Below are 54,693 nucleotides of genomic sequence, written 5' to 3' on the forward strand. Positions count from 1 at the left end.
CCGAAGCAGTGTCCTTTGCAGCCTGTGGGCAGCAGAGGAGAGACGTAAGCGGCACTTTGTAATGAGTCCAGGCGTGGACGGGGGCTTTCCTAGTGCAGTGGCCACGATAAACGGAGATGGAAATGGGCCGAGAGCCACTTAAACGTGTGGGGCCGAGTGGAACCCGTGGGTCTGGGCTGGGCCCCACTGCCTCTGGCCGGGGTTGAAATTGAGCTTTCCCCTGAAGCTTGTGCTACTTCTGAGCTGCCATGACACACGCTGGGTCGCCAGAGCCCTGCAAATCGTGGCGGGCTCTGCGGGTAACTGGGCTTTGGCAGGGGATACTCAGCTTCTTGGCCTCTGAAAAGAGGAGGTCGCATCTTTGCCCAGGAGAGCGGGAGGAGCTCTGGCCACTCAGCCCTCTGGAAGCAGGTAACTTTCAGCAGCCTCTAAAGGGCTCAGGCCCACAAGTTCCAGTGTCTTTCAAGTCGCTCATGTACTTCTGAAAATTCCCTCTTCATGGCCCAAGAGCCACGAGGCCTCAGCTGCTCTTGGAGCATTTCACTGGCTGCAGAACAGAAGTGTCTCTAAGTAACGCATGAGAAGTCCTTCTTCGCTGATTCAGCTCAACTGGGCTGTCGACAGTGACATGATTTTGCACAAGAACTCCTTTGCAGAAGCGTTCTTGTGCAAAAACTCTTCCAGAAGTGAGCATCTCCACGGGCATGTGCCTTTGCACAAGAACATCCATGCCAGTGTAGACGCTCTCTTGTGCAAGAAAGCTCTGATGGCCATTTTAACCATCAGGCTTTCTTGTGCAAGAAATTCATGTTGCCTGTCTACACTGGCCTCTTGAGCAAACGGGCTTATTCCTGAGCGGGAGCATCATAGTTCTTGTGCAAGAAGCCCTGATTTCATATAATAAAACGTCAGTGTTCTTGCGCAAGAACTCGCGGCCAGTGTAGACAGGCAGCAAGTTTTTGCGCAAGAGCGGTCACTTTTGTGCAAAATATTGCCAATGTAGACACAGCTCTGGAGTATTGGGCCCAGTTCTGAGAGCTACATTTCAGGAAACACGGAAGTCCAGAGGAGAGCAACAAAAATGATTAATGGTCTAGAAATCATGACCTAGGAAGACTGAAAGGTCGGTTTAGTCTGGAAAAGAGACTTTCGAATAGCTAAAAGGCTGTTACAAAGAAAAGGGAGAAAGATTATTCACCTTAACCTCTGGGGATGGGATAAGAAGCAGTGAACTTAAGTGGCAGGAAGGAAGGTTTACATTGGGTATTAGGAAAAACGTCCTGTCTGTCAGGGTGGTTAAGCACTAGAATAAATTGCCTAGGGAGGTTGTGGAATCTCCCCAAGTAGAGATTTTTTTAAAGCCGGTGGTGTGGGGACCCGTCCTGAGGGCAGGGGCCTGGATTTGATCTCTAGAGGTCCCTTCTAGCCCTATGATTACATAGACCCTTAACCCTGGGGCACTCAATCTGGAAAAGCCAACCTCTGCCTCATTTTTCCTCCCCCTCCCCTTGCTTTGAGGCTTTATTTGAACTAGTCTGTGTAATGGCCCTTTCCAGTGTAGCCTTGTAGCATGTGACAAATTAGGCTGCCCTCTCTGCTGCTTAGTACGTTTGTCTTTACTGCCCCGTTATTCCTACGTGTCCCTCCTTGCACCCGCTAACGTGGCTGGAGTTAGTGGACACATCAAGACAACCAGGGAGGGTGAGTAAAGTTTGTTTATTGACCAAGCAGTTCCTTTAAAAAAAACCATTTTTGGCAATTCCTGCTAGGTCCCTTCGGCCTGGCTTAACCCACCTTTGCATCCAATTCCTGAGGCAGCCTGGTTTCAACCAGCTCCTTCCCCCGTTCCGGTGCTTCGCGGCCCCACGCTTTCCCTGGCCATGCCTCTGACTCCCTGGGAGAGCCCGGCCTTCGGGCTCTAGCCTGACCGACACGTTTCACAGTCTCTGCAGCTGTGTTTCGAAGGCACGGACGGGGCCAGAGCCTCGCCTGGGGCAACTCTCTGTAATTCCCATGGGCCAGCACTGACTAGAGCAGCGGAGGGCGGGGGCTGCCGCAGCCTGAACAAAAAGCATTTTACCTTAGTGCCTAAAGAGAGAGCTAATAGCCAGGGCACCCAGCAGGGGGGTTAGGGGAGGAGCTGACACCCAGCTGCACCTCATCTGTGAGGCCCTCCCTCCACTGAACTCATCTGACCCACTAGTCCTCAGGGTAGGGCCTCCAGGCTTGACGCTGGCTGGTTCCTGTCACTCCAGACAAGGGTCGCAGGAAAAAGGACACCAAGGCTCTGTCTACACTCGTGGCTTCTTGCGTGCAAAATATGCAAATGAGGCTAAGCATGGAATATTGCCACGCCTCATTTGCATACTTAATGAGCCACCATTTTTGCAGAAAAGGCTCCTGTGCCAGAAGGAGCCGTCTACGCTGCCCCTTGCACAAGAAACCCCTCTTGCACAATGCCGTGACTGATTATTTTCAGGAATAGCGGCACTGCGCAAGAGGGGTTTTCTTGCACAAGGGGCAGTGTAGACAGCTCCTTCTGGCGCAAAGGCCTTTTCTGCAAAAATGGCGGCTCATCAGGTATGCAAATGAGGCTCGGCGATATTCCACGCTTAGCCTCATTTGCATGTTTCTCGCACAAGAAGCCACGAGTGTAGACACAGCCCAAATGTGGTGGGGCTCGCACCAAGGCAGCTCGGGCAGTCGCTGCTCTTGCGTGCCAGGGGCTGTTCCAGCAGATCTGCCTGAAAGGCCTTCGCTGTCTTACACACCATCTACACGCACAACCAGAACACAAGTATGTACAGGTGATAGCCGCAGGGTCTCCCCCAGCCAGAGACAGTACCTGCCCCCCACCCCAGCGGAGGAAACCCCAGCGTGGGTACGACAATAAAAAGATAGCCCTTCTGAAAGGTATTCAGTAAATAGAACTAGAAAATCAATTGCTTTGATTGGATTTCGGCATAGTGAAACCAACTTTCATGGCGAGGGAGGGAGGAGCCAGAAGGAAGATTGACATGGGCCTTGATAGCAACCCCACCTTGAAACCCTGGGGCCCCACGTGGGACTGAAGGGTCCCACGCCGTCGGCTAAAAGCAGTCCCCCTTATGAGGAGGCAGTGGGGAGGAAGTCACATGACCAACTGTGTCTCTGATTGGTCAATCAATGGGATTTCAGCTTTTGCCATTGGCCCTCCTGGGGAGGTACGAAGGGAACGTCTCAGCCTGAACACATCCCAGCCGGGCCGGCTCTTCCAAACAGGTCGATTGGGCAGGGGCTGGGTAGCAAAGTAAGGAATGGCTGTGTTAGACAGGTGGGAGGGGTAGCCCTGCCAGCCAGTGCTAAAATGGGGCGGCTTCGTATATACACCCTCTCCTTCATGAGTAAACTGCTGTGCTTTGGCTCGCTCTCGAGAGAAGGCCTTGGTTTGGGGGGTGATCCTCACTGCAGCCCCGCGGCGAGACGGAGCCAATGCAGCGGAAACCCGCTCCCCAGCCCATCGAAGGCGCCCCCTCCGGAAGCTGGGGGCGTTTGTGCCGAAGTTGCAGTTCGCAAGGAAAACCAGTTTCTCCTGAGATGTCAAACAGTTGGACTGTGCGTGTGTTCTGTGCGCCGAGCGGTGCCAAGCGAGCGCAGGCGGGCGAGTCCCCGTTCCTCCTCTCCAGCGGATTCAGTCTCAGCCTGGCCAGCAACTGGGACTCCTGGGGGCCAGTCTGGTCCCAACAGAACAAGCCGGATTAGCTGCAGACTCTCCAAAACGTTCACATCAGCTGCTCCGCTTCGAGTGACGCTTCACTGTTCCCACCGGCAGCCAGCAGTAACCTCCACCCCCCGGCTACCTGAGAAAACTCGGTCCTTCCGCTGTGAGCCTTGCTGGGGATCGTCCCTTCCCAGCGGGGGGTGGGGGAGTCTACTCCAACTGTGGCTGCGGTTCCCCTGTGACGCCGCCCTAAAGAAGAAATAAAAGAAAGATCCATCCACCCAAGAATTAAAGGTCTCCGGTGTCTCCTCGTCCCAATGTCTAAGAAATCTGCATTCGAGTGAGAAGGAAAATCTCTTAATATAGAATACGTAGTAGCAATATATGTTTAAAATCATTTAACAACATCGAGCTAGTCGCCGTCTTCCCTTTCCTTAGCTCCTCTTGCTCAGTCTGGTGAAACGGCACGGCCAGGGCCCCCGGGGCCATCCCCTCGACCTCCAGTCTCCTGCCCGGCACACAGGACGCAGTCTCGCTCTGTTTCCCTGCAGGCAGGAGCGCTGATAACTTCTCCGAAGAGCGGGGAGGCTTCCCAGAACTTCTGCACTCTCAGGAAAGGAGGGGAGGGAGCGCTGGAAAACAAATCTCTCCTGCACTTCGCGCCCCCTTTCTCCAGCACGGCCTGGCCCCGGGGCGGGGCTCTCCACTCCAGAGCACGGTCACTGAGAAGCAGACTTGGATTCTTTGTTGTCACTCTTGCCACTTTTTGCAGGCTTTGGCTTCAGTAAGATGAACCTGTTCAGGAGGTCTGTGTCCGAGCTGGCCTGGGCCCCGGAGTACACTTCCCCTGCAGACAAAGCAGAGGTTTGTACTAGGGATGGAGTAGCGTAGTCGGCTAACCGATAAGCAAATGCTCATGGGTTAGTGCTATAGACGACGTGCATATTCCTCCCCGCACCTTGCCAGGACATTTTTTAGCAGGCTGGCCAGCAGCCCGACTCAGTCCTGGCTCGCGCCGGGTCCAGGACCTACCCCCGCTGCGGCTCTGCATTGAAAGCGTATTAGGAGCCGGGCGGGCAGGCAGCCTGGCTCGCACCGGGACCGGGAGCTCAGACCCCCCTAGACGGGCTGCTGGCACCTCACGCTGCTGCCTCTCTATCAGAGGCAGCAGCACAGGGTGACGGGGAGCTGGTTTTTAAACTGGCTCCCCTTGCGGACCAGCTCCCGCCTGGTAGAGAGGCAGCAGCGCGGGGGAGAAGGGGGCTCCGTGGGAGTGGGACCGAGCGCGCTGGCTGCCAGCCCTGCCCCTGGAGACTACAGAATAGTCAACTAACCGATAAGAATTACTCGACTATTCACTTAACCGATATTTGACGGCCTTAGTTCGTATTTGTACTATGTTGTCCTTGTAGCCCAGTAAGAAAACTCAAGTGTGCTCTTTGGCGCCTCCTGCAGGGAGCGGCTAGGACTGCAGGCCTGGGGAGCACCTTCCCCACCAGTGTCCTTGCGGTAATCTCTACATCGCCCCCTGCTGGAAGGGGCTGGAGTAGCAGGACGCTCCTGCCTGGCCAGTGTTGCCCCACAGCCCACTGGGAGAATCGGGGGCTGGAGTGACTGCCAGCGCTCTGGCTGCATTCCCCCAACCGTGTCTTTGGGTGGATGCTGGGATTGGGAGCACGGAAAGCTTCCCACACAAAACAGCACCTGCGGCAGAGGCGGTCGGAGACACTCTGGGAGATGGGGAAGGGGGAGCCCACGGAGCGGGACAGTCAGGGGAGCTGCGGGGACACTCACCAGCATAGTTGGAGGACTCGGCGATGTTTTGCGACCCGGTGATGTGGTGCCAGTAGGCGCTCCGGGGCAGCATGGTGGTGGGCGTGCAGGGATAGGAGTAGTGTTCTGTGCCCTTGTTCAGCAACTGTTGCAAAGAGACAGAAGGGGGCGGGGACTATTTTAAACATCAGCCTGTTGCACTGGGCACCTGAGTTAAAACCAATTGTCGGGCCAACGTGGCCTGAGCGGTAGGGGCCCGAGACTCCTCTAAAAGTAGCCGCTGGAGTGGGCGGAGCCTGAACTCTGGCATGTCGCGGGGCATCGTCTTTTGTTACCTCGATTGTGTCGGGGCTCAGGAAAGATCAGTGTCTCTGAGCGTCCGGGGGATCAGACACCGTGGGCGAGGCAAAGGAACGCACACAGCCCCCTGAGACGCGAGCCGAGAACTGGAACGGGAGCAGCTGCGCGTCCCAATTCTCCTGGGAGAAAGTGGCATCACAGGGACAGGCTGGGTCTCCCTTGCTGCTCTACGGGGCAGGCCCGAAAGCTTTGGGAATCCACACAACGGCCCAGTGGGAGCGCACAGGGGGGCTGCAAATGGCCAGTCATGCCGCAATGCTCTCAGACACCCCAAGGCTGGGGGAACTCGAATCTCTTGCAGACAATTAGTCGCCGCTCTCTTCCTTGTGCTGTAACCGAGACCGAGGGACTCAGCACGGGAGCACTGCAGGTCTGGGGGCAGTATTCCGAACGGTAGCAGAGACCCGAAATGCATCGGATTACAAATGCACAGCCAGGCTCTCGGGGCCAGGGTTCCTTTCTTAGGGCCCAGCGCCTACTTGGCAGCTAAACCTGGCCAGCCAATCCAGTCCCTCCTTCTGCTTAAGCATTCATAGCCACCCGTATTTATGAATGGAGATGTCCCCTCCCGTCGGGGAATCGCTCGTGGAATGTACCAACCTCATTATGGGGGGGATGGGCTGTTTTTCTTTATTGAAAAATGAATAAAACTAGCGCTTTATAACCCGTTCACGGGGCTTCCTCTTCCTTGCTAGGCCTTTCGGCAGCCCTTGCCCCTTTGCTCCCTGACAAGGCTGCTCATGCCCGGTGCTAGAAGTGGGTTTGCCCACTGGCTGGGTTTTATCCGCGGCTGCGGAACAGTGCTAGGGATTAGCCAGTTAGCGTTCTTTATGGGTCCGAGCAGAGGAGGCAGGGGCGTGTCCCTGGACGGGGAGGGGGGGGGGGGGGGGGGGGAGGGGGCGGGGAGTAAGCGGTACACTGAGGTTGGGAATTTAAACATGCACATCAGGAAAACGAGAGTCCTCTCCGGAGTCCCGCTACACCGGAGCGTGTGAGTAAACAAGTCGAGCCTTTGTTTTACCCCCAGGGACCAGGCCCCTGGGGCCTATAATATTCATTTACCCCCATGTAGCTGTGATCACAAGATGCACTAATCACTGTTTAAAAGCTCTCCAAGTGGCTGCCTTGTCACAAACCAATTCTACTACAAGTACACTGAGAAGCGTTGGAATTACAATTCATCCACAAATTCAATCTCACACTGATGCTCCTCAATCGAGTTAACGAGCTAAGGGATGGCTGGGATATTATCAAGCAAACCTTCAATGGAGGTTCTCTGTCTGGAGGTTCTTGGGTTAGTACCCTTCCTCTCTAATTGCTATCCTATGATCCTTATCTGCTTCCTTTAACTATCCAATCTTTAGGTGCTTACAGATTACCAGTTCTGCCTATTTGGTTTTCCCTTTGATATTTTCATACCCTCTGTTCCTTGTTTCCTGCCCCCTTCCATTTTTTTTCCTTCCCCTCTCTCCCTTCTCCCCTATTTATTTTGGGTCTGCACATCCTAAACTCAAAACTCCGGTCATCTGAAGAAGTGGGCTGTGCCCATGAAAGCTCATAATCCATCGATATGGTTTGTTAGTCTTTAAAGTTCTTCCAGACCAGTTGTTGTTTTTTATGATTTTTCAATGTATCCTGTACAGACTAATTCAGCTACCCACTGAAGCTTCTGATCATGTGTAATGATCCATACAGCACGTGCCAGGTAAGGTAAAATTACAGGGGGGTCCCCAGCTTCTTTACCATCTGAGCCTGGGCACTGAGTTTGTAGAATCACGCACTCCTGTAGAATCACGCACCCAGGTAACTCGTGGACGGGTGCTAGATTAGGTTGGAAGTTCCCCGTGGGCAGAGACCTGACAAGTGTGGATCACTACGGCTGTGTCCAGACTCAAGGGTTTTTTCAAAAAAAGTAGCCTTTTTTCAAAAAAACTTCACCTGCATCTAGACTACAGCCGCGTTCTTTCGAAATTAAATCGAAAGAACGCGGCTTTTCTTTCGACGGCGGAAAACCTCATTTCACGAGGAAGAACGCCTTTTTTCAAAAGTGCTCTTTCGAAAAAAGGCGTTCTTGAATGCAAACAGGGCTTTTTCGAAAGAGAGCATCCAGACTGCGTGCCAGGTAAGGTAAAATTACAGGGGGGTCCCCAGCGGTCTAGACACTCCTTTTCAAATGAGGCTTTTTCGAAAGTATCTTTCGAAAAAGCCTCTTTCGAAAGAGGCTTGCAGTCTAGACGTAGCCTATGAGTGCACATCAGCTAGATCAGTAAGATAAGGCTGGAACGCCAGGCCTGCAGACTATGGGTCTGTAAGAGAGATGGCGTGGTTAAGCATTCATAGCCACTTGCTTTTCTGAATGGAGATGTCCCCTCCACTAGGGAAATAGCGCATGGGACGTACCGACCACACTGCAGGGGGGGGACAGATTCTGTTTTTCTTATTGAAAAATGAAACCCAAACAAGCTTGCAAGCGCTTCGCAGACGCCTCGGGCCTGGAACAGGCTGACGCCACTAGCCGCGCCCGGGAGAGCCCTGCACCAGGAAAGTGTTGGGTTACGGCAGGAGCGGTGAGGGTGCTGGCGTTCTGGAAAGCCGGCCGCGGGGTACCGTGGAACGCGGCACAAAGCCCAGCGGCAGCATCTCCGGCCATTCTGCAGTAACCGCACGTTGCTATGGTAACACACTAAGCTAGACGTGAATGCGAAGGGAACGAAGTGGGTAGCCTCTGAGGAACGGCGCGCCCGGCGTTCCTGGTGCGGGGATGTGCAAACAAGGGGGTGACACTCGTGCGTGGACATGCGCGGCGTGGGCCTGCACAAGGAAGTCGGCATGAGCTAAGTGGGCAGAGACGCAGAGCCAGAAGCACTCAGCAGAGGGTCTGACATGCTGAGTGCGGGTAGCTTATCGGTTCCCTCCACCACCGTATGGATCCCCAGCCCTAGTGATCATCCCAAGGGGGCTCCTCACGCCGACACGATCCCTTTCAGGTCAGCGTGTGGTGTGCACACCGCTGCTGGCGGTCTCGCGCATCTGCCAACCATCAGCTCTCCCAGCGCGAGCTCCATCCCCTGCCCTGGTCTCCTCCCCGAACCTGCTGTGCCCGGGGACTCACCCGGACGTTCTTCTCCATCTCCAGCAGGACCCGCCTGTGCTGTTCCGCGATCGCCAGGGTGGCGCTGTGCACCCGCTGGTAAATCTGCTCGCCCTCCTGCGTCTGGAAGGTGTAGAGCCCTTCCCCCGCGTCACACATCCTGCTGAGCAAGAGGACATCGATGTACAGCGTCACCCGGGGGCACAGCCGTCCTGCTTGTGCCACACGCACGCACGGTATCGCCACGCTTACAGCCACCCCCGTGTGCCCTCCGTCGCACTATTCCTACACCAGGCTATCCCCACTTGGTCACAACGTGGCCCTGGGAGCGGACCACAGAGGGTCACGAGAGGCACCTCGATTTACGACCATCAAGGCCAAGTTCAGATCAGTTGGTTCTGCCCATTGTTCATTCACATTTCGGCCTCCAGATGGACCCAGGAGAGGCCAGCAAGAGCAGGCTTCCCGTCCCACTCCAAGCTGTTGGGCCCCACTGGATACTGATGCTGCACCAGGGTCTGATTTCCAGAGGGCCTCAGCCTACAAGCTCTTGTTCAGCTTAGGGCGTAGATGCTGCGTGCTAGTGGAAGCCAGACCTACGTTTCCACCAGTGGCTAATACAGGGGTGGGCAAAAGGGCCTCTGTGGGCTGGATCCGGCTGCCAAGCGGGTTGATCTGGCCCATGGAGGATCTGTCGCTCCCCCAGCCCCTAGCCAATCGGGGCCTACGGACAGGGGCGCATGCAAATCTCCTCCCGCCCTGCCAGGACTGCACCGCATCTTGCAGGGCAGGGGCAGGCGGAAGGAGACTTCACGTGCTCCCCTGCCCTCAAGCCCTGATTGACCTGGAGACAAGTGGGGGGAGCGTGCGAAATCTCCCACCGCCAGGGACGCAGGCACCTAGAGCAATGTGTCTTAAACTTTTTAAGACCGAGGAACACCAAGCAATAATTTTTTTTCATGAAGAACACCAAGGATTTTTTGTTGAGCAAAAAAAAAGTGTCACCTGCCCCTTTAAGGGTGGCCATTTTGAACTCTGTTGTTCTCCGCAGCACAGCTCCGACTGACACAGTTTAAGAAACAGTGACCTGGAGGAAACCGCCAGCTGTTCAGAACACGTTCCCCCACCCCCAGACCACAGACCCTCTGTGCCCCTGTCTGTGGGCAGGGAAGTGTCCTGACCCTGCCCCCTTCTCCTGAGGCCCCGTCCTTTCTGGGGCAGCCCAGGGCCTTTTCAAAAATTTCTGAAGTGGCCCCCGGCCAAAAATTCTTGCCCACCCCTGAGCGAATGATTTGGGGTTCCCAGTTTGAGGCACTTTAAAGGGGCCTGGTTTTCAGGGAAGGAAGGATCAGCCTTTTCTGAAAATCTGGCCCTTTTAGGGCAGTGCTCCCCAGACTGCTCACTTTATGCCCTCCCTTACTGCTGTCCATCTGCCCTCGGTGGGAGAGGGGAGGGGGGAATATGGAAAGGTGGGTGGAGGCAGAGCCTGCGGCTGTGGCCAAGAGCACATCCCTCCCTGCCCCCGCCCTTCCACCCCGCCCCGTTGCCCTCCCCAAACATTCCTCTGTGCCCCTGTGGTGGGGCTGCCCCACAAGTGGGGGGCCTCTGCTCTCTGGCTTCTCAAGTGAGCCTTCCCCATGGTCACAGCCCCTTGCAAGATTCCCTTGGCACCTAGGGTACACGCTGGAATAGCACGTTCCTAGTCACCAAGCCAGGTTCTGTTGCCAAAGCACCAGCAGCGTGTTTCTTGCAGGCGCCAGGACAGATGGACGAGGAGGAGGGTTCCTCTCACTCTATAAACGCTCCGAGTGATGAGTCATGGATGGGAAGGTCCAGCATGAAAGGGAAGATCAGGTTTCTCGCCTCTCCAGCTGGGGGACAGTCCCTAATCGACCCAGGCCTGGCTGAGCCAAGCTTTCCCAGCGCCGCCGGCGCGAGCCGCAGTCCCGAGCTGTAACTGAGTCAGAGGGGGCTGTTGCGGAGCGGTGGGGGTTTGGCAGAGCGGTGGGAGGGGATCCTGACCCGCGTCCCGGCTTGCACCCAAGCGCTCAGTCAGCCAGCACGGCTGGAGGGGGGTCCTGGCCCCGTCCACACTCACTGCGCTGCCCGGCACAGCCTGAGCGCCGCAGGTCCCCGCCCACGCCCCGGGCAGACGTGCAGCCGGAGCGAGGAGCGTCCTACCGGCCGGCCTCGAAGGTGAACCTGGTGGCATCGCGCCCGTAGCGGCGCAGCGAGCACAGGGGCCATGAGATGAGCTTGACTCGGGGGTTGTGCATGTCCCAGAGGTAGATGTTCTCATGGGTGATCTGCAGCTTGCACTCCCCGTACACATCCAGGTTCGGGCAGGGCAGCAGGAACACGTTGAACCGATCTGTGGGGGGAGACAGGCACTGATGTGAAGGAAGGTGCCTGCTAGCCCATGGGGGACACGCCCAGCCCCACCCCAGCGCCCCCTGCTAGCCCCGTGGGGGGCACGCCCAGCCCCCAGCCCAGCGCCCCCTGCTAGCCCCGTGGGGGGCACGCCCAGCCCCCAGCCCAGCGCCCCCTGCTAGCCCCGTGGGGGGCACGCCCAGCCCCCACCCCAGCGCCCCCTGCTAGCCCCGTGGGGGACACGCCCAGCCCCCACCCCAGCGCCCCCTGCTAGCCCCGTGGGGGGCACGCCCAGCCCCCAGCCCAGCGCCCCCTGCTAGCCCCGTGGGGGGCACGCCCAGCCCCCACCCCAGCGCTCCCTGCTAGCCCCGTGGGGGACACGCCCAGCCCGCCCCCACCCCAGCGCCCCCTGCTAGCCCCGTGGGGGACACGCCCAGCCCCCATCCCAGCGCCCCCTGCTAGCCCCGTGGGGGACACGCCCAGCCCCCATACCAGTGCGCCCTGCTAGCCCGGTGGCCCCTCCTAGTCCCAAGCGGGGACAAACCAACCCCCATCCCACCAGTATCCCCTGCTAGCCCCACGGGGGGACACGCCCTGCTCCCATCCCAGTGCCCCCGCTATCCCTATGGGGAGACGTGCCCAACCCCCACCCCAGTATTCCCCACCAGCCCCCATTCTGGTGCCCCATGCTAGCTCCACGGGGAGACACATCCAGTTATCCACAGGGAAACACGCCCAGCCCCCCAGCCCAGTGGCCCCTGCCATCCCCACAGGGGGACATGCTCAGCCCCCCCCCCAGCCTTCTTGCAGGGCGCTCCCCGTCCCCTGGGCGCTGCCAGCTCTCACCCGTCTGCTCGCACTGCACCCCGGGAGCGAGGAGGTCGGGCTCCCCCAGGCTGATATCGTTGAGACGCGCTCCAAGGCACTCCACGGACAGAGTCTTGTACCACTCCTCCGCCTCCAGCTCTGCAGGGAGCCGAGAGCCCCCGTCAGCACCCGCCCTGGCCAGCTGGGGACACCACGCTCCCCGCGCAGAACACGTCCCGCGCGCCCGGCGCTGGCCCTTCACTCAGCGCGAGCGCCCGGCCCCTCCAGCCAGGACCCCGAGTTCATTCCCGGTCGCTCTCGGGCGCCTGCTGGAAAAGCAGCTCACCATGATTTCCGAATCGCCAGCGCTGGAATCCGCCACCGCCCTGGCGAGCTGCCCCTGGCCCTCCCACGCGGCGCCCAGCACTCGCATGCAGCCTGTACAGGGCTAGCCCCATGGGGACACGCCAGCCCCCATCCTAGTGCTCCCTTTCCTATCCCCTGGCTCTCGTGGTACCTTTATCTGCGCCAGCCTGTTCGCACCGGGGCACCCCCGGCCCAGCGCTCAACCCGCCCCACTGAGACGACCAGCCCCAGGCGCTACAGACCGAGCTGTCCTGTCCTCGTGCCCATTCGTCACAAAGGCCCCGAGCGCCGGATGACAGGCCAGATCCCGGAGGCTTAGGAGAATTGTCCCCTGCTCTCCCAGGCCCTGGGTACCCATGAGGCAGGGCTAACAGCCAAGTGAGGGAGTCGGGATTTTGGCCTGATTCATACAGGAGAGAGCTCATGCCCCCAACCCACGAAATGCAGCCACCTCTGGGGTGGCGCAGCGCAGAGCCCCTGCAGCAGCAATAGTACAGAGCAGAGTTTAGCAAGGGGAGTGGAAAACCCAGGGGGGCCAGTTTAGGAGGGCAGAACTGACCCGAGTCTGAATGCGACCCCAGCGGGGTCAGCCTGTCTCAAGTGATCTCCGGCCACGCGGAGTGCTCGGCCAATTTCAATCCGCGTCACAGCACAAGGGGGGAAGGGGGGGAACCCAAGGGCAAGGGCAGAACGGGGGAGCATGGGGCCGCGAGGGGCAGAGCCAGCCCGCCTCACACTGACCCTGCAGCCGCAGCTCCTTGTCCTGCGGGGGAGCCACGCAGCTGGCACCACAGCGCTCCAAGACAGGGCCTGAATGTTCGCCTGGCCGGCGACACCGGGCGGGGCGGGGGTTCCGCACCCACTCCGAGGGAAGAGCAGCACCTCCGGGCGTCTCCCACCCGGCTCGGCCCAGGCCTGTTCCTGCCTGGCCTGGGGAGCCAAGACTCTCCCAGCGCCGGCGATGGAGCTGCGAGCCCAAGAACCCACCAAGCCACGGAAGCTTTTCCCCTGCCCGCCAGGCCGGGGCGAGGCCCTGCGAGCCAGGATGGGCTGAATACAAATCGCTCCAGCCACAGGCCCTTTCCCCCAGGCCCTTTCCCGCCCGCCCAGCCTGGCCCTGCTAGAGGGAACTGCCCGCCCACCAAGCCCCCTCGCACGCCGGCTCTCCGGCAGGCTGCAGCTTCCCCGCGTGGCAGGCTGGAGCGCTGAGCCAGCTTCCTCGGCCCTCAAACCAAGGGCTTTCAGTACGGAAGGAGGATTCCTCCTGTAGTCAGCACTCGCCCCGGGTCATTTCTGCTGAGCTCTCATTCTGCCCGCCTGCTGCCCCCACGTTCGCGCTGTCTGTGAGTTTGGATCAGCTGCGCTGGAGAAACTCTCCGGGGGGGGGGGGGGCAGATTTTGGCAGCTGGACAGGGACGGCGGGGCACCCCGGAAGGCGAGGGAGCGGAGTGGGTCTGGGGGAATCAATGCATGAGGCAGCTGTTGCTGCTAAGAGCAGAGCTATTTAACTGGGCAGGTGGCTGAGACCTAAGGAGGGGAGGGGAGGGGTCTGGCAACCAGATGGGAGCTCAGGCTCTCTGCAGACCCCGGCCAGTCTGGCCTGTTTCCAAGCTGGCTGTGCAGCCACGAGGACTGGGAACATTCCTCAGCGACGCTGCCCTGGCTGTCCGGGGGCCTCAATTAGCAGCCTAGCTGCAGACAGGGGGACGGAGGCATCGCCAGAGAGCCGCCCGCCCGGCCCGGCCCTGCCAGAGGGAACCGCCCGCCCGCCCGGCCCGGCCCTGCCAGAGAGCCACCCGCCCGCCCGGCCCTGCCAGAGGGAACCGCCCTCCCGCCCGGCCTGGCCCTGCCAGAGGGAACCGCCCGCCCGGCCCGGCCCTGCCAGAGAGCCACCCGCCCGCCCGGCCCTGCCAGAGGGAACCGCCCTCCCGCCCGGCCCTGCCAGAGGGAAGCGCCCGCCCGCCCGGCCCGGCCCTGCCAGAGGGAACCGCCCGCCCGCCCAGCCTGGCCCTGCCAGAGGGAACCGCCCGCCCGGCCTGGCCCTGCCAGAGGGAACCGCCCGCCCGCCCGGCCCGGCCCTGCCAGAGGGAACCGCCCTCCCGCCCGGCCCGGCCCTGCCAGAGGGAAGCGCCCGCCCGCCCGGCCCGGCCCTGCCAGAGGGAACCGCCCGCCCGCCCGGCCCGGCCCTGCCAGAGGGAACCGCCCGCCCGGCCTGGCCCTGCCAGAGGGAACCGCCCGCCCGGCCCGGCCCTACCAGAGGGAACCGCCCGCCCGGCCCGGCCCTGCCAGAGGGAACCGCCCGCCCGCCCGGCCCGGCCCTGCCAGAGGGAACCGCCCGCCCGCCCGGCCCGGCCCTGCCAGAGGGAAGCGCCCGCCCGGCCCGGCCCGGCCCTGCCAGAGGGAAGCGCCCGCCCGCCCGGCCCGGCCAGAGGGAACCGCCCGCCCGCCCGCCCGGCCCGGCCCTGCCAGAGGGAACCGCCCGCCCGCCCGGCCCGGCCCTGCCAGAGGGAACCGCCCGCCGGCCCGGCCTGGCCCTGCCAGAGGGAACCGCCCGCCCGGCCCGGCCCGGCCCTGCCAGAGGGAAGCGCCCGCCCGCCCGGCCCGGCCCTGCCAGAGGGAACCACCCGCCCGGCCTGGCCCTGCCAGAGGGAACCACCCGCCCGGCCTGGCCCTGCCAGAGGGAACCACCCGCCCGGCCTGGCCCTGCCAGAGGGAACCACCCGCCCGGCCCGGCCCTGCCAGAGGGAACCGCCCGCCCGCCTGGCCCGGCCCTGCCAGAGGGAACCGCCCGCCCGCCCGGCCCGGCCCTGCCAGAGGGAACCACCCGCCCGGCCTGGCCCTGCCAGAGGGAACCGCCCGCCCGCCCGGCCCGGCCCTGCCAGAGGGAACCGCCCGCCCGCCTGGCCCGGCCCTGCCAGAGGGAACCGCCCGCCCCGCCCGGCCCAGCCCGGCCCTGCCAGAGGGAAGCGCCCGCCCGCCCGGCCCAGCCCGGCCCTGCCAGAGGGAACCGGCCGCCCGCCCGGCCCGGCCCTGCCAGAGGGAACCGCCCGCCCGCCCGGCCCGGCCCTGCCAGAGGGAACCGCCCGCCCGGCCCGGCCCTGCCAGAGGGAACCGCCCGCCCGGCCCGGCCCTGCCAGAGGGAACCGCCCGCCCGCCCGCCCAGCCTGGCCCTGCCAGAGGGAACCGCCCGCCCGGCCCGGCCCTGCCAGAGGGAACCGCCCGCCCAGCCTGGCCCTGCCAGAGGGAACCGCCCGCCCGCCCGCCCAGCCTGGCCCTGCCAGAGGGAACCGCCCGCCCGGCCCGGCCCTGCCAGAGGGAACCGCCCGCCCGCCCGCCCAGCCTGGCCCTGCCAGAGGGAACCGCCCGCCCGGCCCGGCCCTGCCAGAGGGAACCGCCCGCCCAGCCTGGCCCTGCCAGAGGGAACCGCCCGCCCACCCGGCCTGGCCAGAGGGAACCGCCCGCCCGCCCGGCCTGGCCCTGCCAGAGGGAACCGCCCGCCCGGCCCGGCCCTGCCAGAGGGAACCGCCCACCCGCCCGCCCAGCCTGGCCCTGCCAGAGGGAACCGCCCACCCGCCCGCCCAGCCTGGCCCTGCCAGAGGGAACCGCCCGCCCGCCCGGCCCGGCCCTGCCAGAGGGAACCGCCCGCCCGCCCGGCCTGGCCCTGCCAGAGGGAACCGCCCGCCCGCCCAGCCCGGCCCTGCCAGAGGGAACCGCCCGCCCGCCCGCCCAGCCTGGCCCTGCCAGAGGGAACCGCCCGCCCGCCCGGCCCGGCCCTGCCAGAGGGAACCGCCCGCCCGCCCGGCCCGGCCCTGCCAGAGGGAACCGCCCGCCCGCCCGGCCCGGCCCTGCCAGAGGGAACCGCCCGCCCGCCCGGCCTGGCCCTGCCAGAGGGAACCGCCCGCCCGGCCCGGCCCTACCAGAGGGAAGCGCCAGCCCGCCCGGCCCGGCCCTGCCAAAGGGAACCGCCCGCCCGCCCGGCCCGGCCCTGCCAGAGGGAACCGCCCGCCCGCCCGGCCCGGCCCTGCCAGAGGGAACCGCCCGCCCGCCCGCCCGGCCCGGCCCTGCCAGAGGGAACCGCCCGCCCGCCCGGCCCGGCCCCGGCATAGGGAACCGCCCGCCCGCCCGGCCCGGCCCTGCCAGAGGGGCCCGCCCGCCCGCCCGGCCCGGCCCGGCCCTGCCAGAGGGAAGCGCCCGCCCGCCCGGCCCTGCCAGAGGGAAGCGCCCGCCCGCCCGGCCCGGCCCTGCCAGAGGGAACCGCCCGCCCGCCCGGCCCGGCCCTGCCAGAGGGAACCGCCCGCCCGCCCGGCCCGGCCCTGCCAGAGGGAACCGCCCGCCCGCCCGGCCCGGCCCTGCCAGAGGGAACCGCCCGCCCGCCTGCCCGGCCCGGCCCTGCCAGAGGGAACCGCCCGCCCGCCCGCCCGGCCCGGCCCTGGCATAGGGAACCGCCCGCCCGGCCCGGCCCGGCCCGGCCCTGCCAGAGGGAAGCGCCCGCCCGCCCGGCCCTGCCAGACGGAAGCGCCCGCCCGCCCGGCCCTGCCAGAGGGAAGCGCCCGCCCGCCCGGCCCTGCCAGAGGGAAGCGCCCGCCCGCCCGGCCCGGCCCTGCCAGAGGGAAGCGCCCGCCCGCCCGGCCCGGCCCTGCCAGAGGGAAGCGCCCGCCCGCCCGGCCCGGCCCTGCCAGAGGGAAGCGCCCGCCCGCCCGGCCCGGCCCTGCCAGAGGGAAGCGCCCGCCCGCCCGGCCCGGCCCTGCCAGAGGGAAGCGCCCGCCCGCCCGGCCCGGCCCTGCCAGAGGGAAGCGCCCGCCCGCCCGGCCCGGCCCTGCCCTGCCAGAGGGAAGCGCCCGCCCGCCCAGCCCGGCCCTGCCAGAGGGAAGCGCCCGCCCGCCCGGCCCGGCCCTGCCCTGCCAGAGGGAAGCGCCCGCCCGGCCTGGCTCTGCCAGAGGGAACCGCCCGCTCGCCCGGCCTGGCTCTGCCAGAGGGAACCGCCCGCTCGCCCGGCCTGGCCCTGCCAGAGGGAACCGCCCGCTCGCCCGGCCTGGCCCTGCCAGAGGGAACCGCCCGCTCGCCCGGCCTGGCTCTGCCAGAGGGAACCGCCCGCTCGCCCGGCCTGGCCCTGCCAGAGGGAAGCGCCCGCTCGCCCGGCCCGGCCCTGCCAGAGGGAGCCATCCGCCCACCATGCCAGAGGGACCCCAGGGGCAGAGCGGGGAGGTACCCAGGCCTCTGGGCTGCCAGGCCCTGTCTCCAAGCAGGCTGCCCCGGCCCAGTGGCTCGCGACCGGTGCCGCAGACGCCCTCCTACCCGAGTCGCAGGTGAAAGTCCTGGCCGAGTCGTCGGTGAAGATGATGGCCACGGCCTGCCTCTTGGTCTCCTTGGGCAGCCGTGTGATGCACTTCACATTGCTGATCTCCGTGACCTGCCCGGGGAGAGGCCTTCCTGAGACGCTGCCCCCGCGAGTCTCCCTCCGGGCTTCTGCCACCTCACTTGGCAGGAGATAGTCTGGGGCAGCCCCTGCCTTCCCCAGCGGGCAGCAGGCACCCTGCCCAAGGAACTCTTCACCGCAGCACACCTTTGGCCAGGCCCTAGTTCTGCTGTAACCAGTGGGGCGGGAGCACTGAATGTGGAGCAACTCCCAGCCCCTCCCCACAGGGGTCGCTGTGGGGCAGGGAAGGGCACTAGCTGGGGGAGCACCCCGCTGTTCCTGCCCCACCCAGCAGGGGTCGCTGTAGGGCAGGATAGGGCACTAGCTGGGGGAGCACCTCGCCGTTCCTGCCCCGCCCAGCAGGAGTAGCTGTGGGGCAGGGGAGGGCGCTGGCTGGCTGGGGGAGCACCCTGCTGTTCCTGCCCCACCCAGCAGGGGTTGCTGTGGGGCAGGGGAGGGCGCTGGCTGGGGGAGACCCCGCTGTTCCTGTCCTGCCCAGCAGGGGTCACTGTGGGATAGGGGAGGTCGCTGGCTGGCTGGGGGAGCACCCCGCTGTTCTTGTCCCGCCCAGCAGGGGTTGCTGTGGGGCAGGGGAGGGTGCTGGCTGGGGGAGCACCCCACTGTTCCTGTCCTACCCAGCAGGGGTTGCTGTGGGACAGGGGAGGGCGCTGGCTGGGGGAGCACCTCGCTGTTCCTGTCCTACCCAGCAGGGGTCACTGTGGGGCAGGGGAGGGCACTGGCTGGCTGGGGGAGCACCCCACTGTTCCTGTCCTACCCAGCAGGGGTTGCTGTGGGGCAGGGGAGGGCGCTGGCTGGGGGAGCACCTCGCTGTTCCTGTCCTACCCAGCAGGGGTTGCTGTGGGGCAGGGGAGGGCGCTGGCTGGGGGAGCACCTCGCTGTTCCTGTCCTACCCAGCAGGGGTCGCTGTGGGACAGGGGAGGGTGCTGGCTAGCTGGGGGAGCACCTCGCTGTTCCTGTCCTACCCAGCAGGGGTCACTGTGGGGCAGGGGAGGGCACTGGCTGGCTGGGGGAGCACCCCACTGTTCCTGTCCTACCCAGCAGGGGTCACTGTGGGGCAGGGGAGGGCACTGGCTAGCTGGGGGAGCACCCCACTGTTCCTGTCCTACCCAGCAGGGGTTGCTGTGGGGCAGGGGAGGGTGCTGGCTGGGGGAGCACCTCGCTGTTCCTGTCCTACCCAGCAGGGGTCACTGTGGGGCAGGGGAGGGCACTGGCTGGCTGGGGGAGCACCCCACTGTTCCTGTCCTACCCAGCAGGAGTCACTGTGGGGCAGGGGAGGGCACTGGCTAGCTGGGGGAGCACCCCACTGTTCCTGTCCTACCCAGCAGGGGTCGCTGTGGGGCACGGGAGGGCACTGGCTGGCTGGGGGAGCACCCCGCCATTCCTGCCCCGCCCAGCAGGGGTCGCTGTGAAAGGAGGGTACGGGGGTTTATTCAGCTGTGTCCCAACCTTCGGGCATCCGCGCAGGCACACTGACTTCTCGTCCGGGTACTTCTCTAGCCGCTGGGGCCCTTTACTGGAGGATTTCCTGAAGACCAGCCAGCACCGCCGATAGATCTGCCGGAGAGACACCAACGCAGAGGCTGCCGTGGGCACCGAGCACCCTGCAATCGCCCGGCCACATCTCCCCGACTGCGCATGCGCTGTCACCCCCCGCACTCCCAGCTGGGCCTTTGCTGGCCCTGCCCCGGGAATGCTGCGCCCCTGAAGAAAGGCGCAGCACTGGGGCCTGGTTAAGCCCTAAACTTGAGCCAGGAGCAAATCTCCTGTACGGCAAACCCCCGGGGCAAACCTCTGCAGCCGCTGCCAGTGACAGAAGCAGGCGGCAGCAGCAGGCACCAGCCACATTCCCCTGCCTGAGCGGCACCCGGGCCCGCCCTGCGCCTGACTTGCCTCCCGCCCACACCAACAGAAATCAGCCTCTTCCGGCTGTCGCACAGTCGCGAAACTCCGCGGGGTTCTGCCCCCTGACGCCTGGAGCCTTCCCCACCCTTCCAAAGTCGCCGCGCCACTGACAAGACGGACCAACGGAACCAGCAGGCTGAGTCTCAATGGGCAACGACCTCGGCCGAATATTAGCGGCAGGTTCCCCGGCTCAGCGTTCCCTGCGTCTCGGGTCACTCGACAGGGCGCGCTGCTTTGCTAGGAGAGCGTGGCCAACGTGCGGGAGACAGAAGCTAGACAAGCCGGCCACATTCACAGAGCTTTAATGGTGGGCGTCTCGATCCAAAAGAGAGGGAGGGTTGCAAGGCTACTGTAGAGGGCCCCCCCGCACTTCTGAGCTGCTGCTGGTAGCAGCGCCGCTTTCAGAGCTGGGCTCCCAGCCGGCAGCCACGGAGCTCCTTGCAGCCTGGGGAAGTTGCCGAAAACGGGTGTGATGAAGACGTGGGAGCAGTCCCCGCAGGGGAAGCAGCAGCCCGCTCCCTCCCCAGCCCAACGGAGACTAGCCTCTGATGTGGGGCACGTGCTCAGAGGCCCCAGCCCTGCCCCTCCCCTACACTAGCCAGACTTCACAGGCGAGGTCAGATTTCACGGCCCGAGAGGCCGCTTTTCACAGCCATGAAGGGCCCTAACAGAAGCCCACCGTGAAAGACCTTTTTCAGGAGAGATAAGAGCCATCTGCCCACTGCAATCCAGAGCACACTTCAGGTCCTAGATCCCCGACCCAGAGGTGATCTCCTAGGCTCTAACACCAGCCCCCTCCTTTCCTGCCTGCAACTGCCACTCTTGTACACTGAGGGTGTGTCTAGACTACATGCCTCCGTCGACATGTAGATTAGACAGATCGGCAGAGGGAAATGAAGCTGCGATTAAAATAATCGCGGCTTCATTTAAATTTAAATGGCTGCCCCGCTCTGCCGATCAGCTGTTTGTCGGCAGATCGGGGCAGTCTGGACGCGCCGCGTCGACAAAGAAGCCTTTCTTGATCGGCACAGGTATGCCTCGTGAAACCAGGTTTACCTGTGCCGATCAAGAAAGGCTTCTTTGTCGACGCGGCGCGTCCAGACTGCCCCGATCTGCCGACAAACAGCTGATCGGCAGAGCGGGGCAGCCATTTAAATTTAAATGAAGCCGCGATTATTTTAATCGCAGCTTCATTTCCCTCTGCCGATCTGTCTAATCTACATGCCTCCGTCAACGGCAGCATGGCTTCAGGCAGCATGGCTAAGTGGTTAGAGCAGGGGCTCTGGGAGCCTGGGGCCACAGGCCTGAATCAGGTCGCTTACTAATCAACTTGTACCTGTTATTATCAAGCTGCAGCCTCTATAGTGCTCCACACTGGGGTGCAAAACAGGAGTGCCCTGACCCCTACGGAGTTACCCCTGATTTACACCCCAGAGTGTAACTGCCCTGGCCAATTGAAGATCAGGACCAGGCCCTAAGTCCACCAGGCTCAGCTGGAGCTCTGCGGTTTCCACCAGCCGGTTCGGGGGCACAGAGCTGGGCTGCAGGCCACTCGGGACGGGGAGGGAAGCAGGGTGAGGAGCCGGATTCTCCGCTGCCCCGTCCCTCGGTGCCGCCAGCCCAGGTGCAAATGGCTCCCCAGCCAGGGTGCACGGCAGCTCTGAGGCCAGCGGCAGCCCGGGTCGGTAGCTCACACAGAAGGGGGCCCAGAAGCCAGAGCAGCAAGGCCACAGCTGCTCCCGATGCACGTACACACGCCAGGGCCGTTCCAAAGCATTTCTCTGCCTGGTACCCCGAGAGCCTTCGCCCTGGAGTGCCCGGAGTGCCCAGCCCAGGAATCTGCAGCCGCAGCGGAAGCAGAGGTGCCGACTCACCCAGGAATACGCCACCAAGTCGGGCTGCTTCCCTGCCTTTGGGGGAATGGCTCCCCTGGGCCAGCCGAGCGGGACTCAGCCCTAGGAGCCACGTTTTTCACCCTTGCGGTGGCTTATGTTGTATGGGGAGCGAAGGGGGAAAGAATTTAAAATCCCCAGGGAGGTCCTCCGCCCCGTCCCTCTTCACCCTGTTCTCAAAGACAGGAAGGATGAATCCTTCGGCACCTCACAAAGGAGGGCGGGATCAGCAGCCCCGTTAGGTGGGGAAACTGAGGCACGGGAAGCCAAGCAGCAGACTAGAACCCAGCCCTCCCCGTGCACTAGGCCACACCTGCCTTACCCGAGCCAGGCTCTGCCCCAGCCTGCACAGAACGGTCAGGAACACGGGGCCACCCTCTCTAGGCTCCGGGGTCGTGGGGGTGAGAGCTGGCGTGTGAGCGGAAAGTCAATGCTGCCTTCCCCCTGCCAGCGCAAGCGCAGTCCGTGCCCGCTGGGCAGGGGTTGAATCTCCCCACTGGGCGCTTAGCTTATGCTTTAGCCCAGAGTGTAATCTGGGCTGGGGCCAGGAGGGGGGTGAAAATACCAGCAGCACTGCGCCCGACCAGCCCACCACGCCACGGCCAGTGAACATAAGAACATAAGAACGGCTGTACTGGGTCAGACCAAAGGTCCATCTAGCCCAGGATCCTGTCTGCCGACAGTGGCCAGCACCAGGTGCCCCAGAGAGGGTGGACCGAAGACAATGATCAAGCGATTTGTCTCCTGCCATCCCCCTCCAGCCTCTGACAAACAGAGGCCAAGGACACCATTTTACCCTCTGGCTAATAGCCTTTTATGGACCTAACCTCCATGAAATTATCTAGCTTCTCTTTAAACTCTGTTATAGTCCTAGCCTTCACAGCCTCCTCTGGCAAGGAGTTCCACAGGTTGACTACACGCTGTGTGAAGAACTTTCTTGTATTAGTTTTAAACCTGCTACCCATTCATTTCATTTAGTGTCCTTTAGTTCTTCTATTATGGGAACTAATAAATAACTTTTCTTTATCCACCCTCGCCACGCCACTCATCATTTTATAGACCTCTATCATATCCTCCCTCAGTCTCCTCTTTTCCAAACTGAAAAGTCCCAGTCGCTTTAACCTCTCCTCATATGGGACCTGTTCCAAACCCCTAATCATTTTAGTTGCCATTTTCTGAACCCTTTCCAAGGCCAAAATATCTTTTTTGAGGTGAGGAGACCAAGCTATTTTGGCCTGCTCCCGATGCGCGTACACATGCCAGGGCCGTTGCTTGGGCATCTCCTCACCGGCGGGCAGGGCAAAACTTGCCCTTTGCGGTGCCCCACAAGTACCTTCCCCGGCTGCCAGGGCCGCCCGCCCCCTGCCACCGAACCGGCCCCGCCCGCTCCCCAAGCCCCGTGGCAAACGGCAGACAGGAGAGGGCGGAGCACGCCAGCCGCGGCACTGGCTCAGCAGCAAAAGGGCTAATGCCACCCCGCGAATTCATAGCTCATTGGGAGGACTGGGCCAGGCTCCCGTTACCTGCTGCCACTGGGAAAGTGTCGCTCCCAGCCAGGAAGGGGGCCTGCTGCCAAACAGCGCCTGGTGCGGCCCCGGCGCCCTGCCTCGCGAACCAGCCTCCCACCGAGGAGACATCACTGGCCTCTGTCCCCTGAGGGGAAACTGAGTCACGGCACGAGGCAGAGACGTAGAGAAGGCCGCGCAAGGAGCCAAGAACAGCTCCCGGGGTCCTGACCACCCAGGGAAAGAGGAATCCCCCAGAGCATGGAGTCGGGTGGGGGGGCATGACACATTCGCCACCATGCACAGGAAGGAGGGAGAGCTCAGCTCGGCACGGCCATTGCTCCACTCCACTCCTGTCCTGCCCGCACCCCGGCCCACCTCTCACCGGGCAGGGCTGCTCTGACCGCTCCCAGCCCCCGCCCCGACGGCCCAGCCCGCCTTGCCTTGCTGCGGCAGCCAGACCCTGCCCCGCCTCCTTCCCTTCCCGTCCTGCCCTCGGCGGGGCAGCGATCTCGGCATGGGGCCAAGGAACCAGCCATGCTCCAGCTGCACCCCCTGCTCTGACACACGATGGGGCACGGCAGAAGACCCTGGCCCTCCTGTGCCTCAGTTTCCCTGGGATAATACCACGGGGGGGGGGGAGGATTGGACTACCACGGGGGGGTGAGGGGAGGACTGGACTCTGTCTGCCGAGCACTAGGCTCCCTGGCAGAAGGCGCTAGGAAGGGCAGAGCGCCAGCACGTCCCGTTAGCCCAGACGCCAGCGAGCATGGGGGGGCAGGGTGGTTCTTCTCGGGGGGGGGGGGTAAATGGGCAGCACCGGCATCTGCCCTAGTCCCAGGACTCGCCCCACAGGCTAAGCTAGATTTGGGGGAAGTGGAGCCTGGCAGCCGTCTGCAGCTGCTCCTGCCCCCCGCCCCCTCCCCCCGCTCCCCTGGGGAGCTCCAGCCGCCTCCCCCGCCCCGCACCTGTCACTCTGCCAGCGTTAATTGCAGAGCAGTCCCACTTAATTAGTGGCAGCGGGAGCAGGGCCACGTCTGCCTGACTGCGCCTGCTCCCCCGGGCCCTGGCACACACCTGCCCCCTCCCTAGCACCGGCGCCGTGGTGGCTTCCTCCCTCCCGCCCAGCACCTCCCCCGCAGCAGTTCAACACCCCCCTCCCCGTTCCCTCCCTCCCCGCTGTTGTGTTCTGCCCCCTCCCCCTTCATCTGGTCTCCCTCCCGGCTTTCACCCCCCCTTCGGCCCCCCCATGAAATTAACCAGCTTGCTCCCTGGCAGAGGGAGGAGAAGAGATGGGGAAACTGCGGGGGGGAGAGAGCCAAACAGTCTGTCCCTCTGTCTGTCCACTGCTGCATCTGCCACAGGGATTGGCACCGGCACCCACTGCTGGCCCTCCACGGCAGAGCCGGATGCTGTGCCGGAGCCAGGCGAGCCCGCTGCGAGCTTCCCCCAGCAGTGTCCTGCCAGAGCCCAGCCCGCCGCGAGCTTCCCCTAGCAGTGTCCTGCCAGAGCCCAGCCTGCCGCGAGCTTCCCCCAGCAGTGTCCTGCCAGAGCCCAGCCCGCCGCGAGCTTCCTCCAGAAGTGTCCTGCCAGAGCCCAGCCCGCCGCGAGCTTCCCCCAGCAGTGTCCTGCCAGAGCCCAGCCCGCCGCGAGCTTCCCCCAGCAGTGCCCTGCCGGAGCCCAGCCCGCTGCGAGCTTCCCCCAGCAGTGTCCTGCCAGAGCCCAGCCCGCCGCGAGCTTCCCCCAGCAGTGCCCTGCCGGAGCCCAGCCTGCCGCGAGCTTCCCCCAGCAGTGTCCTGCCAGAGCCCAGCCCGCCGCGAGCTTCCCCCAGCAGTGTCCTGCCAGAGCCCAGCCCGCCGCGAGCTTCCCCCAGCAGTGTCCTGCCGGAGCCCAGCCCGCTGCGAGCTTCCCCCAGCAGTGCCCAGCCAGAGCCCAGCCCGCAGCGAGCTTCCCCCGGCAGTGCCCTGCCAGAGCCCAGCCCGCAGTGAGCTTCCCCCGGCAGTGCCCTGCCAGAGCCTAGCCCGCAGTGAGCTTCCCCCGGCAGTGCCCTGCCAGAGCCCAGCCCGCAGTGAGCTTCCCCCAGCAGTGCCCAGCCAGAGCCCAGCCCGCTGCGAGCTTCCCCCAGCAGTGCCCTGCCAGAGCCCAGCCCGCTGCGAGCTTCCCCCAGCAGTGCCCAGCCAGAGGCAGGCCATGAGCACATCCCCTCCCACATGTGGCCCCCTGGAATCCAGCTAGCTCTGCCCCCCCGGGGAGGGTGCATGTTGAGCCAGCCCTGCACTGGAAGGATGAAAGCTGAACGAGCCGGGTGTGTGGACAGCCCAGACGCAGGGAGCCAGCGCTGTAGCTTTGCAGACACATAACAAGCCCCCGGGGAGCGCAGCGGCTGTTCCGCACGTAGCACTTCCTCCCCGCCCGGCCGCCCAGGCCCGCCTCCGGCGAATCTCCAGCTGCTCCTAAGAAAACATCTTTACCCAGCTGTCTGAGAGAATTAGCCCCCGATGCAGCTTTCCATGCCCGGGGCTCCAGTCGGCCGGGGAGACTGGCCCAAGGAACGCAGCCTTCCCACCGCCCCCCCACCCTCCTGCTGCACAGAGTCCGGCGTGCAGGATCCGGGCCTGACTGCTCCTGGCCTCCAGGGTGGGTGTGCCAACTGGGGGCATCTGCAGCACTGTGCCCATTTTACCAGCGGGGAACCAAGGCACAGATGAAGTGACCAGCGACGATCTGATCCTAGATGTCCCAGGCCAGTCACTTTCCCTGTTCTCGGCTGGAGGCAACCACATTGTCCTGCCTCTCCCCCCGGGCAGCCCACTCCACCCAGCTTTTTATTTTAAAGGGGGGGGGGGGGAGAGGAATGAGGAACCAAGTACAGTGCAGGCTCCGTAAGAGAGAGCCGAGTGTGTGCGTCACGCCACAGCGGTCTCCGTGGTCAGAGCGGGGAGGAATTTAAAGGGGCAGATCTCAGAAAAGAAAAGCACTGGAGTTTTGCAGCTACATACACCACAGATGGCTTCCACAGGGCCTGGCAGGCCCCTGGAGACTTGATTGACATGTGTCTCTGCAGGTACAGACGCGTGCTGCTCCCAATGGCTGCAAATCGCTGTTCCTGGCCAATGGGAAGCAGTGCAAATGGGGACACCGCTTCCCGCAGCTCCCATTGGCCGGGGACAGCAATCCACGGCCAATGGGAGCCACACGCGGCCCGTACCTGTGGATACGCAGGTAAATCAAGTGTCCAGCGGCCTCCTGGGGCCAACCCCAGTGAACTGCATCCAGCCCGTGGCTGTTTACTGCCCCCCCCCCGCCCACAGGAGCATACCACTGGGAAACGAATAATTCGCTGATCATCAGTAGTCTTGCCGGATCTACCTACAGGGAGCCTGCAAAGGACTTTCTAGAAACTCACTGCAAAGATGGCCTTAAAATGTGTTTGGTCTAAGCCACGCCCGTTGCAGACAAAAGAACACGGTTCCACCTGCCTGAAAGCATCTCTGATGTAAATTAAGCAACGTGACCAGCGGCAACAAAAGTCCATTTGCATAAAAAGTGAACAAAGCCATCAGCCTAGCAAATAGGGGAGACAGCCTCAGTTATAAAGACGGGGGAGAGGGGCTGCACCTGAAATGAGAAGCAACCGAAGCGACTGACTGTGTTATAGCGAGCGGTGTGTCGAGCAAGGTGTTTTATAAAAGCCCGTGACTCCCTGCTGATTAACATCCTTGTAAAATGCAGGCACTCACGCTACCGGAGGTTTTATGGATAACCACTCATGTCCTGCTTTAAAGTCTGCGACCAAACAAAGGGAGAAACCGGTCTTCTCCCAGACAGGAGGAGAGGCCGCAGCCTACCTGTCTCCAATGTAAATTAAGCCGTGTGGAATCCAAACAGTGGACGCTCCTTTGCATACAAATGAGCGGGAGGATGGGAAGCCCACAAGCAGGGAAGAGAAGCTGGAAACCGGCAGCCTCCGGAGCAGCGTGCAGGTGAGAATCTGGCTACCAAAGGCTGCACCTTTCTGAAATTCTATTGGGTCTCAGAAGGGTATTTTCACGTGTGGTTCCTTGTGACCCCTCCCACCATCCTTCCTCACCCTCGGCATCACTTACTCTTCTCTTTTGGAGTAAATAAACTCGTTTCACATTGGATCCAATCCAGCCCAGCACTGGGATAGCAATCAAAGTCCAGGTATATGAATGAGCCACACTGTATTGACCCCGTAAAGAAGGGGTGGGGAAACTAAAGCCTGGGAGCTGGATGCAGCCTCAGCTTGCCTGGATCTGGCCCTCAAGACTTGGGGTCCCCACCCCCCCAGCATTCGGGAACCCACATTGGTGCTCCAGCCTCCCCCTTCCCCCCAGAACTCTCCCCCTCCGTGGGCTGGAGCACACAAAATCTACTAGCCCAGGCCCTCCTAGTGAGGAATGTGGGGCCACATCGGTGAGGGTTTGGTTTGGGGGTTCCCCACCCCTGCTCTGAAGACAATGAACTGACAGGGCATGTGAGGATGGGCCAGCACACAGGCAGACGTATGGGGGAAAGCTGGGACCGGGGCCAGGGCGTCGGTCGCTCTCCCAACAGTAAAGGGGCAGTGGAAGCCAGTTTGTGACCTGCACGCATGTAGCCTTGCTGGGGGGCCGGGGCTGTGAGACCCCCAGCGTGGAGCAGCGGGGAGAGAACTGACTGTATGGCAGACAAGAGAACGGCAGGCAGGCGAGCACACAACCCCCTTACGGGAGTGGGCTGAACCCCAAAACACCCGTGTCCGTACGTGGCAGTAGCAGGCGAAGCGCTGCCCCAGCCCCACACGAGACACAGCCCCCGCCTGAGGAGCTCACAATGGGAAGGGATGGATAATGCCACCCAGAGAGCCACAGGGTCCTTCGGAGGAGGAAGCACCGTGTCTCCCCATGCGGCAAGGGAGCGCCGCAGGCTCGGCTCTGCGCATCAGCTCTGCCACCCGGCAAGTCCTTGCCAGTCCTGTGGAGGGCAGCACGGGGCACAGGGCAGCCTGCGCACGAGGCAGCAGGGGCACAGGGCAGCCTGCGCACGAGGCAGCACGGGCACAGGGAAGCCTGCGCACGAGGCAGCAGGGGCACAGGGCAGACTTTGCACGAGGCAGCAGGGGCACAGGGCAGCTTTCACACGAGGCAGCAGGGGCACAGGGCAGCCTTTGCACGAGGCAGCAGGGGCACAAGGCAGCTTTCGCACGAGGCAGCAGGGACACAGGGCAGCCTTTGCACGAGGCAGCAGGGGCACAGGGCAGCCTTCGCACGAGGCAGCAGGGGCACAGGGCAGCCTTCGCACGAGGCAGCAGGGACACAGGGCAGCCTTCGCACGAGGCAGCAGGGACACAGGGCAGCCTTTGCACGAGGCAGCAGGGGCACAGGGCAGCCTTTGCACGAGGCAGCAGGGGCACAGGGCAGCTTTCGCATGAGGCAGCAGGGGCACAGGGCAGCCTTCGCACAAGAGGCAGTGTAAGGACAGGGCATGTATCCCTGCCTCACACATGGCCAACCATACAGGGCAAGGGACATTGTACCCTCTCCCAGGCTGGCCCCAGGCCTCCCCCACGGAGCCTGACTTGCTTTAGCACACTACACAGGAGGCAGCTCTCAGCTGACGCTCGCTGGCTTCACAGCAGCCATGCCACTTAAGGAGGGCTTTGAATGCAGAGGGGCCCTGGCACACAGGGGAGCCTGGCACACAGGGATGGGGCCCTGGCACACAGGGGAGCCTGGCACACAGGGACGGGGCGCCTGGCGCAGGGGATGATGGGAAGGAGGCCAAGGCTGCCTGTGCATGGAGGACAGTCGTAAGCTCTCCCTCCATCCATCCAGCAGCAACATTAGCCACGCTTGGCCTTCCCGCTCAGACTCCTGCGGGCCCCGCAGCTGGGTCTCGCCGCCTCAGGCGCACGCCAGGTTCTCTCCCTCCCCTGTCAGTTCCCACGCGTGCCTCGGATGCCTTCGCAGTTCTGGGCTCCGTTTCCCAGCTGCACCGGGGGCGAGAGACGCCCCTCGCGGCGGAGAGCTTGGGAGGCCGAAGCCATGGATGCGGGCGAAGCGCTGAGCCACGCCCGAGGGAGCCACTGGCAGGTGGGGGCAGATTCTCGGCCTGCCACGCCAGCAGCCTGGCTTCCCCTCCTGCCCAGATACTCAACGGACACAGCAAACCGGGCTCTGTGTGCCGACAAACCTCGTCTCCCTTGACTTTACCACGCCCAATACATCCACACAGCTCCGCCACGGGCACCTGGCCTGCTGGGGGCTTGGCAGAGGGTCCCACCCACTCGGAGCAAGGCCCCGGAAAGCAAGAGGGGAGGCTCGCAGCTGGCAATGGCCCGGGGCCCAGCCGGCACAGGGGACGACCCACATGGCCTTTCACCCGGGCAAATCAGCCCCAAGTGCCCAGGAGACTTCCACAGGCCACGCGGCCGCCGGGCACCGTGTGGGGAGGTGAAATCCTCCCTCACGCCATGCAGGAGGGACGCCTTCACGGCGGGGACAGGCCGGTGCCCAGCGGCAGTCGCTCCGCTTGACGGCCGTGCCCCAAAGGCCGGGGCGGCGCTCCGCAGAGGACCCGCTGCCCGACCGGCCTACAAACGGACGACTCTTTGCTGCCCCATCCGGGGCCCGGCCGGTAGGGCCAGTAGCGCCACCGCGCCACGATGGGAGAGCAGAAGGGACGTGGCCCCGGGGCCGGGGATGGAACAAGGCCCAGGCCTCCCGGCCGCTGCCACGGCAACCGGAAGCTCTGGGCCGTTCAAGTAGCTGCTGGTGCCCAAGGGCTCCCAGTCTCCACCGCTGCAGCCCCGGGAATCCCCGCTTCTGGCCACGAAAGACTGGCTGGATCTGCCCCCCCCCTCCATCCCGGACTGGCTGGATCTGCCCCCCCTCCATCCCGCACTGGCTGGATCTGCCCCCCCCTCCATCCCCGCACTGGCTGGATCTGCCCCCCCCCTCCATCCCCGCACTGGCTGGATCTGCCCCACCCCCCATCCCAGACTGGCTGGATCTGCCCCCCCCTCCATCCCGCACTGGCTGGATCTGCCCCCCCCCCTCCATCCCAGACTGGCTGGATCTGCCCCCCCCTCCATCCCAGACTGGCTGGATCTGCCCCCCCCTCCATCCCGCACTGGCTGGATCTGCCCCCCCCCCTCCATCCCGCACTGGCTGGATCTGCCCCCCCCTCCATCCCAGACTGGATCTGCCCCCCCCTCCATCCCAGACTGGCTGGATCTGCCCCCCCTCCATCCCAGACTGGCTGGATCTGCCCCCCCCCTCCATCCCAGACTGGCTGGATCTGCCCCCCCTCCATCCCAGACTGGCTGGATCTGCCCCCCCCTCCATCCCGCACTGGCTGGATCTGCCCCCCCCCCCATCCCGGACTGGCTGGATCTGCCCCCCTTCCATCCCGGACTGGCTGGATCTGCCCCCCCCTCCATCTCAGACTGGCTGGATTTGCCCCCCCATCCCAGACTGCTTGGATCTGAACCCCTCCCCCCATCCCGGACTGGCTGGATCTGCCCCTCCTCGGGTCCCACAGACCAGCAAAGGGCCAGGAGCGCCAAGGGATTCCAGCAGCAGCCTGTTCCTTGGCCCAGGCGTGTCCGCTCTGCCCTCACCCAGCCCAGCCGGGCCCAGCCCCAGGGCTGAGGTGTGGCCGCCCAGGCCCTCCATCCCAGCACACAGGGGCAGCCTGCGGCCTTGCCACGAAGCAGAGGAGAGCGGCCCCTGCGCCGCCCCCCAGCCCCCAGCATCTCTTCTGTGCCAGGCTGGGGGCTTCTTTGTCTGACAGCTGCCGCTTGGCCCCTTTAAGAGCGCGCCCGGGCCGAGCCCTCCCCATTGAGATGCAAAGCGCGCCGGCTCTCCAGCAACCCTGCCTAAAATATGGGTCAAACCGGCAGCCTGGGAGCCCCAGACACGTGCCAGCACCTGGCAGGCGGCAGGTGAGAAAATCAACTGCTCCTGGGTGGTGGGACTGGAGCCTCCTCTGGGAGCAGATCCTCCCTCCCCCATCCTTGTGCCTAGTCGGGCAGCTCTGCCCACCGCCGGCTCCAGCACAGCTCATAGCTCCGGGCCCTTGGGCCTTGCACGACTCTGCTAAGCAGAGGGGCAGTGGCCCCGGCCCGCTCCCCAGGGACCGAATCCTTGGACGCCATCAAGGCCCACGGAGATCCAGAGGAGCGGAGGGTGCTCCCCACACTGCAGCACTGAGCCCCAAATCAGCAACCTGATACCACCCCCGCCTCCCATCCCCCACAGGGGAGTGCAGCACCCTCCCCCCCCACTCAGCTGCACAATGGGCGATTTAATTCTTCCCTGGCCTGCGCTGACGTCCCCGTGGCATGGGAAGGACCTGGGGTGACCAGGATGGAGGGATCCTGCTGGCTTTGGCGGTGCCTCGCACAGGGCTGCGAGGCCTGAATCGCGGCTTGAAATCAGCCCCGGCCCGCACGGTGTCGCAGCCAGCGCCGGCACAAACCAGGGCGCCAAATTCCTGCCGGATTACAAGGGAGCAACAAGTGCAAAACCATCGTCTCTCCCCTTCGCCTGGAAATAACCCCGGGGGCTGCGGCCGCCTTGTTTTAAAATGCACACACCTACCGCTTCTCTCCTGGGCCGACCCAACCCGGCCGCTTCGCTCTCGGCGGGAGACTCCCGCAGCTGAATGAGAAGGATGAAACCCCGTCCAGCCCCCAGACTTTTCGGCGGAAACAGCACGGCTGCAACTTTACTGGCCCCAGGATGACCAGGGACAGCCCTTTCCGCACAGCCCCGCGCCCCGGAGACGGGGGCTCAGAGCTCTCAGGAGGGCGCGGCGGCTGGGAAGGGTGCCCAGGCATAAGCCAGAGCTGGAATCTCCAGCGAGGATGCTCTCGACACAAAAGAGGGCCGGAAGGGAGGTCTCTCTGCGTTCTGCAGCTGCCCCCGTGTTTCAAAAGCAGGAGAAGGGAGGATAAAAAATCTCCCAAGCTCATCAGAGCGAATCACGCATCCGAACCCCCAAGAGCCCCACCCCACTTACCCCTAATTTCCTGCTCTTCATTTTCACGTAGCCCTGTTTGACGATGTCGTTAAAATTCGTTGCCATGGCGTAGCCCTCTGCAGCCAGGATCCACTCCCAAGGAGCGCTGCTTTTCCCTCGCCCGCTTTCCTTCCGTCTGTCTTCCCCCCTCCTCCGTCAGCGTTCACCTGCTCTCAGACACTCCCCAGGATGCAGGTCGGGGGCCTCCCCAGCACCGTTCTAGCAGCCCTCATGCTGCCTGCCACCCTGGCACTGGCTGTAAAATAAAAATGACAGATAGATCAGAGATAGTGACATCTTCCCCTTGATCCCTCCCCCCCCCCCTTTCCCTTTCTGACTGAACCATTCGGGAAAAACCAAGGTGCACCATCCAGAAGAGGAGAAATGGAACAGTCCGGTTGTTAACCCCTCGATTCTTCACCCGGACGCACCAGGAACCACGTTTGCGCTGCTTGGGAATCAGCTGCGGGTCCGAGAGGGGAACCGAGATGGGGCTGTGGGGATGGGAATTCACAGCAGGGAGGTAACAGGGCAGGCCTCTGATGAAGGCTCTGATCACTGGGGCTTTAATGCACTACAGAGGCAAATCGAAGCAGGAGGGGGGTTGCAGACAGGGCAGCAGCAGGTACCAGCTAATAAATAAGGACATCAGCTCACAGAGCCACAGCCCTTTGCATCTCCTGGTAGGGATGTGAACGGTTAACCCTTACCAGGGGATGCTAACCTGTTACCATTAACTGGCAGGGACTGGAGCCCGCCATGGGAAACATAAGAACAGTCATAGTGGGTCAGACCAAAGGTCCATCCAGCCCAGTAGCCTGTCTGCCGACAGCGGCCAATGCCAGGTGCCCAGAGGGAGTGAACAGAACAGATAATGATCAAGCGATCTGTCTCCTGCCATCCATCTCCACCCTCTGACAAACGGAGGCTAGGAACACCATTCCTTACCCATCCTGGCTAATAGCCATTGATGGACTTAACCTCTATGAATTTATCTAGCTCTTTTTTAAACCCTGTTACAGTCCTAGCCTTCACAACCTCCTCAGGCAAGGAGTTCCACAGGTTGATTGTGCATCGCACAAAGAAAAACGTCCTTGGTTTGTTTTAAACCTGCTTCCCATTCATTTCATTCGGTGGCCCTTAGTTCTTATACTATGGGAACAAGTAAATAACAAGTAAATAACTTTTCCTTATTCACTTTCTCCAGACCACTCATGATTTTATAGACCTCTATCCTGTCCCCCCTCCGTCTCCTCTTTTCTAAGCTGAAAAGTCCTAGTCTCTTTAATCTCTCTTCATATGGGACACGTTCCAAGCCCCTAATCATTTTAGTTGCCCTTTTCTGAATTTTTTCTAATGCCAGTCTATCTTTTTTGAGATGAGGAGAGCACATCTGTACGCAGTATTCAAGATGTGGGCGTACCATGGATTTATATAAGGGCAATAAGATATTCTCCATCTTATTCTCTATCCTTTTTTTTTCCAGCAGCCCCCATCTGTGGGGGTCCTGGCCTGGTCAGAAGAGTGTGCCGTGGGTGAGGGCACTCCTGCCCAGCTAAATCAGCCCCTGCTTGGGGGGCAGGAACACTCCAGCCCAGCGGGACTGGAGCAGCCCCTCCTCCCTCTGTTTAAGCAGTTAACCAGTTAACCATAACGTTTAACCAGCTAACTGATAAACGGATTTTGACATCCCTACTGCAGTGATCCCGCAGCACTCCGACCCCACCAACTAAAGAAGCCAACTGTACCTACCCCGAATCAATCCACCCAGCACTGACTCTGGGAGCCAGGTGATGTTCCTGAGACAGGCAACCCCCAAACAGCGTACAGCTTGCTCCTCGCTGACTGACCTCGGTTTAGTTTCGCATGCCAGTCAAATCTCCTCGCGTTGAAATGCAGCCCCCTCAAGGGTGGCACACATGAGCTGTCAGGCAGCGTACACAAAAGGCCCGTCTATACTGCCCGACACAACACCGCAATCCCCTTGTCAGGCCTGCAACACTGTGCTGCCTCCTAGCATGGCCAGGACCACAGTACGCCTAGGGTTGCCAGGTGTCCAGTTTTGAACCGGACGGTCCGGTATTTGAGGGTTGTCTGGGAAACAAATTGAGAAAATACCAGACATATTAAATGTCCGTTATTTTCTAATTAGGTAAGTTTTATTATTATTAGGAGTATCAGTACGTAGCTGCGAACTGCCGGGCTGGTAGCCACCTGGTAACCCTAGGTATGCCTCTCAGTCTGCCAGGGCCCCAAGACGGAAAACGCTGCCTGATGAACACCTAAAGCGACAGGCACCTAAGCGCTGTGCACGTAGGCAAGCCAAACAGCGCGCTTCCTTCCTTTAGCACCAGTCAGGCTCCAGAAGCTTGGGGCATGGATCTTTACGTCTGTCAAATAATTCCCAGCCAGAGGGGGATGTGGAACATTTGGGGATTAAACCGAGTGACAGCATTTCTGAGATACCAACCCAAACGTACCTGATCCCAAGTCACGGCGCTGCAGGAGAGCAGGAGCCATCTACCCCTCTAGGCACAACAATATTTGAGTCATGTCAGGAGACAAGGGGGGCGTAGTCAGATTCACTCACCTGGCTGACAGGGTGGTGTGAGCACACCCAACGGCTGCACGCCACACTTAAGGAGAGGAAGTGCAGACAATGGAAGTGCTGGGGGATGACTTAGGAAAGCACAACTGAGTTACACCGTCTGGAATACGGCCAGGGCACAAGAGCTAACTCCCCTCTCCCCCTCCTCGACTTTTAGGAAAAGCATCATGGGGCATTTCACGGCCAGAAGGAGCCAGCAATAGGAACGCCCATTCCTGTTCCATCCAGAAGGCTAATGGAGTTACCGACACAGGGTACGCTGCCCTGAGACAGAGTTACAGGCACAAGCCCAGTGAGGCTAGCGCCAGCACTGGATTACCAACCCCAGGAGCAAGCAGGGGTTCCTCCTGCAGGCGATGCCAGAATCCCATGGCCAGGAGATACCAACACATGGACAGATGGCACAGAACAGTTACTGGCGCCGCAACCGATCTCCCCCCGAGAGGGACTCGCTTCAATCCAGTGCTGCCACGCTGGTGCCAGGGTGGCTAAGGGCACACAGCCCTTGGGGATCTCGTGCACACCCAGGGCCCCCCGGCACTCGGCTGACTCGCACCAGCAGGGGCTAAATGATCGTCCCACAGCCCTGGGGGGGGGTTGTTTGGATTCCGATCTCTATCGTGGGGGAGGGAAGACGGACGTGGACGTTTGCTGCGCAGAGATCTCCCGGCGTCACGGACACACCCTGCTCCTTCCCGCTGGGGACCCTGGGAAGCCGAGCCTGACAGGCAGGCCTGCCCCACGCCGCTCTGTGCATTCCCAGGGTCAGGGCGGAGTAACGGCGCAGAGCAGTCTCACGTTACTAGCCCTGGGGTGCATTGCCGGCGCCAGCGTGGTCTGGCTAGCTCCCGGGTGGCGGGGTTATTCATGCCAGCAACTGGGTGGCTTTCCTGGCACCAAAACTGCGTAGGCGAATGCGAATTGGGTTACCAGAGCAAGGCTGCAAATCCTGGTGCCAGGAGCTGGAGAACAGCAGAGGGAGGAGCTCTTGGCCTCAGGCATGAAGCAGGAGAGCTAGAAAAAGGGTTTTCACACCAAGGCGCCTGGCAGCCCAGCGAGGTGGGGCGGAGGGGGGGAAGCTCCTGCAACCGGGATGGGGACGCCAGCGCCTGGGCCATGAGATTCCTTCTGCCAGATCCGACAGCAGGGCCGCATTAATTAATCTCTCCGAGACCTCGAGTTCCTAATGAGGAACAGATGGGACGGCCTGCTCGGCACATTCACACAACAAGGGTGGATATGCAAAGAGTACAAGCACACTTCTGCAGATTTCTACCTTGTACATCTGTCCGTCCGTTCCTCCCTCCCCCAACTCTGCACACCTTACTCCTGTCCGTCTGTCCCTCGCTCCATCTCTGCGCATCTTCCTCCTGTCCGTCTGTCCCTAGCTCCATCTCTGCGCATCTTCCTCCTGTCCGTTCGTCCCTACCTCCATCTCTGCGCATCTTCCTCCTGTCCGTCTGTCCCTCGCTCCATCTCTGCGCATCTTCCTCCTGTCCGTCTGTCCCTCGCTCCATCTCTGCGCACCTTCCTCCTGTCCGTTCGTCCCTACCTCCATCTCTGCGCACCTTCCTCCTGTCCGTTCGTCCCTACCTCCATCTCTGCGCACCTTCCTCCTGTACGTCTGTCCCTCGCTCCATCTCTGCGCATCTTCCTCCTGTCCGTCCGTCCCTACCTCCATCTCTGCACACCTTCCTCCTGTCCGTCTGTCCCTCGCTCCATCTCTGCGCATCTTCCTCCTGTCCGTCCGTCCCTACCTCCATCTCTGCACACCTTACTCCTGTCCGTCTGTCCCTCGCTCCATCTCTGCGCATCTTCCTCCTGTCCGTCTGTCCCTCCCCCCAACTCTGCGCACCTTCCTCCTGTCCGTCTGTCCCTCGCTCCATCTCTGCGCATCTTCCTCCTGTCCGTCCGTCCCTACCTCCATCTCTGCGCATCTTCCTCCTGTCCGTCCATCCCTCGCTCCATCTCTGCGCATCTTCCTCCTGTCCGTCTGTCCCTCGCTCCATCTCTGCACACCTTCCTCCTGTCCGTCTGTCCCTCGCTCCATCTCTGCACACCTTCCTCCTGTCCGTTCGTCCCTACCTCCATCTCTGCACACCTTCCTCCTGTCCGTCCGTCCCTCGCTCCATCTCTGCACACCTTCCTCCTGTCCGTCCGTCCCTCGCTCCATCTCTGCGCATCTTCCTCCTGTCCGTTCGTCCCTAGCTCCATCTCTGCGCATCTTCCTCCTGTCCGTCCGTCCCTAGCTCCATCTCTGCACACCTTCCTCCTGTCCGTCCATCCCTACCTCCATCTCTGCGCACCTTCCTCCTGTCCGTCCATCCCTAGCTCCATCTCTGCGCACCTTCCTCCTGTCCGTCCATCCCTAGCTCCATCTCTGCGCATCTTCCTCCTGTCCGTCCATCCCTAGCTCCATCTCTGCGCATCTTCCTCCTGTCCGTTCGTCCCTAGCTCCATCTCTGCGCATCTTCCTCCTGTCCGTCCATCCCTAGCTCCATCTCTGCGCATCTTCCTCCTGTCCGTCCATCCCTAGCTCCATCTCTGCGCATCTTCCTCCTGTCCGTCCATCCCTAGCTCCATCTCTGCGCACCTTCCTCCTGTCCGTTCGTCCCTACCTCCATCTCTGCACACCTTCCTCCTGTCCGTCTGTCCCTCGCTCCATCTCTGCGCATCTTCCTCCTGTCCGTTCGTCCCTAGCTCCATCTCTGCGCATCTTCCTCCTGTCCGTCTGTCCCTACCTCCATCTCTGCACACCTTCCTCCTGTCCGTCTGTCCCTCGCTCCATCTCTGCGCATCTTCCTCCTGTCCGTCCATCCCTAGCTCCATCTCTGCGCACCTTCCTCCTGTCCGTCCGTCCCTCGCTCCATCTCTGCGCATCTTCCTCCTGTCCGTCTGTCCCTCGCTCCATCTCTGCGCATCTTCCTCCTGTCCGTCTGTCCCTCGCTCCATCTCTGCGCATCTTCCTCCTGTCCGTCTGTCCCTCGCTCCATCTCTGCGCATCTTCCTCCTGTCCGTCTGTCCCTCGCTCCATCTCTGCGCATCTTCCTCCTGTCCGTCTGTCCCTCGCTCCATCTCTGCGCATCTTCCTCCTGTCCGTCTGTCCCTCGATCCATCTCTGCGCATCTTCCTCCTGTCCATCCATCCCTAGCTCCATCTCTGCGCATCTTCCTCCTGTCCGTCTGTCCCTTGCTCCATCTCTGCGCATCTTCCTCCTGTCCATCCATCCCTAGCTCCATCTCTGCGCATCTTCCTCCTGTCCGTCTGTCCCTCGCTCCATCTCTGCGCATCTTCCTCCTGTCCGTCCATCCCTAGCTCCATCTCTGCGCATCTTCCTCCTGTCCGTCTGTCCCTCGCTCCATCTCTGCGCATCTTCCTCCTGTCCATCCATCCCTAGCTCCATCTCTGCGCACCTTCCTCCTGTCCGTCTGTCCCTCGCTCCATCTCTGCGCATCTTCCTCCTGTCCATCCATCCCTAGCTCCATCTCTGCGCATCTTCCTCCTGTCCGTCCATCCCTAGCTCCATCTCTGCGCATCTTCCTCCTGTCCGTCCGTCCCTCGCTCCATCTCTGCGCATCTTCCTCCTGTCCATCCATCCCTAGCTCCATCTCTGCGCATCTTCCTCCTGTCCGTCTGTCCCTCGCTCCATCTCTGCGCATCTTCCTCCTGTCCATCCATCCCTAGCTCCATCTCTGCGCATCTTCCTCCTGTCCGTCCATCCCTAGCTCCATCTCTGCGCATCTTCCTCCTGTCCGTCTGTCCCTCGCTCCATCTCTGCGCATCTTCCTCCTGTCCATCCATCCCTAGCTCCATCTCTGCGCATCTTCCTCCTGTCCGTCTGTCCCTCGCTCCATCTCTGCGCATCTTCCTCCTGTCCATCCATCCCTAGCTCCATCTCTGCGCACCTTCCTCCTGTCCGTCCATCCCTCGCTCCATCTCTGCGCATCTTCCTCCTGTCCGTCCATCCCTAGCTCCATCTCTGCACATCTTCCTCCTGTCCGTCCATCCCTAGCTCCATCTCTGCACATCTTCCTCCTGTCCGTCCATCCCTAGCTCCATCTCTGCACATCTTCCTCCTGTCCGTCTGTCCCTACCTCCATCTCTGCACACCTTCCTCCTGTCCGTCTGTCCCTCGCTCCATCTCTGCGCATCTTCCTCCTGTCCGTCTGTCCCTCGCTCCATCTCTGCGCATCTTCCTCCTGTCCGTCCATCCCTAGCTCCATCTCTGCGCATCTTCCTCCTGTCCGTCCATCCCTAGCTCCATCTCTGCACATCTTCCTCCTGTCTGTCCATCCCTACCTCCATCTCTGCGCATCTTCCTCCTGTCCGTCCGTCCCTACCTCCATCTCTGCGCATCTTCCTCCTGTCCGTCTGTCCCTCGCTCCATCTCTGCGCATCTTCCTCCTGTCCGTCCGTCCCTACCTCCATCTCTGCGCATCTTCCTCCTGTCCGTCTGTCCCTCGCTCCATCTCTGCGCATCTTCCTCCTGTCCGTCTGTCCCTCGCTCCATCTCTGCGCACCTTCCTCCTGTCCGTCCGTCCCTACCTCCATCTCTGCGCATCTTCCTCCTGTCCGTCCATCCCTAGCTCCATCTCTGCGCATCTTCCTCCTGTCTGTCCATCCCTAGCTCCATCTCTGCACACCTTCCTCCTGTCCGTCTGTCCCTAGCTCCATCTCTGCGCACCTTCCTCCTGTCCGTTCGTCCCTAGCTCCATCTCTGCGCATCTTCCTCCTGTCCGTCTGTCCCTAGCTCCATCTCTGCGCATCTTCCTCCTGTCCGTCTGTCCCTCGCTCCATCTCTGCGCACCTTCCTCCTGTCCGTCTGTCCCTACCTCCATCTCTGCACACCTTCCTCCTGTCCGTCTGTCCCTAGCTCCATCTCTGCACACCTTCCTCCTGTCCGTCTGTCCCTAGCTCCATCTCTGCGCATCTTCCTCCTGTCCGTCTGTCCCTAGCTCCATCTCTGCACACCTTCCTCCTGTCCGTCCGTCCCTACCTCCATCTCTGCACACCTTCCTCCTGTCCGTCTGTCCCTAGCTCCATCTCTGCGCATCTTCCTCCTGTCCGTCCGTCCCTACCTCCATCTCTGCACACCTTCCTCCTGTCCGTCCATCCCTAGCTCCATCTCTGCGCATCTTCCTCCTGTCCGTCTGTCCCTACCTCCATCTCTGCGCATCTTCCTCCTGTCCGTCCGTCCCTACCTCCATCTCTGCACATCTTCCTCCTGTCCGTCTGTCCCTAGCTCCATCTCTGCACACCTTCCTCCTGTCCGTTCGTCCCTAGCTCCATCTCTGCACACCTTCCTCCTGTCCGTCCATCCCTAGCTCCATCTCTGCGCACCTTCCTCCTGTCCGTCCATCCCTAGCTCCATCTCTGCACACCTTCCTCCTGTCCGTCCATCCCTAGCTCCATCTCTGCGCACCTTCCTCCTGTCCGTCCATCCCTAGCTCCATCTCTGCACACCTTCCTCCTGTCCGTCTGTCCCTACCTCCATCTCTGCGCACCTTCCTCCTATCCATCTGTCCCTACCTCCATCTCTGCACACCTTCCTCCTGTCCGTCTGTCCCTACCTCCATCTCTGCGCATCTTCCTCCTGTCCGTCTGTCCCTACCTCCATCTCTGCGCATATTCCTCCTGTCCGTCTGTCCCTACCTCCATCTCTGCGCATCTTCCTCCTGTCCGTCCGTTCCTCCCTCCCCACAACTCTGCACACCTTCCTCCTGTCCGTCTGTCCCTACCTCCATCTCTGCACACCTTCCTCCTGTCCGTCTGTCCCTACCTCCATCTCTGCACATCTTCCTCCTGTCCGTCCATCCCTAGCTCCATCTCTGCACACCTTCCTCCTGTCCGTCTGTCCCTACCTCCATCTCTGCGCATCTTCCTCCTGTCCGTCCGTTCCTCCCTCCCCACAACTCTGCACACCTTCCTCCTGTCCGTCTGTCCCTACCTCCATCTCTGCACACCTTCCTCCTGTCCGTCTGTCCCTAGCTCCATCTCTGCGCATCTTCCTCCTGTCCGTCTGTCCCAACTCCATCTCTGCACACCTTCCTCCTGTCCATCTGTCCCTACCTCCATCTCTACACACCTTCCTCCTGTCCGTCTGTCCCTACCTCCATCTCTGCGCATCTTCCTCCTGTCCGTCCGTTCCTCCCTCCCCACAACTCTGCACACCTTCCTCCTGTCCGTCTGTCCCTACCTCCATCTCTGCACACCTTCCTCCTGTCCGTCTGTCCCTACCTCCATCTCTGCGCATCTTCCTCCTGTCCGTCTGTCCCAACTCCATCTCTGCACACCTTCCTCCTGTCCATCTGTCCCTACCTCCATCTCTGCACACCTTCCTCCTGTCCGTCTGTCCCTACCTCCATCTCTGCGCATCTTCCTCCTGTCCGTCCGTTCCTCCCTCCCCACAACTCTGCACACCTTCCTCCTGTCCGTCTGTCCCTACCTCCATCTCTGCACACCTTCCTCCTGTCCGTCTGTCCCTACCTCCATCTCTGCGCATCTTCCTCCTGTCCGTCTGTCCCTACCTCCATCTCTGCACACCTTCCTCCTGTCCGTCTGTCCCTAGCTCCATCTCTGCGCACCTTCCTCCTGTCCGTCCATCCCTAGCTCCATCTCTGCACACCTTCCTCCTGTCCGTCCATCCCTCCCTGCATCTCTGCACATCGACCTCATCATGTTCTCCAGCGATCATAGGGATGGGCCAACTGGCCTGGACAGCACAAGGCCCAGCCCAAAATTACTCATCCCAAACCTCTGTAATTCCTTTTTAAATAATTTGTCTACTCTTGTGCTACCTGATTTCCACTTAGCCAGAAGGGGGACGGATGTTATCCTCCCAAATAAGACACATCGCTCTCAGAGTTGCTGCTGAAGCCTGGGGAGGTTCCCAGTGTCTTTCCGAGGGAGACTTTACTTTTGTTCTCTCTTTGCCCTGCTGTTCCTCAATCAAACAAAGGAAACCATTTCAGACAGGAAGCAAGCAGCTACCCAATCCCACACTGGGTCTAAAACTGTCAGACTTCAGGAGTGCTGAGATCCTGATCTAAACTCTGGGGTCTAGAAATATCTCAAACGGAAATCTGCAGAACCGCTGAGAAGGCCCTGAGAAGTCCACCTATCTGACCAGAACCTGTACACTCTTTGGCAAGAGGAGCAGTTTGAGATGGAGGAGGGATGAGTCCTCGTTAGCCCAATCCTGTTATGGCCAGAGAGGCTGTGCTACCTTGTGGAACACCGTGTTTTACCTGCCTTTCTGTGGCATTGAACACGTAAAAGGCATGGGTGGGCGGGTGGCTTTTGTTTGTTTTGTTTTTTCAGGGGCAGGGAAGTGTAGGAGCCATTTCCCTTTTTCTTTACCCCCTTGTAACGCCCTAGCTGCTTTATATCCCCAGGCCAAAGGCTCTAATGACTATTTTCTGACACAGGCAAACTGCAGCAACCCACTGAACACAATAACTCTGTCCCTACAACAACACACCAGTCCATGGAGCCTCTATGCAGCCTGTGTGAGAGCAGCGCCTGGCAGCCTGACCCAGGCCTGGCACTCCTAGGACTTAGCCCCTGTGTGTGAGCAGCGCCTGGCAGCCTGACCCAGGCCTGGCACTCCTAGGCCCTAGCCCCTGTGTGTGAGCAGCGCCTGGCAGCCTGACCCAGGCCTGGCACTCCTAGGCCTTAGCCCCTGTGTGTGAGCAGCGCCTGGCAGCCTGACCCAGGCCTGGCACTCCTAGGCCCTAGCCCCTGTGTGTGAGCAGCGCCTGACAGCCTGACCCAGGCCTGGCACTCCTAGGCCCTAGCCCCTGTGTGTGAGCAGCGCCTGGCAGCCTGACCCAGGCCTGGCACTCCTAGGCCCTAGCCCCTGTGTGTGAGCAGCGCCTGGCAGCCTGACCCAGGCCTGGCACTCCTAGGCCCTAGCCCCTGTGTGTGAGCAGCGCCTGGCAGCCTGACCCAGGCCTGGCACTCCTAGGCCCTAGCCCCTGTGTGTGAGCAGCGCCTGGCAGCCTGACCCAGGCCTGGCACTCCTAGGCCCTAGCCCCTGTGTGTGAGCAGCGCCTGGCAGCCTGACCCAGGCCTGGCACTCCTAGGCCCTAGCCCCTGTGTGTGAGCAGCGCCTGGCAGCCTGACCCAGGCCTGGCACTCCTAGGCCCTAGCCCCTGTGTGTGAGCAGCGCCTGGCAGCCTGACCCAGGCCTGGCACTCCTAGGCCCTAGCCCCTGTGTGTGAGCAGCGCCTGGCAGCCGGACCCAGGCCTGGCACTCCTAGGCCCTAGCCCCTGTGTGTGAGCAGCGCCTGGCAGCCTGACCTAGGCCTGGCACTCCTAGGCCCTAGCCCCTGTGTGTGAGCAGCGCCTGGCAGCCAGACCCAGGCCTGGCACTCCTAGGCCCTAGCCCCTGTGTGTGAGCAGCGCCTGGCAGCCTGACCCAGGCCTGGCACTCCTAGGCCCTAGCCCCTGTGTGTGAGCAGCGCCTGGCAGCCGGACCCAGGCCTGGCACTCCTAGGCCCTAGCCCCTGTGTGTGAGCAGCGCCTGGCAGCCTGACCCAGGCCTGGCACTCCTAGGCCCTAGCCCCTGTGTGTGAGCAGCGCCTGGCAGCTGGTCCTGACCCACGCCTGCACTAGCCCCCCCACACAGTCTCTCTTATGGACTATACGCAGTGTTGCTGTAGCCAGGATGATCCCGGCTATTAGAGAGATGAGGTGCAGGAGATAACAACTTTCCTTGGGCCAGTTCCTGCTGGGCCTGCCCTGTAGCTCCCAGCTGGAGTCCGTCCAGGTAAAGACACTCCCTCGCCTGCCTGTCTCTCCCGGACTGCACTCTGTGCCCAACGCTGGGCTCCCTGACCTGCCGCCCGCCTGCCTACGGCCGTAGCCATAAGGCAGCAGCAAGCGTCTCACGTTCTTCCTAAAGGCAACTGGCGTCTCCCGCCCGCAGCACCCCACTGCGCCAGCCCCGCTGGAGCCGCCCGCAGTAAGTCACAGAGCTGTGAGTTAAATAATTCATGCAATTCAATGCTAGAATAAAAAACATCAGAATTGCTCAGAAGCCAAACGTGTTACGTGCGAGAGGTGCAGTGGTGTAGTGGTGCGCGCCTCCGTGCCAGAGTGCGAGGCAAGCGAATCCCATTGCCGCCCTGGACCAAAGATGGAAAGACCTAGACCCTGGTTGTGTACCTGGGAAAAGAGCATATGGCCGGCCCCAGAGCTTCCTGTGAGCTGTGCACTTGGGCAGCCGTTCCTGGGAGATTCAAAGGCTGCCCAGATTATTAGCAGAGCGCCCACGGCTAGCTTTTGTGTTACTACTGGTAGTGCACATTCACACGTGCCTTGGTGCACATCAATTATTCCGCACATGGGTGGGAAAAAATCCACGAATGGATGGAAAAAGGAACATCACCAGCCAGTGGTATGTGTGGTTCGGTGTCATGATAAGTTCAAAGCCATGGTAGGTAACAACCTGTTTTCATGGCTGGCCCCCATCTGGCCCATGGTTCCAGTCAATGGGTTCAGCACAATATCTATACAGGGCTTCCCCACTATAAGTCACCCCGTTCCGCACTACAATCGTTGACACTTGTAGGAACTGATGCGCTGTAAGTCCTCCCACTCCCCGCTCTTAAGTCACGCCAAAAAAACACCCAACAATTGCGCAAATGGAAATCAGCCACGGGAAAAAAATTCCCCGCTTTCAGTTGTTTCGCTGTAAGTCAAGTTTTTTAGAATGTATCTTGGACTTATAGCGAGGATGACCTGTAATGCAAAATGACACTGGGTATTCGTATCAAGCTTTTCTAGAGGGCAGCATCAATCCCCTTTTACATGTTGGGAAACTGAGGCACAGAGCTCTAGTGTGACTTGGCCAAGATAACCCAGCAGGCCAGTGGCAGAGACAAAAATAGAACATAGGTTCTCTCCCCGCCCCCCGAGCACAGATCCAGAGCTCTAGCCACTAGGGAAGCCACTCACATAGAAAACTCTAGACGCCCAACACTGTAAAATGGCTCTAATTGTGCTCAAATATGGAAGCTTGCCAATCCTCTGCCCCAGGAAGGTATGAAGTGGCGGAACTTCCCACAGCCCCCATGCCACTGGTGCCACATTTGCACGTCTTTGAGCCATTCTCGGCAGTCCTAAAACAGCAGGGATTTTCCCAGGATGCATGCACACGGATGCATGGTAGCTACACACAAATAGGACACATGGCAGCTGCACACGAACCCTGCCACGCATCCCCAGGGCTGGAGCACACAAAATCCACTAGCCTCCCTCCCCCCCTCCCCCCCAGGCTCTGGAGTGGAGCGGAACGTGAGGAGCATCTTTCTCCTTCTCCCCCAACTGATGCGTCTGTGGGTCAGTGGCCCCTGACCCAAAAAAGATTCCTCACCTCTGCCCTAGGGCCCCGGCATTATCCAGCAGCTAGGCTGTGCACCGGGGCCGCCAGCGTCTCCTCTGGCAGCCCCCAGCAACGAGCGCAGCTCAGAAACCCAGAACGCTCACACCCCAGGAACAGGAGGGCAATAGCTTCCCACACAAGCCCAGGCCCTCGGGACAGCAGGGGTGCTGGGAGGCAGAAGGAAGCCGCCTGTCTGAAGTCACTCGCTTGCCACCCTTCCTTCCCAAGGCCTCGGCACCCGGCCGCTGCTCTGCAGGGAGGGGAACCAGGGAAGCCGCCCCACAAGCTCTGCCGTGGCCTCAGCTCTCCATGCAGGAAGCTGGAGCAGGGCCTGAGCTGGGGGAGGGCGGGTTGGTGCTGCCTCACGAAGGCTCTAACCCACTGGCTCCAAGAGGTGCGTCAGCCCCAGAGCGCCCATGGCAGAGGGTATTTCCCCCTACAGCGTGTTCATGGAGCAAGAGGGGCTGGGGGGGGGCTGGCTGTAACTATTAGGCAGGAGGGTCTCCAAAGCACAAGACAAGTCTGGCTGGCTGGGCCAGAGGCTGGCTAGTTTGCTGGCTGCTGGGTTTGATGGGGGGTGTTGGTGGCCTGTGATGTACAGAAGGTCTCGTGGGACGATCTGGTTGTAGGACTCCAGAGTCAACTTCTCAGACCGGTTGTGACGCCCCAGCGGATGAGTCGGGCTCAGAGGATGAACTCACAAGCGCCCACTGAAAGCCCCGGCTGGATTCAGTGGGGAGGAAGCTACCCAGGCTCTCCAGAAACGGCTCGGCGAGGAGCTCACGAATTTCCGAGAGAACATTCTGCCTGCTGGAATTCCAGAGTCTGGTCCACAGAGAATAATCCAGACCTGGAGAACTGGACCGGCCACTCCGGTCTCTAACATCTATGTCCCACAGGGTTAGTCTCTTCCAGGCCTCCACCTGGAACCCCTGCCCTGCGGGGATGGGTCGGCCCACACTGCCGCAGGATGTCAAGCGCTCTCGCCAGAGCACTGGTTCTCAAAGTGTGGTCCGTGGGCCGCGACCATCCTGCACGTGGCCCACGGCCCCACGGCTTGCCCCACTCCTGCAGCCAGGAGCCTGTGCTGGCGCTCCACTCCCCGCCCGCTCCTGCACCCTCCCTCCCTCCTAGATGCCCCCCCCCCACCATCCATTTTGTCCTCACGCGTGGCGGGTCTGCGGAAAGTTCTGCACTGAGCAAGGCGGGCCGCGAACCAAAAGGAACTCCAGGTGCTGGAACTCCAGGCCGGGCCACCAGACTGGTCAGCGCCCTGCTACCAGGCTGGACCTGCCCGACGCCTGTCTGACCCCAGAGACCCGCCTCTCCCTGGGGGCTTTCTACCCCCACGCTATTGCCAAGGAATTCTGCAGGTTAACAAATAACCCCAGGAGACAAAAGAGGCAGCAGCAGGATGATCTTATCTTATCAGAGACCTTTGCAAAGGCCTGGGCAGGGCTCCGGCTGTCTCTGCTGAGGGGCCCCCACCCCCAGCACAGGGATCTTATCAGCCTTTCTCCTGCCCCAGGAAAGTAAAAGCCACCCACCCTGCTGTCTGCTCAGCTGGTCCAGGGGCCCACCAGGGACCTCCAGCGGGGATGGGAGCTTAGGGTGTGAAACACAAGGGGGAGGGGAATACAGGAATTACATGTGCATGGGGGGGGCCAATCTCTCAAGCTGGCCAGAGGCGACCCCCCCAGGTGGGGCCCAGCTCACAGCCGCAATGCCGACTTCCCTGGGTCCCGGGCTGCGCATCAGCCCACGAACCCGCCTTCGTCCCCGGAATCTCCAGCGGGCACAGGGCAGCCTCTGCAGCACAGAGTGGTGGGCTCCATCCCACCCGCCTCCAGCACGCACGCAGCGGCTGGGCAGCCACCCCCAGCTGCCCCAGAGATGGAGCTGGCTCCCGTATTAGGAAGGCAGGATAAGGGACCCTCTGGAGGTGGGATGGTGGACAGGGCATTCGCCTGGGGGAGCACAGGGCAGTGAGCTCCAGTCTCCCCCCCTGCTCCGCAGCAGCCCAAGTCCCCCCCCTCCCCCCCAGCCTGGGAATGACCAGCCAGCCAACACAGGATAAAGGGTGGGATTGGCTGTGGAGTGGACAAGGCATTTGGGCATTTGCCAGGGGCACACAGCGTGGTGGGTTCAAGTCCCACCCCCCCTGGGAGAGGCCAGACAGCCAACACAGGCTGCCCAGGGATGGAGCTGGCTCCCGTATTAGGAAGGCAGGATAAAGCATCTGCTGGAGATAGGCTGGGTTCTGGACTGGGACAGGGCATTTGCCTGGGGAGAACAGGGTGGTGGGTTAGAGTCCCACCCACCCACCCAGGCAGTGGCTACGCAGGCTGCCCCGGGAATGGAGCTGGCTCCTGCGGCAGGAAGGCAGGATAAGGGACCTGCTGAAGGGAGGGTGGTGGGGGGTGTCCCTGCCTCAGGGCAAAGTGCAGGCCAAATCTGGCAGCTGGTTATGCCCTGTGGGGTTGCCAGGTGTCCAGTTTTGAACGGGACAGTCCAGCTTTCTGGTCAGGAAACAAACTGAGGAAATAGAACTGTCCAGTATGTTCTAAATACGATGCAAGTAGATTGGAACGTCATGTCAAGTGTGTCTGGCAACCCTAATGTCCGGCCCTCTCTGCCTCAAACACTTGGGTAAACCGGGAACCACTCTGTGCCTCGGTTTCCCTGCACAAGGGGGATAATGCCACCCAGATGTGCTGGGAGTCTTCAACCTCCCGAGTCCAGAGGGCTTTGAGATCCTCGCATGGCTGCTGCTCTGGAGAGGCAGAGAATTACTGCTCCTGCCCTGCCCTGCCCTGTCCCTCCCTGGCTGGCTGCCGGGAGCTGAGCTTTGACCAGGCGAGGGGCGGAGATGCAGGCTCCCAGCACAAGAGCGGGCCTGGCACAAGGCTGAGTCAGCACCCGAAACAGGCGTGAATGAGGCCAAGGGAAGTAGGAAACACGGGGCAGAGAGGGTCACACGGGCACCGACGGGTCACACAAGCACAGGCCCATCTGCTTCACCCACAGCTGGGCTGGACGGGCTGCTCCAAGCTGGGGAACCCTTGGCCAGGGGTGAAGGCCAGAACTCCCCAGAGGCAGGTCTTTTTCCTGGGGTGCTTTAGAGCAAGTAGACCCCTATGGAGGAGAGAGCCTCAGGTCTGGGGCCATCACAAGGGCAGTTCAGGAGCCCGACCCTTTCTCAGCCGGGCCCATCCAGCTCTGGGCTCCTCTAATACCAGCCCCTCTCTACCCTGTGGCTGAGATGGAAAAGAACACCCTGTCCCCGGTCCCCTGGCTACAGCCGGGGCAGGGTCGTGGTGACCGCAGAGGGCGGCACATCAACTCCTCCAGGCTTCACAACAGGCTACATCAGAAGCGCCAGGGAGTTTGGAACCCCCTGGCAGCAGCGGCTGTCGGAGGCCCTGGGCCAGAGGGGACGTTGGCCCATCCCAGGCTGGCTGTTCCCGTGTTCTAGGTCAGGGCAGGCTCCCGTTTGACAGTGCCTGTCCGTGCTACACATGGGCGGACGGACGGGTGAGTACCACAGCTCTGTGCCAAGAGGTGTCTCGGGCAAGCAGGAGAAAGTCAGCACCTGCTCGTAGCCCGGCGCTGGGACACTTCCGGGGGGCTGCGTCGGACGCTGTCGGCAAGCAGGGAGGCGACACACGGGGTGCACAAGAGAATCCGGTTGCTGAAAGGGGGGCAGGACACTGCTCCAGAGGAGTACCCAGAGCTGGGTCCCCCAGAGCCGGGGCTGTGGCTATCTCAGGCGGGTGCCCTGAGCCATTTGTCCCATAGCAGGGCAAGCGTGGTGCTAACCCCAGAGAGGTGTCCTGACCCAGGCCCTCTATAGCAGGGGTAGGGGCAGTGACCATGTATCATGGCCCAGGTTCCCTACACATGGGTGGTATGAGGGAGGGGCGAGGTTAGCCCAGGCGGGTGCCTGGGGGGGCGAGGTGACCGCAGGTGGATGCCCGGGGGCCGGGGTGACCCCAGGTGGGTGCCCAGAGAGGGAGGGTGGTGACCCAAGGTGGATGCCCGGGGGGGAGGGTGACCCCAGGTGGGTGCCCGGGGGGCGGGGTGACCCCAGGTGGGTGCCCGGGGGGCCGGGTGACCCCCAGTGGGTGCCCGGGGGGGGGGTGACCCCAGGTGGCTGCCTAGGGGGGGCGGGGTGACCCCAGGTGGGTGCCCGGGGGGGTGACCCCAGGTGGGTGCCCGGGGGGCGGGGTGACCCCCGGTGGGTGCCGGGGGGGGAGACCCCAGGTGGGTGCCGGGGGGGGGCGGGGTGACCCCAGGTGGGTGCCGGGGGGGTGACCCCAGGTGGGTGCCCGGGGGGGGGGCGGGGTGACCCCCGGTGGGTGCCCGGGGGGGGCGGGGTGACCCCAGGTGGGTGCCCGGGGGGGGTGACCCCGGGGTGGGTGCCCGGGGGGGCGGGGTGACCCCAGGTGGGTGCCCGGGGGGGGGGTGACCCCGGGGTGGGTGCCCGGGGGGGCGGGGTGACCCCGGGTGGGTGCCCGGGGGGCGGGGTGACCCCAGGTGGGTGCCCGGGGGGGGGCGGGGTGACCCCGGGTGGGTGCCCGGGGGGCGGGGTGACCCCGGGTGGGTGCCCGGGGGGCGGGGTGACCCCAGGTGGGTGCCCGGGGGGCGGGGTGACCCCAGGTGGGTGCCCGGGGGGCCGGGTGACCCCCAGTGGGTGCCCGGGGGGGGGGTGACCCCAGGTGGCTGCCTAGGGGGGGCGGGGTGACCCCAGGTGGGTGCCGGGGGGGTGACCCCAGGTGGGTGCCCGGGGGGGGGGCGGGGTGACCCCCGGTGGGTGCCCGGGGGGGGCGGGGTGACCCCAGGTGGGTGCCCGGGGGGGGTGACCCCGGGGTGGGTGCCCGGGGGGCGGGGTGACCCCAGGTGGGTGCCGGGGGGGCGGGGTGACCCCGGGGTGGGTGCCGGGGGGGGTGACCCCGGGTGAGTGCCCGGGGGGCGGGGTGACCCCAGGTGGGTGCCGGGGGGGCGGGGTGACCCCGGGGTGGGTGCCCGGGGGGCGGGGTGACCCCAGGTGGGTGCCCGGGGGGGTGACCCCAGGTGGGTGCCGGGGGGGCGGGGTGACCCCAGGTGGGTGCCCGGGGGGCGGGGTGACCCCGGGTGGGTGCCCGGGGGGCGGGGTGACCCCAGGTGGGTGCCCGGGGGGCGGGGTGACCCCAGGTGGGTGCCCGGGGGGCGGGGTGTCCCCGGGTGCCCCGATTCAGGCGCCCCCAGCCCGGCGGCTCTTACCTGCCCGGCCCGGCTCCCTGGCCCCGCTGTGCGCCGAGCGCTCCGGCCGCGGCTTCCCTGCTGGCTCCGCCGGGTCCGGGGCGCGACCCAGCCCGGCCCGGCCCCTCCGCCGCCGTATTCCTCCGAGGAGAGGGGCAGCCACTTCCCGGCTCCACCCTGGGCCCTCCCCTTCCTGCTCCCCCCGCCTGGGGAGCTGCCTCCGCGGGGCACGTTAGGCTGGAGATCACAGGCCCCGGGCTGCGGGCACTGGCCACTAGACAGTCCCTGGCCTCACTGCTCTCCCAGAAAGCAGGAGTCCTGGTCCCCCTGCTCCAGAGGGGAAACTGAGGCACCGAGCGGTTAAGCGAGTCCCCCCCAGGGGCAGGAAGGGAATGCGGATCATTGATTATGATTCCCAGAGAGCCCCCTGGAGATCAGGCTGGCACCCACCTGGGGTCACCACCCTCCCTCTCTGGGCACACACACACCCCTGCTAATAGCCCCCATGCTGGGGGTGCGGTGCACACCAGAACTAGGGGGCACACAATGCAATTAACAGGCAACACGTTTACAACAAACAAAAGGAAGTATTTCTCACAGCGCAGTCCACCTGCGGAACTCCTCGCCAGAGGATGTTGTGAAGACTAGGACTTTAACAGGGTTCCAAAAAGAGCCGCCCCCCCGCCCCCGTCCCTGCGGCTGCTGGCAGCACAATGCGGCTAAGGTAGGTAGGCAGGCAGCTGGCAGCATGGCACATCCTTGGGGCTCCTGGGGGTGAAGGGTCTCTGCGCGCAGTCCCCACCCCAAGCACCAACTCTGCATCTCCTATTGGCTGGGAACTGTGGCCAATGGGGACTGCAGGGGATTCCTCATCTGCCACCACCTACAAGCCACTGCCCCAGGGGTGTGCGGGTCACTTTAAGGAAACACCTGAGGTAAGCACTGACCCCCCTCACCTACCCCAACCCAGAGTCCCCCCCACAGCCCTCACCCTGCACCCAGACTCCCCCCCAGAGCCTGTGCCCTGCACCCCCTCCTGCATCCAAACTCCCCCCGAACCTGCACCCAGACTCCCCCCCGAGCCTGTGCCCTGCCCCCCCCGCATCCAAACTCCCCCCAAACCTGCACCCAGACTCCCCCCCAGAGCCCACACCCTGTGCCCCCTGTTGCACCCAAACTCCCCACCAAGCCTGCACCCAAACTCCCACCCAGAGCCTGCACCCTACACCTGCTACTGCACCAAAACTCCCTCCCCCCAAGCCTGCATCCTGCAACCAAACTCCTCCCCAGTGCCTGAACCCTGCACCCCCTCCTGCACCCAACCTCCCACCCAGAGCCCGCACACGGTACCCTCCCCCACTCCCAAACTCCTGCCCCAGCCTCATGCAAGTGAGCCAGGGTGGAGGAGAGTGAGCAAGAGAGGCAGAAGGAGAGGGGATGGAGTGAGCAGGGTAGGGGTGGGCCGGGGGCAGGGCCGCAGGGAAGGGGCAGACAAGGAAGGAGTTGGGGGTTGCGCCGTTAGACAGTCGGCAGCCTCCGAGGGGGCATGCGGAAGTCCTGGCCATGCTAGAAGTTTGTGGCCAGCAGCTCAGCAGACCCCTGCCCACAGGTGCGGCACCACCCAGATGTGGGGGGACACATCCACGCGGGCACCTCTTGTACGTGCCTGGGGTCCCATTGGCTGACCTGCCCCTGGGCCTGGAATCGCTGTCGGCTGGTCTGCATCATCCGCTGTCGGCAGGCGGGACCCTGGGCTCCATGGACCTTTGGTCTGACTCAGTCTGGCCGCTCTGATGAGTTTTCAGTGAAACTCCTGAGTCCTGCCCTAGCGCCGTAGCCTCCCACGTGTCTGTTCTCTCCATCCCACCCCTCCCCTTGTGAGGTGACTTCCCTCCTCGCCCCTGAATCAGAACTGTTTCACTGAGTGACTTTCCTTGAGGCCCTTTCGGTGCTCCATGCCTCAGTTTCCCCATCTGTAAGAGCAGTGCGGTGCGGCTTAGGCAGCTGGTGTTAAACATTTTGAGCTCCTCATGTCAGACAGGAAAGATATTTATAATCAATGTTCCCGCTACGCTTGTGCATCCATGTGGGGCGTACATTTTGTTACATGCACCGAGGCGTGTGCACCACCCGTACAAACATGTGGGTGCTCTGCTAATCAGCGGAGCAGCATTTGAATCTCCCCTGGGAGTCCGCGCAAGTGCTCAGCATACAGGGACCACTGTGCGCAGTGATTATAGTAAGTGTCAGGCACTTCCAATGACTCCTCTTCAGCCCATCCCATAGTATTAAACGAGAAGGCAGATTGCAAATAGTTCCACAGCCTTTGGTTAAACTGGGCCCTGGAAGAAGGGGATTGCAGAAGGAGACGAGCGTCAATTTAGCTCACTCCTCGGACCCCGAGGAGAGATCGGCAGGAGTTAGAAGAGCGTCTGTGGATTGATTCACCAGCTCAAGCAGCTGTCATGCCTAGGGTGAAAAGTGCTTCCTAGCTTGCAGGGCCAGGTAGGTTTATACCTGCATTAGCCCTGTCACACAGGGAAGCTCATGAGATGGAAGTCTGCTCCTGTAGGGAAACTGCCGTGTCTATCCCTTTCAGGCCACCCATTATCTGTGCCTGCTGCTGCTATGTAATAGATCTAACCTCTCCTTCCTCCAATGTAGCCCAGTGCGATTGTCATTTGACAGATCCGGGGGGCATGGAGATACAGATTAAGTGGCATACCCAAGGTCGCACAGGAAATCTGTGGCAGAGCCAAGCCTCTGGGTTTCCATAGTCCTAGACTAGCTCTGAAAATGCTGGAATGTCCTTCCTCTCACTGGGACTTTGTCCACACTGACTTGACCGACTGTGGCCCAGAGAGCCACATAATCCCATTGGCCTGTGGGACTCTGCTGATTTCCACCAGCTGAGCATGCGGTCGCTGGTTTAGTAAGTGGTCATATTGCAGCTACAACCATCAACCCCACAGCCAGGTTGGAACTCAGCTTGCAGGGGCCTCTGTTTCATGACACGTGGTCTCTCCTGCACACATAGGCTGTGTCCAGACTGGCCAGTTTTTCCGGAAAATCAGCTGCTTTTCTGGAAAAACTTGCCAGCTGTCTACACTGGCCGCTTGAATTTCTGCAAAAGCACTGACTTCCTCCTGTCAGAAATCAGTGCTTCTTGCGGAAATACTATGCTGCTCCCGTTCGGGCAAAAGTCCCTTAGACAGCTCAGATTTGTTTTCCGCAAAAAAAGCCCCGATGGCGAAAATGGCGATTGGGGCTTTTTTGTGGAAAAGCGCGTCTAGATTGGCACGGACGCTTTTCCACAAAAAGTGCTTTTGCGGAAAATTATCCGTGCCAATCTAGACGCTCTGTTCTGAAAATGCTTTTAACGGAAAACTTTTCCATTAAAAGCATTTCCGGAAAATCATGCCAGTCTAGATGCAGCCATAGTGAATAACGTCGCTGGCGTTCCTGGGGATGTAGAAATACTCCAGAGATGAAACATGTGAAATTAGTTTGTTGGGGGAGGAGAGAGAAGGCAATGGCGGGGGGGGGGGGGGCAGACGGGGGGGGAGGGATGATGCATTTGTGTTTCACACTCTCAGCCTGTTTCATAGGAACATAAGAGCGGCCAGACTAGGTCCAACCAAAGGTCCATCTAGCCCAGTGTCCTGTCTGCCGACAGTGGCCAACGCCAGATGCCCCAGAGGGAGTGACAGAACAGGGAAACCTCACGTGATCCCTCCCCTGTCGCCCATTCCCAGCCTCTGACAAACAGAAGCTAGGGGCCCGATTCCTGCCCATCCTGGCTAACAGCCATCGAAGGACCTAACCTCCATGAATTTATCTAGCTCTTTTTTGAATCCTGTTCTTCACAACATCCCCTGGCAAGGAGTTCCACAGGTGTACATAAAAAAAACCTTCCTTTTGTTTGTTTTAAACCTGCTGCCTATTTTGTTTGCCTAAACAATGGACAGTTGGCGCAAATCTATTCCCCCCATTCCCTCGGCTTCTGTAGAGTTCCACCGATTTGCATCAGCGGGTCTGGCCAGTGGTACGTAATGTAGCAGCAGGGGGGAGTGTCTCCTTCAAATCTATAATCCGCCAGAGACTTGTCTTTGTGTTAGCGACGGACTGATGGTTTGATGTTACTAGGGGAACCGCTGCGGCACACGCAGAAACCCCACGTCACATGGGGAAATAAAAGGCCTCCTGTTAATCTAACCCCTGAAGTCA

The 54,693-nt window shown here is 62.1% G+C and overlaps 1 protein-coding gene across 2 annotated transcripts; it reads right to left on the reverse strand.

The window, feature by feature from the left end:
- Nucleotides 1–1,700: 1,700 nt before the first annotated feature.
- DOK4 (docking protein 4) lies at nt 1,701–50,639 on the reverse strand. 2 transcript variants are annotated; one of them, XM_075940423.1, is made up of 9 exons: nt 50,488–50,639; nt 32,231–32,486; nt 19,351–19,458; nt 17,763–17,877; nt 12,141–12,260; nt 11,106–11,295; nt 8,946–9,084; nt 5,495–5,618; nt 1,701–4,547 (listed from the first exon to the last, which is right to left on the reverse strand). In XM_075940423.1, exons 2-9 carry the CDS (start codon nt 32,294–32,296, stop codon nt 4,420–4,422), a joined length of 990 nt encoding a protein of 329 aa, XP_075796538.1. In that variant the 5' UTR covers nt 32,297–32,486; nt 50,488–50,639; the 3' UTR covers nt 1,701–4,419. The 2 variants fall into 2 exon arrangements, with proteins under 2 accessions (XP_075796538.1, XP_075796537.1); XM_075940422.1 differs by having other exon boundaries at nt 8,946–9,087.
- Between the last annotated feature and the right edge of the window lie 4,054 nt (nt 50,640–54,693).

The sequence above is a fragment of the Pelodiscus sinensis genome, chromosome 12 (genome assembly GCF_049634645.1).
Source record: "Pelodiscus sinensis isolate JC-2024 chromosome 12, ASM4963464v1, whole genome shotgun sequence".
In the NCBI taxonomy this organism is placed as follows: Eukaryota; Metazoa; Chordata; order Testudines; family Trionychidae; genus Pelodiscus; species Pelodiscus sinensis.

Coding starts and splice junctions, on each gene's coding strand:
- DOK4 (XM_075940422.1), bottom strand. CDS start 32,296: ATGGCAACGAATTTTAACGACATCGTCAAACAGGGCTACGTGAAAATG. Junction 17,878..19,350: donor GCCTGCGCGGATGCCCGAAG/GTTGGGACACAG, acceptor CTCCCCGGGCAG/GTCACGGAGATCAGCAATGT. Junction 12,261..17,762: donor GACTTTCACCTGCGACTCGG/GTAGGAGGGCGT, acceptor GGCTCCCTGCAG/AGCTGGAGGCGGAGGAGTGG.